General features: G+C 36.6%; 1 protein-coding gene across 2 annotated transcripts; it reads right to left on the reverse strand.

The window, feature by feature from the left end:
- Positions 1 to 21765: 21765 nt before the first annotated feature.
- On the reverse strand, positions 21766 to 59806 carry LOC131044494 (receptor-like protein 4). 2 transcript variants are annotated; one of them, XM_057977824.2, is made up of 9 exons: positions 59378 to 59805; positions 57079 to 58107; positions 54382 to 54529; positions 52148 to 52219; positions 51759 to 51830; positions 41152 to 41223; positions 40980 to 41057; positions 22347 to 22528; positions 21766 to 22245 (listed from the first exon to the last, which is right to left on the reverse strand). In XM_057977824.2, the coding sequence occupies exons 1-9, from the start codon at positions 59469 to 59471 to the stop codon at positions 22124 to 22126; spliced, it is 1869 nt and encodes a 622-aa protein (XP_057833807.2). In that variant the 5' UTR covers positions 59472 to 59805; the 3' UTR covers positions 21766 to 22123. The 2 variants fall into 2 exon arrangements, 1 of the variants encoding a protein (XP_057833807.2); XR_009105677.2 differs by having other exon boundaries at positions 22031 to 22245; positions 22347 to 22545; positions 59378 to 59806.
- Positions 59807 to 72089: the final 12283 nt, after the last annotated feature.

Genomic DNA, 72089 nt, shown 5'->3' on the forward strand with positions numbered 1-72089 from the left:
ATTGTCCTACATCTCCATCAGAGATGGAAGACATGAGCAGAGTGTCTTACCAGAGTGCAATTGAAAGTTTGATGTATGTTGTGGTTTGTACTAGACTAGACATTGCCCAAGTAGTGGGAGTTCTTTCCAAATATATGTCTAATCCTGGTAGAGTTCATTGGGATGCAGTCAAAAGAGTTTAGATATTTGAAGGGTACCTCCAAGCATTATTTGTGTTATCATGGTAATTGGGTTGGAGACATAATTTCCCTTGATATTCATGGTTATGTGGATTAAGACTACGTAGGTGAAATTGGTAGCAGAGGATCCACTGATGCTTATGTGTTTACTTTATTTGGTGGGGCAATTAGTTGGATGAGTAAGCAACATGTTGTGGTTGCTTTGTCCACTACATAGTATATGACAAATACTCATGCTTGTAAGGATACCATTTGGCTTAGAAGACTATGTTCAGATATTGGAATAAAACAAGGTACAAAGACAATTTATTGTGACAATAAGAGTGCAATCTACCTAGCTAAGAACCCGACATTCCATGCCCAGACCAAACACATCAATGTTCAATATCATTTTGTCAGAGATATGGTTGAAGATGGCAGGGTGAAGCTGGTTAAGGTAGAGACTTTGATGAATGTTGTAGATTATTCAACTAAGATTGTGAGCATAGAGAAGTTCAGATGGTGTTCAGAGTCTATGGGCCTTATGGCCCCTAACAATTAAATTATTGTGTTGATACTCCTTTTGTTCTTGCAATGTGTTCGACAAGTGGGAGAATGTTGGGAAAATGGTGTCTCAACCTTGCATTTACATGAGGTTATTAATTATAGTAAGTTTTCATTTGAGCATGAATTGGTGCGAGATTCTCCTCGAAGATTCTGACTGGCTAGATGAGCATGCCAGTAAATTTTCATTGTAAGATCATAGCTAGTTTTGAAGATATTAAAGTTTCTATTTTTGGAGGGGGTGATGAAAGGTATAAAATTAATTTTGAGGATTTTATAGGATCCAAAATTCTCTGAAAAGTGGGCATAAATGGCATAGAAATTTACGAGGTGATAGGGCACTTTGCAAACTTTCCAACGATTCAAACGGTTCGTCAATCAGACACATGGTTCACAAGTTATGGCCTCCAGAAATTTGAACTCCCGAAATAAGAAATATAAATTACATTAGACACATAAATGGGTTGTAAAAGGGAGGAAAACATGTTGATGTGTGTTTTAACATGTCATAGGGCATATAGAATGAGGTTGGCTCTACTTTATTGGGTGGTTTTAGCCCATGGTTTTGTAATACTATTTGACAGTTTCTTGTATTGTATCTCCTATATATGAGGTGTGTGAGATAGAGGTTGTGTGTAAGAGTCTTATGGCTATTGAGTTACCTTTGAGTCTTTGATTAGTGGTACTCTTGTGAAGAGATTTCTCTGCAAGTATATTGTAATTTGTTATTGATTGTTGAATAATATATTGAGTTGCTTTTGGAGTGTGGGGGTTTTCTCTCAAAAGGGTTTTCCCCATGTAAATCATTGTGTTGTTGTGTTGTGGTATGCATGATATTTTGATTATTTATGTTAAGTCTATGTAACTGTTGTAATGATCTGTAAAAGTTTTTGCATTACCCTCCTCTCAAGGTTAGTGTAGGAAGTTATTCTGCTACTTATCTTCCCTACATGGTCTATGGAAAAAACACATTTGTTGGAGTTCAATGACACACCATATTCCCTGCACTTCCTTAATACCTACTCAAGGTAAGCAAAGTGGTATGTTGCATGTTTGGAGTATACAGTGATATCATCAAGATATATACAAGTACAAATTCTACTAATACTCCCTTAAAGGCTATATCCATGGCTCTTTGAAAAGTGGCACCTACATTTGTTAGTCCAAAAGGCATTTTACAATAGGCATAAGTGCCCCATTTAGTAGTGAATGCAATTTTATATCGGTCTGATTCTTGGACTAGGATTTGATTATATCCTAAGTATCTATCCAAGAATGAAAATCTATCAGAGCCACTAGCTAAAATTTGTTCCATGGAAGGAAGGGGATAATGATCTTTGAGGGAAGCTCTATTGAGGTCTCTAAAGTCTAAACACAATCTGATTTCCCCATTCTTCTTCCTAACTAGAGCAAGATTGGTTACCCAAGAAGAATGCTTAATTGGAAAAATAATGTTAGATTCTATAAGCTTGGATAGTTCTTTCCTCATCAAGGGCTCAACCTTTGGGTTTATAGGTTTTTGTTTTTGTCTAACTGGCTTAGCATTAAGATCAAGCTCTATGGTATGTTGAGATAAGCTAGGGTCAAACCCTTTTAGTTCCTCATATGTAAAAGAAAAAACATCACCATATTCTAGACAAAGGTTGAAAAAAGTGTTTTGATCTATTCGGGAACATACCTTTCCCAAGTTAAGAGATTTTCCTTCCGCCATGGATATTGATTTGTAGTCTCCTTTCCTTGCGGCCAGGTTCATAGCTTTTCCTTTCATCTGATCATCAGTGTTGAAGATCCCTTCCAAGGTGATCAATCCCTTGGGAAACTTCTTAGAATTAAGATGCATAATTTGATCTCCACACTGGTCTTGCAGGAGGGCTTGTTTCATGTGTGAGAACTCCGCCTCATCTTGTAAAAAATTTACAATTTGCTAATCAGAAACAAAGACCTGCCAATTCACTTGGTTATTAGGCACTCCAGGTCTCACCACAAGTCTAATTTTATATTCTTTCTCTGCTGCAACATGAGATGGAATGTCATGCTGAGCACCTACTGCTGCTAATCTATCAACATGTTTATTTCAATTCCTATGGACACTATAAATATTTGAAGGCCTCAAATCCTTCAATTAGGTCCCATGTTCTATGACTATATGACTTGAGAAGGTTGTTCTTTGTGATACTCTGAGCTCTAATCTGATTCACACCCAGCTCACTTTCTTCATTCACCTTTAAGGATATCATTCCGCTTCTTTGTGTTGTTTGGAGACCCAAAATCAAAGCTTCATACTAAGCTACATTGTTAGTGCAGCTAAAATGAAGTTTGAAAGAAAAGTAATATTTATCCCCTTTAGGAGAAATAATTAATACCCCAAATATTGCACCGTTTTTATTCCTTGATCCATCGAAGAACATATCCCATAATCCTTGCATATCATTCCTTGCTTTGGAGAGATTGGGAATATGGGCATTTTCCTCATGAATACAATATGTGCCAAGGCTGGTGTCATTGACTTCATAATTTTGTTCAAACTAAAATGCATTTTCCCACTCATCAAGTAGACAATCAAGAACTTCCTCCAATTGAGTTGCAGGCTCTCTAACTGAAACCTCCTCTTTCTCCTCATGGAGGGTGCAATTCATGTTAATAAGGCTTGGGGTATAGGGTTCAACATGGTCTAAAGCAATAGGTTTTGCCTTGATGGTAGCCTTTTTACCATATCTTGTTCTAAACAACAGATGAGACCAATTACAAGATAGGTAACCCCTATCTTAACAATGAATTCCATAGATAGACAAATGGCAAAGTAGGTTGAGAGGTCAATGACTAATATATCTTGCAAATCACTACAACTCGGGCAGGCATGCAAGGTCAAGTTTAGGTCCTTAATGACCCCCATAATCTGAATTGATGTGCCATCGAGTTATACAACCCCTCTTGATATAGGCTCATATTTGATACCTAGGCAGTCAATTATTCCCTTAGGCACAATTGAACTACTAGCCCCACTATCTATAATACAATTATGAAGAAGATTAATTCCTATGATTAAGGAAAGATCGAAGAGAGGAGGCTTATTGGTTTTATTTGAATTCTCTGCCTCCACAGGTTGTACCAAACTTGTAGGAGTTGAAGAGTTGCAACCTTTGCTTGTAATCTCTACAACATTTATATCCTTTAGGGCTTCTTCTAGTAGATCTCTCTGAGATGGAGTAGAAAGAGCATCCCACATAGAGGCATTAAGGTTGGCCTTCTTCATTTGGTCCACTATGTTGAATGAAACAACAACCTTAATACGAGCCTTTATAGTGACAATATCTGATTTTGATATTGTAGGAGCCTTAGGTGGTTCTCCCTTCTTGACATTTTGTGTCAAATTTTGCTCTTTATTTGGAGCAGCCACCTTATCAGATGTTTTTGACATTGAATATTGCATGGCACCTTGTGAAGATCAAGTTGTTGTGGTTGTAGATGCATTACTATCCATGGCCCTTTTCTTGGATCTAGTATTGCTGGCCATGAAGTCACTATTTATCTGATTATTCCCACAAAAGTTAACTTCTTACCAATTCATGAAAGAAGAATCTCCTTGCACTTGGTTTGGACAATCACCAAATTGTTGTTGTCCTAAAGTTGTTGGTTCATTTTGTGCCATCAAGGCCTGAGAGAACTCTCCATTTTGTCAAGCCATCTGATTATGAGGTTGATTGCATTGATTGCACCATTCTTGCTCTTGAGCAAAGATTGTTATGTGTTGGCACTAATGCTTTTGAAGTACTTGTAGCTTTAGGATTCAAACTATTCAAGGGCCTAGCATTAATGCATTGATTTTGCTCTTGAAAGTTAGACCTTTGATGATAGTTTTGATTTGGTGGTTGGTAGGGACCTTTGTTATCCTGTAACAATTGTCTTTTTATTGAAATTAGTTTATTCTCAAATCCCTCCATTCGTTGGTCCATTTTTTGTATTGAGGTATCAAGTGAAGTCTGCAACAAGGTCTGCAACTCCTTAAATTCTAAAGATAATAGAGTAGGTGTAGGTGTGAGAAATTGACTTGTTGATGCCACCGTCATGGGTGCCAAGGTAGGATTTTGTGCACAAGACTCTAGGAATAAGGGCATTGGAGGCCTGGGAAACAACTTCCCTGCTTGTATTAAACAATATTATACCCTTTGGCAGTGTGATAAGCTCCTAGAAGATTATCTCCTCACATTGACTGAATCATTGCAACAATATCATTATTTAAGGCCCTAAGAAAATACAAGAAAACATGATTTGATGAAGGCTTCACTAGTGATGAGATTCTATTCCACGTCTTTTGGAAACTATAATTGAAATCACCCATGAACTCATGGGGTGCTCTCTTGATGGTAGTTAGCTGCTCCACAAGTGACAGATGGTCACTTTTGTCCTCGAAGTGTTTGCATAGCTTTTCTCCCAATTCAACCCAATTGTGGATGGAGTTGGAGACTAACCCTTTATACCATTGTAGGGCCTTTCCCTTGAATGAAGAAGCAAGAAGCCTTACCGCAACATTATCCTCTATGACATCAAACACTATGCATATGCTTACAACATCTTGAATGTATTCATCCGGGGTGACAAAGGTTTCTCTAGTAAAGAAAGGTATAGCTTTTAGGGCTGCTACTGGGATACCATTCTTTTGGACTAGAACTAAGGGGTTGCCACCATTAAAGGTGATAAACGTATGTGCTCTTGGCATTGCCATAGAAAATAGGGGTCTATTGATATGGATGGTAGGGCCTTTAGGTTGTAATAACCTTGTAGTACAAGGGGTAGAGTGGGATCTCAGGGGTGTAGATGCTTCTTCTTGGGTTCCACTAACATATTACAAGGAATGCCTACCCTCTCTTCTCCTATAATTTAAATAAGGAAGCTGAATGAATTGGAAATTACCTCTTGAAGATGATCTGATTTGTCTTCTCAGCATAAAAGTTGCAATTGGTCATCACCAAGAGTCTGAATTTGTTCCTTAGAGTTACCAAGTGCTTTGAGTGATTACCTCCAAAGGCTAAATTTATAAGAGAAGCACCAAATTCTTAACACGAGTGTTGAAATATGCGTGTCCCACTGGGTGTGCCAAAAACCATTGTCACAAAAGTGTGCACCCTTGATGAACTCTCAAGCTTATCAACCCTGTGACACATTGAAACAACCTCCAAGTGTGGGACCTTACATAGTTGAGGTTGGATCTCCAGAGAAGGTTGACTTTTTTTCCAATCTAAGTGTAAGTGTTGGTCTAACCCAACACTGATAAATCTATTCTACTGATTTGAGGGGGGGAAGGGGAAGAATGAATGCTTGAAAGGGAAAATGGTTTGCACTTAGATTGAAATGTGATCTCCCTGCCTACAACTGCACATAACACCAATAAAATTACCCCAAGTATGCACAAAACTCTATCCAAATTAGAGCCCTAAGAAAGAGTGAAGGTTGGAATTCTTGCAAGATGACAAGAGGAATTGATTCAGTTCATAGATGACATCTACAAAGGGATCAACACAGTCACCTATGCTAAGGAAAACAGATAGGAATGCATTCAAACAAGAAGGTAACAAGTTACACAAGTTGTGAGAACTAAATGAAGGCAAGAAGGCAAATTTTATTCATGCAAGGAAAAGAAAAATTTACAAATCACAAAAAACATGTATTCTGAGATAGAAAAGAAAAGAAGATCCTTGTAACAGGATTACAAAATTGCCTTTATAGTTCAAGGATAACTCAGATTGATTACAATTAATAAATCCTAACCCTATTAGGGTTAGGTTACAAAATATCATATGAAGATGATCAAATCAAAAGATTGATCTACTAGCATGTATTACAATCTAAAAATATCTTCCCCTACTAAGAAGAAACAACATATCCCTACAAATGAAAAGAATTCGTATGTCGGATGTGTTTTAGTGAACTTGCAGAGCACAAAAGTCTTCAATCCGCATTGAAGAGCCACAAATGGCATTCAAAATTAGGTTGCAGAGTTAAGTTTGGAGTTATAGCAAAGCTCTGAGAGTGGGTGAGTTGAAATACAATCAGATTTGGCCACCGATTGGGTAGAAATTGGATTTCAACCATCAAGTCAGCAACCAAGTCAAAGGAAATAAATATTAACCTGCCTATGAGTTTGAATTTTGGTCGTTCGATCCCCCATGGCACGCGAAGATAAACACTTTGGATTGCGCCACACAGCTCTCTGAAGGGCTCAAAAAGAGTTTAAAACATGATCATTGATTGCCCCTAAGTGAAAATCAATGACCGCTAGCATGCAATGTGGTGGGTTGGGTCCACCATCTCTTATCATTGTTTCGCAGCGCTTGAAAAGTCTTCGCTATGTGCCCTTGCAAAACAACGAAAGTCATCCCCCTGAATAAGCTTTTTTGCCAAATTGTGGGGTGAGGCCCACTTTCTTTATTTGTTTTTGTGAAATCGTGAAGTCCCTTTGTACTTTCGTTCTCCATTTCAATGTTTTGCAAGTGGGAAAGGAATATTCCTTGGGCCCTTTGTGAAATAGCGAAAACCTTTTGTCTCTTCGATAGGTGAAATCATAAGTCCCCCACTCCGCGAAATAGAAAAAACCTTGAAAACCGCCTGTCGGTAAGGGTAAAAAAGGGGAATTGGTTCTGCACGACTTGAGATCCCTCCAGCCGGTAGAGTTTAAGTGATTTTACTGATTGACCCGGTCAACATAAAAATAGAATTTGAAGCCCGAATAAGATTTAAAAGTAGAATAGCCTTAGGGTTTAGGGTTTTATTAATTTTAGGAGTTTTTCCCCAGGGTTTTAGCCAATTTGAATTGTCTCGGATCAGATTTATACATGGCTAAGGTTGACATGAATACAGTCAATAGTTTTTATACCAATATTTAGAGGCCTTTGGTTTCTCCAAAAGGCAGATTATTTTGATCTTTTATTGTATTTCAACTCCACGCTTTTCAATTTTAATTAATGGATCTCCTCGAGGTTTATTTGATTCCCCTAGAGGTATTTGACAGGGAGATTCCACATCCCCCTTCCTCTTCATTATAATGGTTAAAACTTTGGGCAGATCTTTCTACAAATTTCAATAGGATGGTCTCATCAGAGGCATCAAAATCACTAATTCAGTTGAGGTTGTCACTCATCAACAATTTGTAGATGATACTATTTTATTCAGACATGCAGAAAAAAGATAAGCAATTAAATTCGAGAAAATTCTCAGAGTATATGCTAAAGCTTTTGGTCAATAGGTAAACCAAGAGAATTTTTTTTTTTTTACTTTTTAATGTGAAGCCGAGGACATAGCAACAAATTTTAGCTATATTGAGATTTAAGGAAGTTTATATCTAGGCATGCCCTTAGATAATGCATTGAGGTCAACCAAAGCATAAAAAACCCATTGGGAGAAAGGATGGATACAAAAATAGATTCCTGGAAAAAATGGCATTCTTTGGTAGGAAGAATAATTATGCTAAAAACAGTCCTCTCAACAATTCCCATTTATCGTATGTCTTGTCTATATCTTTTAATCCGAGCAAATTCAAAATTAGTGAAGAAAATGAGACATTTCTTTTGGCAAGGCATGATAAAAAAAAAGAAAGGCTTTAATATCTTGGGAAAAGATTTGTAGACACAAGTCGTTGAGGGGAGTTAGACTGAGGAATCAATTATGGCAAAACAAAACATTAGGAGAAAAATTAGTTTGGAAAATCTATAAGGATTCCAACTGGAACTGGGATAGAATTCTCAAGGTAAATTATTTGGATGACATGAGTTTGGAATGCATTTTAAAAGTCCAAAATCCTCCAAAAGGTTCCAGGATTTGGAATTTTATTCTAAATTGCAGGAACCTAATAACAAATCAAATTATATGGAATGTCAAGGATGGTGCTCAAGCTCTTTTCTGGTTATATTCATGGGGTGGATACTCGACTTTGGACAAATTGATGGGGCAAAATAATCTTAAGGTCATATCAGAAAGCAGGTGGGGTATTTTTGTGAAAGACTACATGAAACTAGCAGATGGGAATTCCCATGGGTTGGAAATGGAGAAAATTTGAGGACCTACCTGCAAATATAACAAAAATTAAAACTCTAATGGACATATTACAACAAAGATCTTTAGTATTAAGCACAGGATCAAACTCAATCATCTGGCTTGGGGCTAATTCAGGATGTTATAATTTGAAAGATGGTTATAACTCAATAGTTAAAAAAAAATTTTTGGAGAGAATGAAAGTTATTGTTTCTCTTTATTGGGATAAAAGATGCCTCCCTAAAGCGGGTTATTTTTCTTGGCCTACTTTGCAGGGTAGAATACTAACAACAAAATGGTTTAAGAAGCTAGGCTAAGCAGGCCCATCAATTTGTGTTCTATGTGAGAAACAAGAAGAATCAATATATAATTTACTATAGTCTTGTCCCTTTGCTTCTAAATGTTGGCAATGGCTCTATGCTAAAATAGGCTGGATGTCAGCTCCGTCGAATGATATTATGAGTTTATTTAAAAGTTGGCCCAATCTTTATGTCTTTTTAATTCATTGTACATTTCTTCCCCATTAGTTCTAATCTAGGAGCTTCAGAAGGAAAGAAATAGGAGAATTTTCCAAGAGGAAAAATTGTCATGGGAGGCTTTCATCAATAAACTAGAAGCGGCCATAGTGGAAGTAGTTAACAGAAGACTCTCATCTTATAAGCCAAAAAATTCTCAATTTTCAAGTTGGCATAGCAAAATGAAGGGAAATTGGTTTGGTTTGAAAACTCATCCCTTCATTGGGAAAGAGAGTGAGAAATCATCAAAAGATGGAGAAAGGATGGTATGGACTCTTCCAAAAGAAGGATGATTCAAAATGAATTTTTATGGGGCTTCTCGGGAAAATCCTGGAGCCTCGGAAGCAGGATGCATAATTCACTCTTTTGATGGAGTGGCAGAAGCCAAACAAGCCAAAGAATTAGCAAAACATACTAATAATGTTGCGAAAATTCAAGCTCCTATTGAAGGATTAACACTTTGCAGGGATCTTGGTATTAAGAAATTGGAAGTTGAAGGAGACTCAACTATAATTATCAATTCTTTAAGGACCAGTAATACCCCAAATTGGAGACTGAACTCTTTTTAAGAAGGGCTATTAAATTGCTTAAATGTTTAGACACTTACACCATCAATCATGTCTTTAGAGAAGCTAATGGTATGGTAGACCAATTAGAAAATAGGGAAGCATATGGTTTCAATGATAAATATATCAAACCTCCAGGATCCTCAAAGATAAGATATTTAGTAGCAGAATGATCCAAATAATTCTGTTAAAAATTTGAATGATTGGATCAACAGTTAGATATTTTAAATTTTGGTGAGTTTGGCGTCCTATCCTTGGAATTCATTATAAAAAAGGGGGACAATAATTTGGCTAAGTCATTCTTCTCGATCTCCTCATTAGCCTCAGAAGATCAAGTTGATGAGAAACATATCATTAAAGTTTCAACAGCTGGATTTTTCTAGAGTAAATGACAGTTTCTTCGATAAGTGAGCGTCCTTGTGGGATGAAGCATTAATTGATCAATGTGATGGAGATCAAGTTCAGAAGATATATCAGTTGACAAAATTTATTGTCAGTTTCTTAGACAAGTGGAGGTCTGTTTTTTAAAAAGAGGTTGGCGCTTTTCCTAGAAGGGGCTTTAATCGAAAATTTGTTAGAAAATGGATCTTCATGATTTAGCATTGAATTTGACATTAATCCTTGCTTAAATTGTGGTGGAGGTGTTAATCCCAACCTTTTAACTTAGCTAGACTTTAAACAGGACGAAACAATAGATTGGGGTGGTTGAGCAAATATTTAGCAACTCGGGATGGGCGCCTCCACTAAGTTTGCCTACAAATTTGTATTTATTAGATATGATGAAGCATTCTTTAGAAAGTACTTGTTAGATCAAATTGCCTTGAATCAAGTCTTTTCTTGGGGATTTTTCCAAAATTGAATGTCCTTTAGCTTCTTCGGCAAGTTCTCTGTCGTTTTCATTCTTCTTCCTCTAGCTACCAAAATTTAAACTGGAATAGTTGTCCTTTGAGGTTTCTGTTTTTTGCAGGTTTGGGAAGAGGCACAAAGATGATGGATTCTCCCATCAGGCCTCTTTCCTCTAGAAGACAAATGATTTTTGTTGGCGAAATAAAGGGCAAAAGAATGAAGGAGGTGATGAATGTGTCTCATTTTGTCATAGTAAGAGTTGTTAAAAGCATTCTGGGAGATGAGACTAACCATAAATACAGGGTGAACATGGAGATACCAGCAGCATTTGTTGCCATTGTTCTTCATTTCGATCTGTCAAAAAATAAAATTGAAGCATTATGCAGGAAAGTTTTAAAGGCATATTTTCTTGGAGACTTGAGCAATGTTTTGCATAATATAGATGAAAATCTCACAATTCGAAAGCCTATGGACTATAATGTCACGATTAGAAATGGTAAACCTCCTCCAAGGTTTCCCATTTCATATCCAAAGGAGGAGAAGCCTTTCAAAGCAAGGAAAATTATTATCTGATGAATAATGATGAACAATAAGTACTCAACAGATACTGAGAGAGGGGGGGGTGAATCAGTATAGGCAAAAACTTTCTCTAACAACTTAAACTGCAAAGACTGCACTAACTGGTAAACAACATCACCGATCTAAATCAGGGCACTACCGGTAAAACATAGTGAGACTGTGAAAGACATAAACCGGTAACATTTAGATCTTCACAAAACCTACTATCTCATTTCCACTTCACCCATATGCTTAAACAAGTAATACATCAAAAATATAATGACCACTGGATCAACATGCATTACTGCTTGACAGAGAACACTAAAGCATCACACATAACACACTAATTTTTCAGGTGGAAACCCAACTAGGAAAAACCACAGTGGGGGTGAATACCCACAAGTTGTTCTTGAACTCTTTTGAAGTCCACTCTGTTAGGAGCCTAGTCCGGTTAAGGACTTTACAACAGGTTCTGCTAGGAACCGATCCTGCTAGGGATCACCCAGTTAAGGGATGGCTAAATACCCGGTTAAAGGTTAGAACCCTGTTAAAGGTTACCTCGCAAGAGGATTTGAAGAACTCAATGATTTTGAGTCACCTTGTTAAGGGAATTACAAAAAGCCTGTTAAAGCTACTCGGTAAAGGGATTTTCCAACTTCTGAAATGGTTAGAAGACAACAGGTAATACACTGATCTAATAACAACACTCAATGCCAAGGCAAATCCACTTTAGTTCCTTTACATCTGCAATCACACTCTGCAGATCTCTACTCACTGCACTGGTCTGGCAAGAATCAAGTAATATTTTCAGTTTGATACACACACAACATTTTCCAACAATCTCAAATGAGAATCATCATCAACCTTATAGACAACAATTAGGTCGGTAGCCAAAACCTAAAACCCTAAGCATCTAGGTTAACAATAGAGTTGGTCCAATCCTGATCGTTCAATCACATTGCATAGAGTAAAACAATCTTGAACAAATCTCGAGACATTCTCCATCGTTCGTTCTTTGCCACTTTTGGAAGCTGATAACCCATCATGCGTTCTCCATCGTTTACAAAGACTTCACACATTCCAGAGGTAGATAGAATCAATCTTCTTCATGCAAGATCCTCAAGGAAATTATTCACACGCACAAGGTTGACGCGGCAACACGATTTGATCTTCATTTCAATGCTAACCCATCACAGGATGTCGTCGATCAAATCATACAGACTTGGAATGCATCAACCAGAAACCCTGAAGCCGAGACTACCAACCAGTAGTTATGTCCAATGAAACCCCGATACAAACTTTGCATATACCGGTTCACATTCCAACATACCAGTTCACCTTTTCGCATATATTGGTTCACATCATCATATTGGTTCACTTCATACCATTATATCGATTCTCTTGCCAGTTTGCTTACTTCAATATACCGATTCATACTTCAGCATATTGACATCAATGACAACATACAATATCATCATGTCATCAAACTCTGCACATATGGCAACATTATCAAGGAAAATGCAAATTTCCTTTGGTCTCTTTTTCGGTTATCAAAAATCTCTGATCAAAAGTGGATAAAGAAGTATTTCAAAATGAATGGTCTATCTGAATTTTTTTCTAAGGAAAGATAGGTGGAATGGGAAATAGACCTAAAAGATTTCATGTGTCGTCTTGGTTTAGAACCTTTGGAACTGGTTGATTGCTTTCCTCCCCCAGAAGTAGTATGGATTGGTCCACGGATTCCAATGATTGTTCACCTAGTCGATACCTTGGCTGCTCCAGGACCTTCTTCACCTGCTCAACGATCTTCTTGACTTTGCATAAAGAAAGATGCCTCATGGTTGGGTTTGGTCAAAATGATCTCAAAATACTCAGTTTAAATAGATATAGTTTTAATACTCTTTCATTTTTTCTGGTTTTTTAGAAAGACTATAAATTTTGAAGACTTTTGGTCTTTGCTCTACATGGTTTGATTGGATATGGTTTAGTCTAGGGAAAAAAAATTCAGATTGGATAAAACTTTTTATTACGTATTTACTACTTTTATTTATAAAATCAACTTTGGCCCTTGGATGATAAAAAAGGGTAGTTGAATTGAATTGTCAAATAATTACACTCAAAGTTTTATCCCAATACATAGGTGTGCTGATACAGTTGGCAACCTCTAGGTTGTTAACAGACATGGCGAGATTTTTTGTGTACATGGTTTTATATACTATCTTTAAGACAAAAAACAATTAAAATATTTATCCATAGATGGTTAATTAATCATATTAGATATCATAATTTTAAAAAAAATCATATTATTTTTATTTTTTAATAGAATTATGTTAAAACTATAATATGATTTACAAATTGGTATATAAATATTTATAAAAGATTATTCTTGTGTAAAAATGTGTGCTAAGATAAATCAAATATTTCAAACTTAAGATTAAAAAGAGACAAGTAGTGAGATTTAAAAAAGCTTTATGTAGCTCTCATGTTGCCTATGCTTAATTTTGTTGTTCAAATCAAGTCATCACTATAGCAAACAAGGTCTCTACATCCTCACTCGGCCCTTATCTTTCTCTACCTTTCACTTTGTATCGTTGTTTCTAGCAAGCACTAATATTCACGACTAATGGCATAATTTTCTACTGAAATTTATTTATAATGAAGTCTCTAGTTCAACAATTAGTATCCTCTAATGTTTTTGTCCCTCGAGTAGACTTAATGCCCAAAATTGAATTTCTTATTGATTATTTTAGTCATTCTATAAATAAGCTAATGGGGCATGACCTAGTCAACTAATTCATTGGACTCTAATTGAACTGTACTACCCTTCGAAGATGGATCACCTTTTTTAGGGCTCAATTTTTTTTCCTGTGTATTGTTGATGGCTACATCTTAATATCAGTTTATGGTAAATGGAGGCAAGTTTTCAAGTCCTTAACAAGGTGAAGCTCAAGGCCATTCCATTTATCCCCTTTCTTGCTTAAAAATACAAATAGAGGGAACTCAATGGGGACCTAGAGCACACCCATGTTAACCATGAAATCCACTTAACTATTTGTTTAGCCAAAGGAAATATGAGCTCTTTGATTCCATTACCTTATTTTGATGACAGGTACTCCCCATACACACACAAACACTTGATTGGGTATGTACTAGATGAGGGGATACTCCAACCAATATTCATGCATAGGATAACAAAGAGAATAACTCAGAAAATTGTAAGGAATGACTTGCTTTCTATGTTCTCAATAAAATGAAAATAAAATTCATGAATTACAAAATATTAGCCACACAGGCTTTACAACTCTACAAGTTGGAGCTACAAGCTTTACAAGATTTATAAGGAGGATTCAAATTTGAATGAATAACCTCTGGCTGAAGAAACCCTTTTATAACACTCTTGTGCCTCTTTGAAATCTCACTATCCCTCTTGGAGATCAACACATGGCAACCAACAAAATCAACACAAAGCCAATAGATTACTCTTCAACTTCCCCAGGAGGGCCCCTAAAGAGGTGTCTTTTCAAATTTTCCAAAGTGGGCACCTAAAGAGATGTTGTTTCCCATTTTCTTTGTAACTACCAAATACATGTGAATGCATGACTCTTCCCCTTCCCCAAATCCACACCAAGATGGGGATTTTATTGATTTTAGCATTATAAATGATAAAAATATGTGCCCACACATGAAATTACAATTGCCTTTAGACATAAGCCACAAATATTAAATTATTTCAACACTCTATATCCCCTTGGACACTTTCCTAGGTACATGGAGACTTGTAAATGCTTGAATGCATTTTTAATCACATAACCTTAACAAAAAATTTAAATATCAATATTTTTAAGATGACGCAGGATTGCCCTACACCCCTAGATGGTCTTGCATCAAACACCCAAGGTGGGAAAATTTTGTGAGCTTGGTCTCACAAATGGAGTTGGATGGTACAATCATCCTTTTGGTTGTAACAACCTCCAATGAACTCCATCACTGTAGCAGGTACCTCCAACTAGTTCTTCTTTCTCCTCCTTCAATACCTATCTGGAACAAGCATCCTCCTCCTCCTCTAGCAACTGTACTTTGCACTCTTCTACTTTATTGTGGAGTGAGCTCCTTAGCACTTACCACCTCAACATACACCTATTTAGCATCCTTAGTTGCATTATCTACAATTATTTCTTCCACAACTTCAACCTCTTTCTTTCCTTCTTTCATGCCTTCCCAAAGACATGCTCCTTTATATTCAATTGATGCAAGCCATTCTTCTTTTGTTGTTGTAATCTCATCCACCACTACAACTCTTTCTTCACCTTCCTATTTTCTTGTCAATATTTTCAAGTCTTTGCAAAGACTTCCTCTACTACAATCTCTTCCTTCCTCTCAGGTTCAACTTCCAAGAAGCTATTGATATCCTCATCTTCATTGTTCTTCTCATCAAACAAGAAACCATCAAATTCACCTTCTTGATATCATTCTCCATTCCTTTCAATGGACATCTCTACTACAAACTCTTTTTCATCTCAATCAAGTATCAAACCTTTCAAGTCCTCTACTACAGCTTCTTCAGTGCCACATCCAAGACACTCTTCTACATCTTCCCTCTTTCCTGTAGTCAAAACATCGTTAAAAAGAAAATTACCCTCACTTCAATTCTTCTTTGCTTTTATATCATCCAATTGTCGATGCATCTCTATCAATCTATCTCTTAATTTTCTCTCTCTTCTCTCAAGGACAAGAATCCTCAAAATCCATCCAATAACAAATGTTTTTTTCTTCTTCCTCTTTTCCATCTTCAACATCTAGAATCGTCTACACAAATCCTCTTAATAGCACTCTTAGGTCCTAGTGAAAATTGCCTCATGTTTGGCAATCTGTTTACACACATAGGAAAACTTGCTCCACAACTTCTTTACATAGCTCTTCTGGCAACTTGCACATTCAATACATTTCTACCCAACAAAGATTTCTAAAGGACACACCTCTCTCTATGCACCTTCTATCTAGCCTCAACCTTTATTGGGGGACAATAACAAACTCATGCACTCCACCCACAAATTTTGGTGCTAGATTACCTCATGTTCATCACTTTGTTTCCACACTGAGGAACTCCTACTTAGATACCATGATGATGGGGACTCCCCATTCACACCCAAACACATGATCTATTATATTAGATGAGGAGCTACTCTACCCAATAATATAACACCCAAAAAAATAAGTTCCATATGTACACCCAAAAGAAAAAGTAGCTTTGTACAACTTATCATCATAATGATAAGAAATCTTTTTGACAGTTGAATATTATATGTGGAATATTGCCCAAGTTTTCAATTCATAGAAATTTAGAACAACTAGAGGCCAACATATGAGCATACTATCACAATAACTAAATCATGCATAATATTGAGAGCATAACATAATAAGGAAAAATTGAACTGAAATAAGAGTCAATCACTTCTTAATCAATTTTTTTTCTAATTTAAACATAACAATAAAATCCAAGCCTCTTCTGTCATTTCTCCATAATCTAAGCGGAAGAGAGAAAGAGAAAGATAACATCATCAGAATGATTTCTAACCTATCACAAATCCATAGGACCTACTCCATCCAATAATATAACACCCAAAAGAACAAGTACCACTATACCATTTACAAGGAATAAACATCATTAAACAACTTATCATCATAATGATAAGGAAATTTTTTATCAATTGAATATCATATCTAGAATATTGCACAAATTTTCAATTCATAGAAATTCGGAACAACCAGAGGCCGACATATGAACATACTATCACAACAGCAAAATCATGCATAATATTAAGAGCATAATATAATAAGGAAAATTTGAATTGAAATAAGAGTCAATCACTTAATCAATAAAATTTGATAATTTAAACATAAGAATTAAAGCCAAGCCTCTTCCATCCTTTCTCCATAATTTGAACGGAAGAGAGAGATAACATCATTGGAACGATTCCACCTTACAACGAATCCATAGACTTTCTTGTACTACCCACAACGGAAGCCCAACCCATCACGAAGAGTCTAGCATTTTGTGGCCAACATGTGTGAAATTTGTGCAATATGGAGTAACTAACACATGCAACCTATTAATGTATAAGCAAAAAAATCTATGCAACCTATTAATGTATAAGCAAAAAAATCTATTCATGTGCCCCTTTACCTATGAAGTGATCAATTTTAGCTCAAACAATTCTTTGTCTAATTATTTTAGATATTTTCCCTCAAGACCAACCCTACAGTCACTTAGCACCTTTACCCATGTCTAAGATTGTATCTACTTATGGTTAGCATACAATCCACGATATTTGAGATTCAAGTACCTTGTATTGAATTTTGTTGTTTACTTAGTTTCTCTAATACAATTATTTATGCCATTAGTTACCGTTCTCATTAATAACAATGTTATTCTCATTAAAGAATGGAGTGAAGTTGCACTCAAATGTGTTCTCATCCGTGTCGTTGGAAGTTTCACAACTACTGTTTTGAAATTATTCTATTGAGATGTTACAAGGTTCGTAGCTATTCAAGACTTGCACAAGATTAGTGGTCAGAAAAGTTCACAATATCATAGTTGAGGGTAGCTGCATATGTGCAAAAGAGGTGCTGAAAATAGACTATAGAATCACATCAGCAATAATTTGATTCGAGTTTCATGATGTTGGGGTTGCATTGCCTATTTTTCCTTCCAACATGCTAATAATTTATAGTTTTGAGCTATAGAAACATAGGGCTGATTTTGAACACAAGGAACACAAGTTGCGGCTGATGATAGGAGGAATATGTCTGCTATAATCTACTACATCAATTATGTGGAAACCACATATTTTTCGCTTTCCCCATGGTCTTTGTAGAAATTATCAACAGTCACATCCAAACTTACTTTAATAAGACCTTTACAAACCACAACAAAAATGTTGACCCTGATAGATTCTTCAGTAGTCAGATGTTTTGCTTGTTGAATCAGTTTTTTTAAAAGCCTTTCAATTCTACTAACAATTAGACTAGTATAATTATCAGATTATCATCAGACTAGTATAATTATCAGATTATCATCAGACTAGTATAATTATCAGATTATCATCAGCACTCTTTCCAACAGTTTTACTCCATCTTTTGCATTTTTGAGTTTTTATTGTGTAACTGGAGCTAATCTCCATTTGAGTAATGATAAATTGCATTACAAATTTGTTCATGGGCTAGAACAGTGCCATATATCATATAAAATTGATATTATGTGAATCAAAGGTAATCAGTCTTATAGGACTGAGAGCATAATTCTAAAATAAAATAATTATTTGTTATCAGTTGCAACAGTTTCTTATTTCCAAATATCAATTTTTCGCTTTTGTACAATGGATACTACAAATAGTAAAAAATACAAATCATTTTGTAACCTCTAAAGGAAATTGCAGTGATTAGCTTAGCTACTCTTGACCACACGTAGCCTTCTTTCTTCCTTGTTCTATCTCCAACAAAGAAATATGGTCCCTTAAGTTCCACCTTTCTTTTTTATTACCACCCGAAGTCTTCCTTGCTATGTGGAAATAGAAACCTCCTTCCCAAGGAGCTAGGTGTTAGAAATTTTTTATTTTCTCTCTCTTATTGACAACTGGCAAGTGTTTCCAAACAGGTATCACTTTTCCTTGTTCCTTTTATTTTAATTCCTTTGTCTTGAGGAACAAGAGGAGTTGCATACCTTTTCAAGGTACTAAATAAAATAACCCTTTTCCCTTTAATTTCCAATTCAATTATTGACAACTGGCAAGTGTTTCCAAACAGGTATCACTTTTCCTTGTTCCTTTTATTTTAATTCCTTTGTCTTGAGGAACAAGAGGAGTTGCATACCTTTTCAAGGTACTAAATAAGATAACCCTTTTCCCTTTAATTTCCAATTCAATCCTTGGGACCCACTCATTTTGAGTGTAAGGTAAGATGGTAAAGTCACTATTTAAATTTTTTTTTTTTTTGGGGTAACTATTACATGTGTGTAAATATATATATTACTTTTTAATATTTTATTATTAATGTTCACATTATTCATTATTGTGAGCATGGAATTATTAGTAATATAAATTTTAATAGCTTATTTGTTTTGATAAATAACTAAATAATCCAAACACTCTTTAATTGACCCTTTCTAATGCGAAATGCAGTTTGGATAATGATACTATCATATTCTCAATACCATTAAAATGAATTCTTTTATCAATTAGATAAAGTTCCAAGTAGACAAACATAAAGGATATTATTACAATAATTTAAAGCCAAATGTTATGTATTTTAATCAGCGATAAAGAGATTTCCACGGTCCATAATATAGAGAGATGTTGTTTCTAGATTCAACCGTGTTCAAAATTTTTGCATCCAGAAACATCTCTTGATTAAGTTTTATTCAAGTAAGCATATCATTACAAAATTTAGGGTCAAGTCTCAATTACGGTTGTGACAATATTCTTATATAGCATAACAAAGATAATAACTCAAAAAATTGCAAGAAATCACTTTTCTTCTATTTCTCAATAAAATGAAGTAAAATTCATCAATTACATGATACCAGCCACTTGGGCTTTACAATTCTACAAGTTGAAGCTACAAGCTTTACTTCTCAAGCTCTATAAAAGACTTAACTATAACCTCTAGCCCAAGCCTCCGTTTTATAGCACTCTTGTACCTCTTGGAAATCCCACTCCCCCTCTTGGAAATCAACACATGGCAATTAAGAAAAGCAACACATAGCCAATGGATGACTCTTCAACTTCCCCACGAGTGCACCTAAAGAGTTGCCTTTTCAATTTTCCAAAGTGAGCATCTAAAGAGGTGTCTTTTCCCATTTTCTTTGTAACAACCAAATACATGTGAATACATAACTCTTCCCCTTCCCCAAATCCACACCAAGATGGGGATTTTCTTAATTTTAGCATTATAAATGATAAAAATATGTGCCCACAAATGTTAATTCCGATTGCCTTAAGATGCAGGCCACAAATATTAGACCTTTAGATGCTTGCATTTATTTTTAATCATCTAACTTTAACAAAATATTAAAATAACAATATTTTTGGATGATGCAAGATTGTCCTACACCCCCAAATGTCCGTGCATCATATTTCCAAATTGAGAGCTTCATTTTTTCATTACATTAATTGCTAGCGTGTATGTTTAGAGAGATCACCATCCTTAGTCCTTCTACATGCCCTATTGTCACTCTAGTGACATTGTTGGTTGCCTAAGAAATAAAGATGGTAGAGAATCCTAGTAATGCTAGGAATTATAGAGACAACAACAGTTCCTTCTGAAAATGGATAGGCCTTTGAGGCTCCATGAAAGCTCAACTCAGATGAGGTGAAGACCATTCACTTATACTGCATATCCCAATATGCTTTTAGAACTATGGTCCAACATCAACTTCTTACTTCTTTTGCAAGAACAAAAGCATTTTATGATAAAGACATTCTTTATTTGTTATCTTTAAAAGGCGCATTGTTTGTTATTTTACAGAAAACACCTTTACAGCTGAAAAAACCAATATATACATTAATCAAGAGAGTAATTTCCGAGACTGTTAGTTTTAACATGGCATTTATTGCTCCATCTATCAAAACTTACGAGGAAATTCGCTTTACTGATATTGCTGCATCAAAAAAAAGGCAGTAGGACCAGCTCATTGTTGAGATTCTCTTCAACCAAAGCTGTCCAACCACCATCAACTAGTAGTTGAGGAAAGTGTTTGAAGGGGTACATTTGTGCCTTCAATTTTGTAACTTGCAGCATACACACAGTACTTTTCTTTGAAATTATGATGTTCTTATTCTACAACCATAGCAGCTACCACAACGTTTCTGAATAAAAGGCAATCATAGAGTACTTGAACATCGACAATTGTAATGTAATCGTTACAAGGTAACTCAATGTTAAAAGATTTTGATGTGAATGTGTTGATTTTAATATCCTCCATGCAGACCTACATTATAGACCATTAAAATCTTGTTAAAAGAATCTTAACATTTGTAGTTATATGAGTCAGAAGCATCACTTATTTTCCATTATTTTGAATTTGGCAAGATTTTATTTTACTTTTGCTAAAGCATTACTTTACCAATATAATAGAATGATGTTAGGTTTGACTACTATGTTTTAAGCATACTGCTTTTGAGGGAAGAGTATATAATTTTCTCCAACATATGTTAAAACAGCCAAAATTAATACAACCCTCACTTTTACATATCACGTGTTTGGCTTGTTTTACGAAACGAGAACATGATCCAAAACTTTTAACTACACAGAGCTTCAATCTTTCCAATGTTCTTCTAATGGATGATCATTTTCCAACCACTGAAATTCAGACATCTCACCTTAATATCAATGACACCCTTCTTAAAAAAGGAAGGCTTAAGAAGAAATCTGAAAATATACCCAATTCATCATTCAGATACTGCATCGTTTAGTTCTCTTTATGTGTTCTTAAGTATGATCTGGTTTTCACTTGATCCTAAATGCTGGTCCTGTGCATGAAAAACAGAATCAAACTTATCATAGCATGGAACATAGTCATTGTGACTTGTGAGTATCTATGCATATGGACCACGAAGTAAAAATGTCTATAAAATAATGAATGGAAAAAAAATGAACCAGAAATTGGCTCTTGATTCCTTCAACAAGGGTTGACTTCAATATCAACCCGAAATTTAGGAATTGTTCTTCAAGCCTTTAAATGCAACAAATGAAGAGTAATATGCCGAATGAGGTGGTAACTTTCATCCTATGCAAAACAATATATCTGAATCTTGTTTGGTATATGGAAATAAATACCAGTTTCTATTATAAACATCATGATTACACAACATAGTCTTGGCACCTAGGGAGATGACTAAGTAAGTAATTGTGGCCCAGGATCTGTATAAGTTCGAATGTGATCATGAATGTAAGGTCTCGACATTTGCACATCTCTTGTAAAGTTAGTCCTAGCTTTTGCATATGGAGCTTCCCGCACTGCATTAAAAAATTCATATATCAGATTTTTAATAGAAATGATCCATGTTTCCATAGCTTATTGGTAGAATATTTAGCAGGCTACAGTTTGTGCAACTTACAGGCAAGTCGTTGTGCACGAAGAATGTTTTGCCTTCTTTTCCACATGCAGACTCCACATACAAGAAAAACGATTGCTGAGAATATAACTCCTAGAGCTATCCCAAAAATAGATCCTGCTGAAAGATGGGGGCCACATGATCGGAGTCCAGGAACACCACAAAGGCCTGCATTTTCTGCAAAACTGCATGTGCAAGTATGCTGCAAAATTTACTGCTTATTCTATGTAAATAAAAATGAATTTTAAATCCTTAAGATTTCATCCTGGGTGCCTCAACTTTCAATATGAACTGTATACCAATAGGTGCATTAAAACTAACAAAGAGAATAACAAGCATGTATGTCTATAGTCGGCATGAGTTTTCCACAGTCCATGAAGTCGTGTGTATGATTGCTTTGGGATTTAAATGTGTAAATTTTTCAACCAACATTTTGGACCACTCTCAGTGATCCATCATTAGGAAGACAGAGTGAAGGATTGAATTGCAGAAGTAAACTTATAAAGAGGTAAGAGGAGGAAGTGATGTGAATAGTGGGAAACAAAGCAATATATATGAAAATTATACAAATACAAAAGAATGGTTATATATGGACATGTGCATACACCATTCTTTTATAGTCATATAATTTTCATAATGCTTTATTTAGGTTTTCTTGTCATTCTAATTCTTAGCGAATAACCTAAATTTGTTATTTACTTGGTTACTACGGTGATATGCAATATTTATCACCATTTGATTAAACTATTTTTTGGATCCATATTGCTTTATCCCTGTTTTTCCTTTTGTCCTGTGCTTCATTTCCCAGTCCTTCACTCTCCACATCCTGATGATGGATCACACTTCATTGAAAAATATTTACAATTAAATCCAAAAGAAATCATACACACATTTTTGTCTAATAGAAAAACCAAAACAAAATGATTATTGAAAACAAATGAGCTATCATTTGAATGAGTTCCACATGGAAAATATTTAACAAATTCCAGAAGAGAGCAAATTTTAGGTCTCATTTTTCATGGCTATGAACAGATTACTCACTTTGCAAACCATTTAAATGAATAAAAGAATAAAATAAGTTAATAGAAGCATGGTCATACGTTTAGTAACCAACCAAGATGTAAAAACTACACCAGTTTACAGATTAAAAAGCTATATATGTACAAAGAGACAAATGAATTGAAATAATTTACAGAATAATTATTAATAAGTTTAACTTTCAATTTTCTTATATCCTTCTTATTTGTGGTCTTATACTTTTTTTCAAGTCTTCTGGTCGAGATTGGTTCATTGAACATGTCCAGATGATGTGCCCTATAGAACCAATTTCGCAGTAGGAGATCCCTCGTATCACTAATCCAGAGACTTACAGATGAGATACATAACATATTCATCACATTGATGATACGGATGAAATCCATGGCTGGTATGGTGCCATTTTCTAAGTTTGGGTGCCAAGCCATTAATTCCATCAGGATATGAAAGACGTACAGCACTCTTCATCTATTAGAGCACAAGCGTGTGTGCCATTGGGAGGGGCTAGAACTAAGAAAAGTAAGGAAAAGGTGAATGTTTTCTGCTATGGAGCTTGAGAAGCTATAAGTTGTTTTTACAAAATTCATGTTAAAAGGACAGTTTTATGAAGATAAAACCTTGATTGAAAGAGGTTTCCAAAAAAGATTAAATTTTTGTGCAACATAAGTGCCTCAGAAAATAAAATAGATAATTGATGGTGCAAGCCCCATTTTGGCTTCACCCACTCGATAAGAATCCTAAAGAAACTTTCAAATATCACATTCAGTTGGGATAAACCTATGGTCGGGTGTTTGCCTACAGTCTGTGAACCAGATCATTCCCTAGAAAACATCGTGTCATAATTGCCAGAGTAACTGCTAACCTTAGTAAAAAGACAATATATTTGCTAAATTAGAACACCAATGCAATCAGGAATTTATTTTTACCCTAGATGCACATATTGGAGCTGGATTTTTTAAATTTCAGGAATCTTGGTTGTTATTAAACTTCCAAATTGTAGCTACAATTTCAATCATAGTTCAAAAACTTGGCAAGTGCTCACTGAACTCTCAACTTTGTGCAGAAGACAAGTAACTTGCTTGCAAATCATGAGCCTAGCCTGCTGCAGATACTCACAAATTATTCAGCGAGTCCCTGTCAACTATCAAGACTTGCTTGGATTCAACAAGTCAATACAAGAAACTCAGCTGCTGAAAATACAGAGGCAAACCTTGCTTAAAACCCTATTTTCATCTTTTAACCTTAAATCATTCATTCTCAGCAATCTGGATTGCACCGGCATGAAGTGATTGCCAACTGATTGTAGTGTAATTTGGTGGATTTATTAATGATGGGAGTATGTTGGGACTGATTTCTTTGGTTTTCTCTTCTTTTTTCCTTTCATATTTCATAATTCAAATGAACCAAAACCCTGCTAGCATGCTGCTGATTTTTTTAACAATTTCTGAAATGTATTGTACAATGCAAGAATGCAAGGTGGAAAGGACCCTACATGAAAACATGGAACATTGGATAAAATCAATGGCACAGTGACATGCAATTACTGTGTGTAACATGAGAGGAGGCATCAATCGTTAAAATACCACCTTGCTTGAATTGCTAGCCGAGATGCCAAGTTGTGCACTGAAGTGCAAGAAGTGCGATAAGAAATAAATGCCCTACTTTACGGGCACAAGAAGAAAATTGAAAGGAAGAGAACAAGGGAAGTTTTGCAATCAACGATGAATTCCACAATTGTCCATGATTCATTGGGAGATCCTCTTGTAATGTCCCTGGTTGAACCCTGACACACGTTCCTTCGTCATGCTGGCAGGCATGTACCCAATCTAGATGCCAATCTAGATGGTGGGGCCAATTGTCACATGCCCACGAGGGGCTAGCCTATGTTGGCACTCGTGTCCACAAGGGGCTAGCTAATTACCATGCCTTAAATTAATTTATTGAACTAGATAAACATGTTTATTCATAGTACAATTGATAGTGGCTATATTCAAGCCCCAATTCTTACTTCCTTTCTAATACTCAACCCTGGATGGAGATTTACTTGTCTAGGGCACAGTGACACCACCTCCATAATTGGGCCAAAGTTTCAGGAACATCCATCCAGACTGTTAGAGTAATTGGGTATTTACTTGATTAATTAAACAATATTTGTTTAATTCTTTAAGTTCCCTATTATCTTTTTACACTTAACCTAATATTAGGTGCATAATAATTAATTATTTTATTAATTATTATGTGCAAGCCTAGGGTTTCCCTTTTTAGGGTTTTTTGACCTATTAGAGGTTAATTTTGTTTTCTTTGTATGATGATTACATTACACTTTTTTGGTGAATATTGAGCTCTCATCTTTTGAGCATATTTTTCTGTTTTTTTGTTTCTCAGATTATTTTGCTTCCTTGCTTCTCCTTGTAACAGATTATTCAGCTTGCAGAAGATCTTCAGGCTCCTGTGGAGTTGTATTTCTCAACTCTCACATGGTATCAAAGCTTCAGATCTGCAGCTATTTGTTCTTGTTTTGAGAATTTTTGCATTGGAGGCAGATCTGGGGTTTCCAGAAGTTTTTTTTGTACTTAGGGATAGGCCTTTTTTTTCTGAGCACTTTGGGCCTAAACGGACTTCACCATCGTGCTCAGAAGGCCCAAAAACCCCTATAGTCATGTAAAACTTGCCTAGTTTTGACTCCTGAGTATCTGAGGGTAATTTTTTTTCCAAAACCAGGCCGTACAGCCCTGGTACGCAAATCAAGAAAAAAATTTAAAAATATATATTTTTGCCTTTTTACGGCATGCAAGCCGAATTTTTTGATTTTAAAAAAAAATTAAAAAATCAAAGGGCAAAAAGAAAAAGTGTTTTTTCAAAAGTTTTGGGGAATCTTTTTTTTGCACAGGTTTCGAGCCTGATAGTTAGTCCAGCCCCCTACCGGCCCCACCATCCGACTCTCCCCACCCCAGCCCCCACCACCGCCGCCCAGCCACCTCCTCCTCCACTCGCCACTCCGCCGCTACTCGGAGTGCCACCGGAGTGCCACTTGTGCACCACCTCCTCCTGGCTTCATCAACGGACCACCACCCTCTTGTCTTTTTGAGGGGGGGTTCGTTTTTTGGCCATATCTTGAGCATCTGAAGTCGGTTTTTTGGAAAACGAATAGGCGTCGGAAAGCTAGTTCCAAGCCGGACCTCGTGGTGTTGGATTTTTTTTCCGAATCTGCTGTTTGACTGTATTTTTTTCCAGTCAAAGTCGGGTCTCTTTTCTGCACTTTCGGAGTTGTGAATTGGGCAAACGAACTCCATTTTTCGAAAACAAATAGGCGTTGGAAAGCTCTGCAGGTGAAAGTTCATCTCTTGTAGCACATGCAGATTCAGTAAGCTTTGGCATGAGCGCTTGGGCCATGTCAATTACAAATATCTTCCGCAGATGAGTACACAGGAACTTGTTCTTGGGCTCCCACAAATTTCCTACACTGATGGTGTTTGTCATGGTTGTGTGCTTGGCAAGCATCACAGGGATCTTTTTCCGAAGAGAAGAGCCCCTCGTGCTTTGGCACCCTTGGAGTTGATTCACAGTGATCTCATGTCATTTCCCACTCCTTTTTATGGGGCCAAGTATGTACTCACTTTTATTGATGACTTCTCTAGACGCACCTGAGTGTACTTTCTTAAGTACAAGTTTGATGTCTTTGATTCATTTCGAATCTTCAAGACATTTGTAGAGAAGCAGTCAGGTTGTTCTATTCGGCGGATACGTACAGATAGTGGGGGGGAGTATGTGAATCAAGCCTTCGGAGATTTTTGCACTGAGCATGGTTTGCAGCATCAATTTATTGTTCCCTACACCCCTCAGTAGAATGGTGTCGCTGAACGCAAGAACAAAACTTTATGGGAGATGGCAAATTATATGATTCACTCCAGGTCCATGGATTCGTCTTTTTGGACTGAGGCAGTCAATTGTGCCAACTATATTTAGAATCGGATGCCTCACAAAGCTATACGACATATGACTCCTGAGGAGGCTTGGTCTCATGACAACCCTGATGTTTCTTTTTTCCGAGTATTTGTCAGTGAGGCATGGGCTTTTATCCCAGATGCGCAGAGGAAAGCCATGGAGCGGAAGAGCCGACCCCTCATTTTTGTTGGCTACTGTGAGGATGTTACGGCGTACAGGTTGTTTGATCCTGATTCCACAGAGGTCCTGTTTCGACGGGATGTTCAGTTTGATGAGCGCCTTCCCACAGTGGATACCCTGCTTCCAGTGTCTACTCCTTTGCCTCCTCCCACTGCATCTCTTCTGGATTATTTTGAGGATGATTCTAATGATGGTGTTGATGATCCACCACCTCCACCTCCACGTGCTCCACCTCAGATGCCCAAGTGGGCTAGCCTTATTATTGAGGCGGCAGGTTCTCTGGCCGATTATCCTTCAGATACTCGTCGCACCCGTTCTCATACTGTGGGTTCTAGTCTTTTGAGTCATGCCATTTCAGATGATCCTCAGAAGTTTTCAGAGGCTACAGGACACCCTGAGTGGGATTGTGCTATGGAGGAGGAGTATTCTTCTTTGATGAGGAATCATATTTGGGATCTTTGTCCTCTTCCTAAGGGCAGAAAGATGGTTCAGTGCCACTGGTTATATCGCATTAAGTATGCTGCTGCTGGTTCCATTGATAAGTACAAAGCACGTCTTGTTGCGAAGGGTTTCTCATAGGTTGAGGGTATTGATTACTCTGAGACATTTGCCCCTGTCGCCAAGATGAACTCCATTCGCTTTGTACTATCTCTTACAGCTTCTCGGGGATGGCCTGTTTTTCAGATGGATGTGAAGAGTGCCTTTTTGCATGGGGACCTACAGGAGGAAATCTACATGGAGCAGCCTCAGGGATTTGTGCAGGACAATGCTTTGGTTTGCAGACTTCTGCGTTCATTGTATGGTCTCAAACAGGCCCCTCGGGCTTGGTATGAGAAGATGGATTCTTTCTTGCTCTCCACTGGGTTCACACGTAGTCATTCTGATCACACAGTGTACATTCAGCTTCTTGAGGGTGAGATCCTGATTCTTGTGCTATATGTTGATGATCTCCTCATCACAACTAGCTCATCCTCTATGATTCAGCATATACAACGAGCCTTGATGGACCAGTTTGAGATGCAAGATCTCGGTCTTTTGCACTATTTCCTTGGTCTTCAGGTGATTCAGTCTTCTGATGGGATCTACATTTATCAGCAGAAGTATGCTCTTGACATGCTTCGGCGCTTCGGCATGCTTGATTGCAAGCCTGCTCCCACTCCGTTTCAGTCAGAGGTTGTTTTGATCACTACTTGTCCCACTCCTTCAGTAGATTCTACACTTTACAGGTAGTTGGTTGGCAGTTTGTTGTACCTGACTCACACTCGTCCTGATATTTCCTTTGCTGTTGGCCTTGTCTCTCGATTCTCCCATGATCCTCATGAGAGTCATTGACAAGCAGCCAAACGTATTTTGAAGTACATTCAGGGCTCTAGTTCTCATGGCATTCACTACACATCAAGGGAACCTCACATTGTTGGCTACACTAACTCAGATTGGGCTGGTGATGTCACTTATCGGAAGTCTACTTCTGGCTTTGTTTTATGTCTTGGCTCTGGTCCTATCACATGGTCTTGCAAGAAGCAGACTGCTCATGCATTATCATCTACAGAGGCTGAGTACCGAGTTGTTGTGCTTGCTAGTCAGGAGATCTTATGGCTTCGACAGTTGATGACTGAGTTTGGTTTTCCTCCTGATAGTCCCACTGTTCTTTGGTGTGACAATCAAAGTGCTATTCATATTTCTCGCAACCCGGTAGAGCATCAACGGACAAAGCACATTGAGCTTCACATGCATTTTATCTGTCAATTGATTCAGGATGGTTCTCTCGTTCTGGAGTACATTCCCACTGCTGAGTAGATTGCCAACATCTTCACGAAACCTTTTGCATCGCCGCGCTATCTTCAGTTGCGCTCTATGCTTAGGGTGAAGGAAGTTGTCCTTGGGGGCTCTTTATGAGGCCTTCCTTCCTTCTTTTATCTCTTTTTGGAGAGGAGTTTTTTTTCCCACTGGGTTTTCTCCTTTTTCTCCGTTTCATAGAGATTTCATTGTATTTGTGTACCTGATCAAGCCTTGTTGCCGAGACCCATCTTTCTTGCTTTCAATAGTTGTTCTAGGTTTTAGCTTCTCCCTAAGTCTAGCTTAAGGGGAGGTGTTAGAGTAATTGGGCATTTACTTGATTAATTAAACAATATTTTTTTAATTCTTTAAGTTCCCTATTATCTTTTTACACTTAAGCTAACATTAGGTGCATAATAATTAATTCTCTTATTAATTATTATGTGCAAGCCTAGGGTTTCCCTTTTTAGGGTTTCTTGAGCTATTAGAGGTTAATTTTCTTTTCTTTGGATGATGATTATATTAAACTTTTTTCGTGAATATTGAGCTCTCATCTTTTGAGCATATTTTTCTGTGTTTTTGTTTTTCAGATTATTTTGCTTCCTTGCTTCTCCTTGTAACAGATTATTCAGCTTGCAGAAGATCTTGAGGCTCATGTGGGGTTGTATTTCTCAACTCTCACACAGACCACCCTTGGGGCTCACCTAAATTGGGATGGATTTACTTTGCCTCTCCGGGTGGGGTGGCAATAGATATGATTAAGTAGTTGGACTGTGAGTACACTAACTTCTAATGTATTATGAATAAGTACGTGTTGGTGTACGTTTTATCATATACCGAACATTTAGAATAAAATATCCAATGACACTCTATCATCTCTTGAAAAATCATTGCTTATGCTAAGATTGCAAGAAGATCATATGGCCATTCCAAGGTTTCTTTTGTCAGGTCTTGATGTGTGGATAAGCTCAATGGACGTTGTGATATGCTGGTAATACACAAAGGGACTTACGCATCAACTAGTATCATTCACAAGTTGGACTTAGGCGAATTTATCAATAAATGCTCTTTGTTTTTGGATTTTCTGACTTGGGAATTAAAAAAAAAAAGATAAAAAGATAAGGGTTTAGGAATTCTAATGTAATGTCCCCTTCTCCTTAGCACGTGCAGTTGTGTCGAGGTTGGCCTATATTTGGCCCTCGTAAGCCAAGGAGTTGTTTAGGGGGTCGACATGGTGATGATTGGTGACTTCACATCTCTTTATTATTTGTTATTTTGATGCTATAAGGAGATAACACGTATCAGGAGACGTGTTAATTTTATTTAATTAATAAATTAAAGGTACATTAAAATAACATGTTTAATTAAATAATATAAAGTGTACCCAACCTTATCTAACGTATTATGTAATGGATAAATAGAAGAGAGGAAACACATGTTGGGCAGGAGTTGTTTTGTTATCTTCTTGTCTTGAGTTGAGGAGCCAAGGGTTGTCCGCAGATCTGATCTTAGGGAACGATACCTCCCTTAGATCCGCATAATTGAGGAGGTGAAAGATCCTCTGAAGGGTTGCTTGGTGAGTGAGAAGCACTCAGCTTCTTACATTGAGCTAATTTGGAGATTTCATATCAGTTATATCAGTTTGATGAGTTTGCTTCAGATTTCATTTGCCACGATTGGTGTTGGGACATGATAAATGCAAGTCTTCGTAGATTGAGATCAGCGATATTATCTAGAAAGGAGGGCGATGCTATTTTGGAGTCTTGAAGGTGAAATCGAAATTGTATTGCAGACATATCAGAATTGTGCAGACTTCTCCAAACCCTCGATTTGGCTAATTACTCATTATTAATGCATTAAATCACAAGTTGGAAGGCAGCGATGTCACTTAGGGAGCAAGGCGATTCCATTGAGACTACTTTGAATGAACTTTGGTGACAATACAACCTCAAATCAGTGGTCTGAGCAGATGGACCTGTGCATAGAAGAAACCCATCGATTTGGGTGATATCACTTTGCATAAGCCTTCAAACCTGCAAATCAGTAAGGCGCTATCATGTAACATTGTGACCGATCAGTTTGGAGACATTCTAGAGTTTTATACTGCCATCTGTAATGTCCCCTACTAAGTTTAGGCCTGTTTAACCATAATTAATCTATTTCTATACATTTTGACTTAAAACTAACTTGAGTAGGAGACAAATCTATCTTAACATGAATAAAAATCAGTGAAAACATAATATTTTTCCTGATATTGAATTGATATATATATATATATATATTCAGAAAGTATTATACTGTATGTTATTCTCCAGAATAATTTCTCAAAGATATTATATTAATTATAATTATTGTACTAATATCTATTATTATATCAATATCTACACTTTAACCTTTATATTATTCCTTATTCTGATTTGAGTATATAAATATAATTAAATAATATTACCTATGGTTTATGTATTTGCTGACAACCTATTATATCAATTATTAATACTACCACTGCTAAAACATTATTAGTTATTAATATATTTAATGGCTGATAATGGTAAACAGAACTGACACATGTCAGGTCTGGTCTGCCACTCATGAAATCATGTATTACCATAGTGCCTATTTCAGTCTATGTTAATATTATTATTCAAATTCTGCATAAAGATATTATCAGACTTCATTAATTAAACATACTTATTAAACACATCCCATGCATACCACCAATAACAAGGAAGTTGCTATCTGTAAACTTTATGACAGTTCTGAATTAATCTTCTTCTCGTTTTTCTTCCCTTGACCCAATTAGGTTGTAAAAGAATCAGAAAGTAAATTGATGATGAATAAAGAGATTGTGAATACCCTCTTATACCATGCACTTAGGATGAGAAGTCACGTGGATAAGGCATGTCTCATCTCTCTTTGTGATTACCTTCCTTCCTAACACATACTAATCGTAACCTTTCATAATTAATGCTATCCGCTGTATCAATCTTATGTTAATCACTCATGTATAATTAATCTTCCGGTGATTAATGTAACTGGTCCGCTTATCAATGAATATAATTTATGTTTCGACAATATCATGTATCCCTCAAAGATGGATGGTCTTATCTTTCCAATCGATATAGCAGTGGATATATTTATTTCTGATGTTTGGCTGGGTATTATCGTGTTTCTTATACCCAGAATCGTCTATTATTCTTGCCTTGGTCGATGATATTCTTGTATGATCATCGTATATGGATACGTTACATCTTACCTTTATTATTCAGTAGACTTTTATTTCCCAATACTTTTCAATACTCCACCGATCTGCATTTGTTTCTTTGTGCAAAATTTTACTCTGAGTGAAGGGATTATAATCTTCCCTCTGGCCTAATTTACTTTTGGATATTGCTTACGTGGCTGGCTATATGTCTTCGTTTAGGTTCCATATGTGTTTTGCCTTTATTACTCTCTTTCATTGCTATCCAATTCTTTATGCCACTGATATTTGATAATTCATAGCCACTGATATTTGATAATTAATAGCCACTGATATTTGATAATTCATATTTGATGAATACGAGATTTATATTAAATTTTAATATTTAATAAATATAAATTATATATTAAATCTTGTTTATTATTATTATTAAGATTTTATTTAGTTCATTCTATTCTTTTATTTAGTTATATATATATTTTTATATTTTAATTGTATTATTAAATTTTATTTTAGAGCGGGCATTATCATGTTTTTGATTGTTTAGATGGGGACATCACACCATCTACATCAACATCTCAATCCTCCACTTGCAGCAGCAGGGACACCATAGAAGGAGGTTCGATCTTGCAGATTGGAGGCATTTGATAGAGGATAATGCTTGTTTCTTCATTGCCTCACCAAGGCGATTTATACCAGGTTCTTTGGCATTACAATTTCATTATATTCTCAGTAGTTTGTATGTATTGCTGGCTGTCATATATCTTCAGACAAATCAGTACTCAAGTGTCAGGTGTTTGGGCATTTATTGATTGGATGTAATGGGCCTATTCTCCAAATGAAGGAGTGATAAGGTCTCTTGTCATCTAGACATTGTCTTATGATGTATACCAACTATTTGTCCTAATTACAATCTGCTGTTATCTTTATTTCTGCATACTAATCCATTGTCATTCGTATCATAGTTGACCGTTGTCCTATGATTTGCAAGCCATTTTATTTATAAAAAAAAAGGTCTTAATGTTAAGTCAAATCTGAAGTTTAATACTAGTTATCAGCAAAGTGTTTGTCATAATTCCTTCAAAGGGCTAGAAGTCTGAAATTCTTGAAGTCATATGCAGCTCCTGCTTCAACTATATTCCCATCAATTAGTTCTTGCTTTGAAACTCCCTTCAGTTCCCTAAGGCATGGAATAATTCTTTCTTGGATGTCCTAAAGGTCGGCCCATGCTTCTACCATGCTTGCAATCCTGGAGTGTAAAGAGGAGGTTTGTTCATTTGTTAGTGCTAACCTTTCCCCAAATGTGGCTGCCTCTTTACTTGTGCTTTCCATCCATGCCTTGGTCTCTCTGGCTGTTACTGCTTCTTCCTCAAATCTTTTGACTGTTTCTTGTGGATTCAAGAGTGGAGGAGCTTCTAGATTGGCTTGGTTAAGTGGCTTAGTCAAGTGCTGAATGTATTCCCTCAAGCGCTCAACTTCTTTCTTATATTCCTTCTTTTCTACTTCCTTGTCCACTCTTGCCTTCATGGAAACAACTGAATTATCCAAGTCTTCAGCTTCTTGCTTCTTGGTAGTTGGTCTTAAACTGATTGCAGTGACTTCATATTCATGGGGACCAATATCTCCCTTCGCCTTGTCCACTTTTGGCACAGCAATTTGCACTGTCTTGCAACCGGGTTCATCTCTCTGGATAGTGGAAAATCTTCTAGCTGGCTTCTTTGTGGCAACCTGTTCTAATCTAGCCAAGAAATCTGCCATACCATCCTCTTCTTGAACTTCTATTTCTTATGTTTTTACTTTCAATCTTTCCTTCAACCAATTAGGAACAGTGGGCTGCTCAATGCCTTCCACTTCCTAATTGCCTCCTTCACATGTGATACCTCGAAGGGCGGAAATCATTCCTTCTTGAAATTCACCTTCCTCAACATCCATTTCATTGTCTGATTCTAATACTTCTGTGTCGGTAGGAGATGGAGGCTATTCATCTTCTGGATGGATTGACTGCACATTTTCTCCATGAATTGGGGAAGGAATTTTCATCTCTGCCAATGACTTATCAATGGCCAATATGTCATTTATGTTTGCTGATGTAGCAAAACAAGATGGTTCTAACCTTTGTTTCTTTTTAGCACTCTCAATTGGCCTGGCACTTTGAGATGCCTCTACATTTGAAGAACATTCTTCTGCTTCACCCATCAGGTCATAAGTCAAGGTTATATTTCTTCGCTTTAATCTATGACTCTATTGATCAATCCACCACCTGCAATATTTCATACCTAGCTGCATCACGGTGGTCAAGTTTGCATGCTTTGGTTCTGACCATTTGATAGGAGAAAGAGGTGCATGCTCATCAAAGCCTAATCCAACACAAGGAAAGGTTCAGTCGTTCTGATCAAGCTTACTAACAGTCTAGATGATAACCTTTTCTTGATGTCAAATTCATCCGCAACATCTGCCCAATAATCCTCTATGTCCACTCTATGTCTGAATCTTTCTCCATTCACTGATCCAATATTGTTGTGAGGATCATAGTTAGCTCTGGATCAGTAGAATGTAAAGGGACACCACTGCATTTCTAGCCTGGCACTTTCAGCTGCCTGCGGTGTTGGACAAGACTCTTGCATATTTCCAATAAAGAATGGAAAGGATATAGCTGCCTTTTGTCTTATTCTTTTGAAGCCTTGATATGTTTCTAGTTGTTTGAAAATTTCAAGTAGGACCATCTTGTTGGTTGGATAGATCGAAAGTCGGTAAGGACGACTGTCAAAACCTTGAACTCTTATGTATGCAAATTTTGGAAATTGGATAAACCAGGATCCATACTTGTTGATTAAGCTCTTGGCTTCAAGAGATAACCTTTGGTGAGTTTCTCCTTGTAATGTCCTTGTGACATACATCAGGAATGCATCATTGACTCGCTTGAAGTGGGTTTTCTCCTTAAGTTGTAGCTGAGGATAACAGTCATAAGACTTGAATTCATTTTCTCCATTGCCAACTATGCCTCTGCAAACCAGTCCGGAATATCTAAAATTTCTGGCCAATGAGTAGATAATGTAGGAGCTCATGTAGAATGTCTTTGTCTTCTCTAAATTTATCAATTGTTCATGAAGATTATTGCTGATCATGCAGGACCAATTGAACATCTTGACTCCCAAAGTAATTTAATCTATGAAGTAGTACATCCATGTCTCGAATGGTGCAACCTGAGGGCTGCCCATTACTCTATTCAGCAGTAGGATGATATCACCATATTCTTCTTTGAAGTAAGGGCGCAATAGATTCTTTGGCACTTTTCCCTAGGGTCTTTTCTTTTCCAACCATGACTTGTTAATATTTGCAGCACAGAGTTCAGACTGGTTATCATAGATCCTCTTGGTATCTTCTTTGGTATTGTAAGAGGTTTTATTGTAGTTTGGAATTCCAAATGTCTCTTGAATGGCTAACTCTGAAAGATTAGCTAAGGAATCTTGTAGAACTTTCTTTCAATTTCCAAAATATTTCCAAGTATTGAAATTATTTTCCTTTTGAAAATAATTCTAAGTGTTGGAAAATAATTTAAAACATTCATGTGCAATTTTTGTCAAATTTGTTTTCCTTCTAGCCATTTTTCTTTCTTCGTAATGGCAAGTTGATTGTCTTCGTGTCTTACACATAGGTATGGGCGAATTTTCATCTAGCTTAGGCATCTTCACATATTCCATTTATGCCTAGGCAAATTTGGAATGTTTGAGTTTATTCATCTTGGCCAATTTATGTTTGAGTGAACTTCCAAAGTGTTTGGACAATTTATTTTGGCAAAATTTTATTCTCTTCGAAGTGTGCTTAGCCAATGTCTTGCCAGAGAGGGCGGACTTTGATGATGTTAAGACATGTATGTTTTATTGCTTTCATCCTTTGTTTAGGCGAGCCAAGCTTTATTTGTTTTATGTCTTTTGTTTTGCTTTTTATTCTTCTCCTTGTGGGCGAACTTTGTCTTCAATCTGCCAAGTCTTTCTTTTCAAACTTTGTCTTTCTTGCCAAAAATCTTTTGCTTTTCTACCTTGGTGGACTTGGAAGCATGTTAGACAACCTTGTTTTAATCTTTATTTTCCATGTCTTGGCAAACTTGAAGGATAGCTTGCTAGGGAGAACTTCATCAATGTGTTGCCATTTTTCCAACATGTTGGGCGGGGTTTGAAGATGTCTTGACAGTCTTAGTCAGACTTCTAACTTTGTTGGACATCTCCTTCATGGGCAGACTTGGAGAGTCTTTAGACATGTTTTGCTCGGTCATGCTTTTCATAGGTAGACTTCATGAAGTTCATGCCAACTTTATGCTTCCACACCACTTGTGCAGACTTTAAGTATACCTCACCATCTTGCCTTATGTCTACATGGTGAGCTTCATGGATGGCTTGCTAGGGCGGAGTTGGAAGTCTTCTTTCCATCTTCACCAACTTCACATGGGCGGACTTTGGAGTCATCATGCCAAGGCGAAGTTGAAGTTCTTCATGTCATGGGCGAACTTTGGAGTGCATCAGCCATGTCTTGCTTGGCTTGGCGAGCTTTGACATAAGTTTTGCTTTATTCATTCATGCCTTAGCCAACTTCATTTTTAACTTTCAAACCTTGCCTTGCTTTTCCAATGGGCGAAGTTGGAAGTTTGCTTGTCTACGCTTACCTTGCTCTTCCTTAGGCGGACTTGGTAGACCTTGTGCCATGCTTTATTTTGTTTCTCACCCCTTGGACGAAAATCACGTCTACCTTGCCATCTTGCATATGCCTAGGCGGAGTTTGTCTTCTTTTAGACATGGTGGACTTTGAGGAAGTCTTGCCAATGTCTTGCTTTACTTGGAGGACTTGGCAAAGGCTTTGCCAAGGCAGAGTTGAGTCTTCCTTTGCCAACTTTGTTTTAACTTTTATCTTTATCTCCTTAGGCTGGGCGGACTTGGAAGAAGCTTGGACACATTGCCTTGGGCGGAGTTTGATGAAGCTTGGACATTCTTCTCTTAGGAAGATCGGACTTCATGCATCATTGGACAAGTTCCTCTTGGCAGACTTGAAGGTTCATGTGCCACTTGGATTTCCTTAGCTGCTGCTCTAACCTTCCCATCATGCTAACTGTAGGTCGTAGTTTGGTACACTCTCGTCATGGGTTTCTTAATTGAAGGTAGGAGTTTGTGAGGGATTGGACAACTTCCAATAGCTGGGCAGAGTTCATCCTTCTTGTGCCATGTGTGCCTAGGCGAACTTGGAAGAATGTTTGCTAATGTGCTGCCATCTCTTCTTTGACATGGCGGACTTGAAGTAGACAAGACATGGCGATCTTTGAAGTAGACAAGACATGGCGGACTTGATGATTTCCTTGCCAGGCGAGCTTGGTATATGCTTAGACATTGCTTCCTTGGGCAGCCATGTGCCATCTCCTTGGTCGAATTTTGTCCTTGATTCCAACTTTCCTTCCAAACACATTCATTTGAGATGCCATGTCCATCTCTGACTTGCTATGTTCATACCTGGATCATCTAGAACAAAACCCTAGATTAGGGTTTTCACCTTGCTTTTTGTACTTGAAGACATAATTTTTCAATTCTGAGGACATGGGCACTGATCAAATGGCTTAAGGAGTGTTCTTCTAGAACAAAACCCTAATTAGGGTTTTTACCCTGCTTTTTACACTTAGAGGCAAAATTTCTTAATTCTGACAACATGGGCAGTGATGATATGCCCTGAGGAACAAAACCCTAATTCCAAAAAAAAGCAAAAAAAACATAACCTTGCTTTTTGTACTTTAGAGGTAAAAAATTTTGAATCTGAATACATGGGCACTGAGTAAATGACCTGAGGAACAAAACCCAGGCTCTACTTTCGAAAAAGCAAAAGAAAAAGCAAAAAGCAAGCCAAAAAAAGCTGCTTCCTAGATTGTGCCTAAAGTGCCAAAAACAAAACTTTCTATTTTTAGAAAAAAGCAAAAAAGCAAAATTCCTAAAAATAGAAAGTTGTTTGAAATGACTAAAATCAATTGTGATCCTCGTCCTTCAGACCTTCTAAACACTTTGACAATGTTCAAACATGATTCTGAGCATGATTCCTCTATTTGGCTCAGATTGGCTTCAAAATTCTAACTCAAAACTCTCAAAGAAAATAGATTTATGAAACTGCATAGCTAGGACAAAACCCTAAAAAGCAAAAACAAGGGGTCCCCATCTGCAATGGAGCAATGTGTGAAATAGGTCACAACAGTACGCAAACAATTGAAATTAAGTATGACTGTCATACATATTGCAGTCTATATTAATATTACTATTAAATTCTGCATACGAACGTTATCAGGCTTCATATATTAAGCATACATATTAAGCACATCCCCATGCATACCACCATGAACAAGGATGTTACTGCCTGTAACTTAATAACAGTTCTGATCTGATCTGATCGATGGTGATGTCAATGTGAGGGAGAGGTCATACCTCTTCATCATGTATGCCCTTTGGCAAGAGACACACCCTTTCACCATTAGCACCCTTTGAAAGAGTGCAACTCTTCATTATTTCTGCCCTTTGAAAGAGACACAACCTTTCACAATCAGATCTGCACTTCTCATTTCCCAAATTATCCCCCCCTTCAACTGAGTTCTCTTCTCCCTTTTATACCTCATATTTGGGGGGTCACAACTTATCAAATTTTAATTATATTCTTTTATATTTTACTTTAATTTTAAAATTTATTCTTTTGTATTTTAATATTATTATTATTTATTATTAAATTATATTTCAAAGTGGGGAGATTACACTCAACATAGGTGGACACCTTTCCCCATCAGTTTGAGCTTTTGTTGTGGAGGTCATTTAGCTTGGTATTAGACTCGAGGTCTCAACAACGAACCTTGCAAAGCATGGTGGGCTGTAATATTCTTGCTAGATGAAAACCCACTATACTACAATGTTGTGGATTCTTGTTGGGTTTGTACCTAGGGTTGGGACTCACCAACAATTAGGCAATCACGTGTCCACAAGGGGTTCACATGCCATGGCACTCTAGTGGGACGTCAACCTTAACATTGATGGCTACCATTCACCATCAATCTAAGCTTTTGGTGTAGTGGCCACTTAGCTATGCAACCACTACGCCAATAGCTTGCACTGATAGTGAATGGCATCCACCAATGTTAAGGGTGGGTTTTTTTGTCCCACCAAAGTGCCAATGTAGACCACCCCCCTCGTAGACATGTGGCAACTAGCCCCACCATTTGGATCAGGTACACGCTCACCAACACAACAAAGGAATATCTATCAGGGTTCAGCCAAGGGCATTACAAACCCACCATGCTCAGCAAGGCTTGACCTTAAGACCTCAACTCTGACACCAAGCAAGGGAACCACTATGCCAAAATATTTGATTGATGGTGAATGGTGTCCACCAGCATTAACAGTGGGGTTTTCATCCTACCAGAGAGCCAATGTAGGTCAGGCCCCCCATGAACACATGGTAACTAACCCCACCATCTAGAGCAAATGCATGCTTGCCTACACGTCAAAGGAAAAAACCAAGAGAAAAAGAAAATCAGAAAATGCTATCAAAGAGTCAAAATCTAAGAAAACATAAAAAAGGCTATTAAAGGCATATGAACTTTTTTGTTTTATCATTTATTGCTCCTTCAGTAGAGGACTGCATTGTCAAGTACAAATATTGTTTTAAATATTTCTAATTACCACAATGGTTCCTAAATTGCCAAGGCATGTCATCACTATCCCCCAAAATGTTCATGTCTCCATACAATTTCCATCTTTTTGGTAACCTTGTTATGTGTTTCCTTGTCATTTTTGTTTAGTTTTTCTTCTTAAATTTCCATAGAGCACTCCAGGAATTTTTTGTCAATCTTGTCCAATTTGTCTCCCTACTTTGCTCAGGCTGTATCTAGATAGAGTTCGACCTGAACAAATATCTAAGAAGAGACTAATCTGAATAGATACTAGATACAAGATAAGAATAGTAGGTGAGGGGAGAGAATAATATAGGAGCAGTCACATTACTCATGCTTCATACGACTCTTATTGTGTTGTGGCTATTCGTGAGTTAAGAATTTAAACCTATGGAACATTTGAAAACTTCTCTACAACAAATATATGAGAAAGTAAAATGATAGGAAGGAACATCATTCTAGCAAATAGGCAAGTTACAACTCAATCCTATAGCCACAAAGTAGAAACAAAGTGCTTAGTTTTGGTTTTAGTATATATGCAAGTAAATCGAAACACCCAATAGGTCCAAATAGAATAGCAGAAGCACACTTTAAATATTCTAAACAATAAACTTGTGAATTAAAAAAAGGCAACTAGTAGAAGAAATTTTTTAATTTAAAGACTTCAGCGGAAATCATTGACAACTTATTTTATGAGAATCAGGATTTAGAAGAAACAGGCAAGAGCAGGCATTCACAGTATTGTTATTTGAATCTCATAAGTAAAGAAAAGAAAACAGGAATAGTTTAGAATGGATATGAGAAATGCATAGAAATTTACTTGAAGCTTGCCCCATGGATAGGTCCACCATTTAGTGCAGCTGGAACTTTTCCAGACAAAAGATTTCCATTAAGATACCTGGAAACGAAAGACAAGGCAAGTCAGAATTATGAGTAATTTTGTAAAGAAAACTAAGTGATTAGCAATCAACAGGAACTCTTTTCTTGCTTACAGTTTCCGCAGATGACTCAAACTACCAAAGCTTTCAGGAATTGAGCCATTCAGCATGTTATTTGACAGATCTCTGTTACAAAGACATCAATTTGTGTAAGATGATTCAATAAGAACCATTCTTATTCGACAAGTGCACTGAATAGAATAATCATCTTCCATGGCACAGACCCACCTTTAAAACAAGGAATTCTCAGTTTTCATTGATTCAATCAGGGAAAAACTTAGTACAAAAAATGCTAAAATCTCACATGTTTATCGACTTGTTTTGTTAAAAGGGGATTTCAAGTATTCTTAACATATGACTGGGTGGAGAAGTTTTATTGAATTTGATAGTGTTTCAACTTCCAACTTTCAAAATGCTAGAACTCTGAGAGGAATAAAACATAATCACGTATGATAGAGACAAAGGACAGGTTTAGAAAGTGTCACATCAATTAATAGTTCATTGATACTTGCTGTAACCTTATATTTTACATGTATTATAGCCAGTTTATCTTATTTTGATATTTGGATAGAAGCTCTATATTTTTTGTGTGGGTGTACCCAACAATTGTCAAACCTGGGGTGAAAAAATTGGCAAACTGTCATACTCACCCCCTGTACCTGCACCAGGACCAGGAACTTAGATAACATACCAAGCCCACTGAATTTTTCCCTTAGGCCAGAGGGTGCTACGGAATTCATTTGAAACTAATCATATGGAATTCTGTTCATTCCAGGCCACAGAAAATCTACCAAATTTCCAGCACCCCCTTGGATATGATATGATACATATACATTAAAACAATGCACAAACAATAGGAAACATATATAAATGTATTAAAAAAGAAAATATTTTCACAGTACACATTCTTTGCTAAAAAGATTGAAAAATATGATAGAACTGCAAAATTAAAAGTTGGCAAAATTTCCTAGATTATTTTTGAATTTAAAAACTTCAAACAGTTTATAAATTCAAACTGCACTGTTTTAATAAATTGAATGAATCTGTAACAATTTACAATCCAGAATACATAATCAAATATACACCTGATATGAAACTCTGTACCATATTTCCTGATTCTAAAATTAAAAAGTTTGATTTTAAATATAGGAAATATGAACAAAACCTTTAGAAGCACTAGAATTTTTTATTTTAGAATCAGAAAATGTTTATTTGCAACCTTTCTTGTATGCATTTATTATTTCCAGCATAAGGGCGATCCCATCATAACCATTTCCCAGAGTGGGATCACTTGCCACTGCGAATTGGATCATTAACCAAATGGGCTTTGAGAAATTAAAAGTTATGTAACCTTCACCAGCCATTAATCATTAAGTACTCATGTACTAACCTTTTGGCCTTCATCCGTGTGTGACTACCACCACCAACATTCCTATATGTTTTGTGATGAAGGCAACATCTCTTTGTCATGTAGTACTCTTAAGCTTAAACCTTTATATCCCTTGAGTTATTGAAGGCATAAACAATTTAACATATCCGAAATTTCTTTTATTTGACTAGCAGTACTATTTGCCAAATGTCACTATCTACCATGCTGCTTAAGGTAGTTTTTACTTCCACCTGTCAATTTAAGACAATTGTGTAAGAGACAAAATTCGTCTCAACACTCCTCAAGATGTGAAATAAATAAAATTATAATGAAACTAAAACCTAAGTTATCGGGTTCTTTACCCAGGGCTCCTAGTCCCATACTCAATTGGTCTTGCAACAAGAGCAAACTAGGAGCAGCAAGGATGCACCTTGGCCACTCCCAAGTGCTCCCAAGCACTCCTATGACCAATAGGTATATTTCCTTTTAAAAGTAAGCAAAAAAGTAAAGTAAATTTTTAAAAACATTAAAAACCCCATAAAAGGTGCTGAAAACCCTAAATGTGCCTATTATGTTAATTGTTTGACAAAAACAAGTCTATTTCACACAAACTTGTTTTGCCATTTTAGCATTTTGAAAGAATGATTGTATTTTTCATAGGAGAACAATTATAAAGGGTTAAGGGGATGAAGCTAGCTTGCACAAGGGACATCTATTGATCTAGGGTAAGTAGTTTAACAAATTCTTTCAAATTTTCAACAAATTTTTTAAAGTTTTAAAAAATAAATTGAAGTTTCATATTTTTGTAAAATGTTTTTTTCTAATTGTTTTGAACTTATATTAGTTTTACATATTGTAGGGTTTCATTTCTTTAATTTAAAATTTTGTAATTTATTATAACAGCAATCTATTTGGAATGGCTATTATTCAAGTGCAATGGGCCTTCAGGCAAATAAATAATTTATATATGATCAAGTATCTCCTCTATGATATGTAGAGGGCTAGATGCATATGAACTAGTGGGTCTATAATATCTAAACTCAATCTAATCTCTATAATTTCAAGCAATATAGGGAGCTATCCCCATAAATGATAGCACTTAATGATTAAAAAACACAAAAAGTATCTCCTCTATGAAAATATGTTATGATGCTCAAACAAACTTCCACGAGGTGAGGCTTGCATTCGAAATTGTAATTAGTGTGACATCCAATTTAAGAGCTCATACAGTCAAGTGAAAGCTCACTTGCATGCTATGGGTGAGCCTGGAATTAGAATATGTGTAGGGTGAAACAAGAGGTTGCCAAAACAACAAATTATGGCATTCAATAGAGAATAAGAAGCTGATGAAATGAGTGAAAGAGAAAAATTAAAATTTCATCCTTTAGTAAAGAAAACATTATTAAAGACACCTAACAATTCTCCTTCAACAAGGGCCTCCCAACATCCTCTCTTGGAGATGCCCTCTATCCAAGAAAAAGATCCCTCTCCTCATTCCCACAAAAGAGGCCCATTAGTTAAAGCATTTCAAAATGAAGCAAGAGACATTGCATATGAAAAAATTGCACATTGCATTTATGCCAACTGTCTTTCTTTCAAGTTGGTGAGATCACCGCATTGGCAAGAAATGGTGGCAACAATCACTAACACACCCTCTGGTTACACAAGTCCTAGGTATCCTAAGGTGTGCACCACCTTATTGGCACAAAAAAAAAATGTAGAAACATCACTCAAACCAATTAGGGATTCACAGATTGAAACATGATTGTCCATTGTTTCTGATGGATATTAAGAACACAAAAACCAACATTTAATAAATGTTATTTCAATGCCCCCCAATGTTGTTTATAACTAGGTAAGAGGGTTCGGATTGCCTCAAGGCAACATCCGAACCCTCATAGGACTGGGTCCTATCCATAAGGCAACGTGCCCCCCACATAGGACTGGGTCCTATCCATAAGGCAACGTGCCCCCCGACATAGGACTAGGTCCTATCCTAAAAGGTAACGTGCCCCAAGGATAAGCCCAGCCCTATCCTAAATACCCCACGCTACAACAAATATTGGCGCCCAAATTAAAGGAGGCCGACTTGCAATAAAACAAAGTTAAAGATGCATATAAAGATAAGACACCTTGCAATTCAATATCAATCAATTCATGCAATCAGCGAAATAGCTCTGCAATTGCAGGTGCGAAATAAAGGAGAAGATTGGGCGAACCTGTTCAAGAAGATCGAAGGCATTTAGTATCCCTTGATGAAGACTTGATGTATTTAGAAGGGCAAATCTGATATGATAAAAGGGATCAGTTCTGAAGAGTCCAGCTAAGTATTGTATTTGTGCAATTAAGAGAGAATATATAATCTGACCTGTGGGTCTTTAATGCTGGGTTTTTCCTCCTTGGAGGTTTTCCCAGGGTATTTGCGTTTGTCTCTTGTTTACTTGTTTCATTTCTGAGTTTACTGAATTATGGTGTAATAAAATATCACAAATCTGATTAACAAACCAAGGGCATAATGAAAAGACATCAACCTGATTACTGATCTAGGGCACAAAATTCACACCCAAAAGGCCAATGCTTTTGAAGGTAGTTGATTGTGAGGAGCAAGTGAAGTATACAAAATTCATTTCCAAAATACTCATTGATCCCATCAAGATGGTGGGTCTTGATAACATTGTCCAAGTTGTTACAAACAATGCATAAAATTGCAAGCGACTAGGTGCTTTGGTTGAGGAAAGGTACAAGCACATTTTTTGGACTTGTACCATACACTCCCTTAACTTGGTGATGCAAGCGAATGACACTTAAATAGAATGGGTCAAAAATATATACATTGAAAGTGAGGAGATTTGAATGTTTGTGACAAACTATCATGTCACAAGGCATCTTCAAAACTTTCTCGAATTTGGAGTTGTTGAAGGTAAATTTAATTTGTTTTAAATTTAATTTATACAATATTTACTTACATTTTAATGTATTATTAAATTATTTTTTGCACAATTACGTTGCTAAGACCCAATCTGCATCAAACACAATTGTTTTGCAATGACTAGTGAAAGTGCAAGAGGTCTTGGTTGCTATGGTCATTAGCCACCAATATAGTATCTGTAAGCAATCAAATTCAAAGGCCCAAAGAGTCAAGTCATTGATCTTGGATGATGACTACTAGGCTCATGTGGACTATGGTTTCAGTTTCACTAACCCTATCATGAGTATGATTAGGTTTGTTGATACATATTGGCCATGTTTGAAAGAAATCTAGGATGGCATCAACGCCAAGAACGAAAAAATAAAGGTCGTAATAGCAGGAAAAGGTCAATATCATCATTTCCAGGCTCAAAATTCATTTCCAGATATGAAAGCAAGGATTTGACTCTTGATTGATGGAGAGATTTGTGTTATTTTCATTTGTAAGATTGAGTTCATTTATTGTTATTACAATCTTCTTAATTCCAAAGTGTTGTCCTCTCAGGTTTAATGCATAGAACAAAGGGAAATCTAATCATCATCAAGCTATTTAAGATCTACATTCCAAGGCAAACACGAGAGCCACATTTCAACAAGGAGGCATCAAGGAATGGACATCACAACATGAAGACTCATCAACACAAGGAGGCTACTTCATGATTAAGGAAGTAGATGGAGGGATGACTCATCATGCGGAGAGAGTCAAGACATTCAAAAGTACTTCACAATACAATGGAGGATATTAACACCCCAAATTCAAGGCATTCAAAAGGAAGGCTTCACAATGACGGTAACAAGGGAGTGCTATCGCATGAGGATCAAGTAAAAGAGGGGTGCTAATCCACTAGGTTCTTGCAATTCCGCCCCTTCCAAGGAATTGTGGCTAAGTTGAACATTCAAGGATTGCTTTACAGCTTGAAGAACTCAAATTTCAAGGATAAGCTCAAGAAATTCGCTAGGGAAGGCGAGGAGAATGAGGACTTAACAAAAGGATCAAGAAGGGCATCACCACATCAAGAACTACAAAGAACTCAAGACATTAAGAGGAATGAAGAGGCAACTTGCAAGACAACAATGCAAAGGAGAGGTGAATTTCCCTTTTGCATTACACAACTACATCATATCTCTGCCATGTATTACATAAGCAAGTTAAACATTTGCCAAGCAATACATGGGAAATCTTGGCTAAGAAGAGTTTGAGCAAAGGATTGCTCTATGCGGATGAAATACATTGCAAAATGAAGGACTCTACAACTACAACAAGATGATCAAACATATTAAGGATTGATGTCATGAAGATAGCGAACAAATGAAGGAATGTATCTCTCAAGCAGATAGTCTCAAAACCTTTGGAAGGTACATATCTTTAAAATTCACTCTGGGAGTTTTGCAAAGTACATAACTTGATGAATTCACTCTAGACGGGCTGCAAGGTACATGCATAAAGGAATTCGCTCTAGGACCTCTCTAAGGTACATGCATAATGAAATTTGCTCAAAAGGGCAAGTAAGGTACATCACATAGAAAATTTGCTCTAAACCATCAGCAAGGTACATACATAACCTTAGCAAAAAAAAATCGCTCTAGATTCCCTGTGAAGTACACCATTTGGTGAAATTCGCTTTGAGAGGCTTGCAAGGTACATGCCTTAATGAAAAAGTTCTTAACAAAGTTCATCACTTGGCCTTATCAAAATTTCGCTCTAGGCTCTTTACAAAGTACATGATCTTGTGTTAGGTACCTTGAGTGAGGTACATGCCCTTGTGGAAACTCTTCACTCAACCGTTTCCCCTGACTTGACAAACCTTCTGGCTACTTAAGAAACTCTAGCCCTTCAATGCAAAGACTAAGATACTAAAACGACCAACAACAAAACTAAAAGAGCCAACCCTAGAAAGCAAAAAGTGGCGGTCCCCATTTGCAATGGGGCGATGTGTGAATACCTCGCAACACATACCATGCCTAAAAATATCACCCTTGAGTCCCTTCCATGAAAAACACTCTTATTTTCTTGATCTCTCGATGTACCCTAGGTGACTAGGAAGTGGTGTGTCATACATGCTCTCAAGAATTTTTGCTTCATCTTTGATTTTGGAACAAGATACAACCTAGGATCTTTTTAAAGTGTGCCTCCTAATGACTCTTCTCCTTCCTTGTTCTCATGTCCCGCCTTGTCAACTACAACCTCGGTTTCATGTTCTTCCACCTCTGTGTAGTGTACCTATCCCTTCCCCAAACATCTAAGTCCTAACTCCCATAGCTCTCTACAAGAAAAGTATATTTTTTTAAGTTCATTCTTAGATTCCTCAACCCTGCTTTGGTTTTGGAACATTGAGGGAGACTCTTATAAGAAGGCTTCTTATGATGACCCAATAAAACATCTGGGTATAAAAATAGTTCTTAGTCATTGAACCCCCCAAATACAAGGCTGTCTTGATGGTCTCTTGCAAGGGACCTAGATCAAATGCCCTTACCAAACCCTTGAGTGGTTTAGTTAGACCCTATATGAATAGCAATAGCACTATGAGCCTCCTCTTTGTCATATCTAGAACCATCACCAATATCCTCTAAAACTCTACCACACAATGCTCAACTATATCCTCTAGTCTCCACTATGCTAACTCTCTAAAGTGAATCCCTAGATCCTTCCTATCAAACCTCTCCATCAATTTTTGACTAAACTCTTCTAAAGTAGTAATCAAACCATGTCCCTGAGTCACCACGCTATGGCACCACCATTCATGAACTACACCCTCTAGGTGGAGAAAGGAAAATTTGTTTGCTTCCTCCTCGTACATGAGGTTCAAAGAGAAGTAGCTATCCAACTTTTCTAACCATGCCCTAGTTGTACAACTATTTGATCCATCATGAGTAGGTATAGTAATATTCTCTAGCCATTGTATATCTCGCTAGGGCTGAACCTAATGAAATCTCCTTCCCCTTTTATGCCCATTTCTTGTTTTCATCTCATTGTACTCTATGAAGTACATGTCACAGCGGATTGTCAGACTTAGAGAGCTATACTCTGCATGATACCTTTCCATGTCATATCTTGCTGGAAATTGCTGCTCATGTTCAGATTGATCCTCTTTCTCTTTTTGCAAAAAATCAACTTGAAATGCCTTCGTTGGAGGATTATTGGGACACCATCATTAGCTGAGTGGCTTCCCTCTGCAAAATTCTAATTAGGTATATCAGCACTCCATTGTTAATTCATTCCTCTCAAAGTCCAGACAATTTCTGCCATGGACTCTCATGGTAGACTGAATTCCTTAGCCAACTCCCAGTTCTCATTTCTAATGGTCTCCTAAATGTTTACTTCTTCACTCCAGTCACCCATGGCTCCTTTCTTTTTCTCCCTTCACTGGTATCTAATTTCCCTATCACTCTCTTTCATGAATCTGCATCACAACTGTCCCACAGTCTAGCAAGATTCCTTGCTCTGATATCAGTGTATTCTCAGTTAATTTTCTCTCTTTCTTTTTGGTTACTAGCATATGTCCTGTATATTGTTAATGAACTCAAATAAAAATATTGAAGGCTAGGGCTTACTTCTAATTAAACTAATTAATAGCCAGAAATGAAATTTATAGCACTACACTAGGGTTTACAACTAGAAATGAAATAATAATAGCACTGCTGATTATCAAATTTTAGAATCAATGGAAAGTTGTTAAACTCGCATGTTCGACATCATTTATTACTCAACCCCTTACACAGCATGCCTTACATCCTTATTCTGGCTTACAATCAAATGAAATTCACCAGAAATTAAAAGAGATCCATGAGATGTAGAAAGGAATTTATCATCTGATATAAACCTATTTGTTGGCTTGTGCTTAGATCTGGTTATAATGACCTGATCCAGGTGATCTACATAGTGTCTATAGTATTAGTAGCAATGGTAGGGGTGCCTAGTAGTTACAACCCGTGACAGACTGGTGACCAACAACAACCTCCTTGAATGCTGGATGGTTTGCAGAGGGGTCTGCTGTCCAATGACTGATGAAACAATTTGATCCGAGTATCCTTAAGTTTTTATCAAACCAACCCAAGACTCCTGCATCAATAGCTGCAGTTAGCCTCCAAATCTGGGCAAAATCCTTGGAAGACCGCCAAGTGTTGGTTGACAATAACTGGATGAATGTTGATGTAAACAAATTCAAACCCTAAAAATATTCAATTATTACCTCTGGTTAGCATTCGGTAACAATTACCAGAATGACTGAGTGTGAGAATAGGGCTTCCATCCTAACCACAAAATGGCCTTGAAGGGTTTTCATCCATGCTGACCTCAAACAACGTGACTCAAAATTGCAAACTGGAAAGTATCATATATCAGGTCGTCAAAAAGAGCAGCCATAACTTATAAATATACCTTTCTCTTTAGGACCCATGGGTCTCAAATTTGGGCACAACAAATTTGAATTAGTATTATTTATTTTATTAATTATTATAGTAAACTAGTTTAAAAAACACTTATTTTTATTCATTTTATTAAATATTATATTTGGAAAGGTGTAAGCATGACATATACAAACATTGTCACTTTGAAGCAGACTAACAATACAATTATCAAGGCCATATTTTTGCAATCTTTTCATCCATGATAAATAATGGAACCCTTTGTTCCCTTCCAAACAAACTTTATCAGTACTAGGCCCTCTCCATATTTTCCTCCTCGGCACAATGGCAAGGAAGAGGAATTCCCACAGGACATGGGACCCTTATAGGAAAGGCCAAGTGATAAACAGTTGCTTTTCATTTTCAATTGTAGCGATATGGCACTATAGGGTTTGTGAAGTCTACTATTGGCAAAGATGGAATGGGGCTTAAGGACCTACCATGCTCCAAAGCTTCCATAAGGGAAAACTTTGTTTCTAAATTGATAGTAGTTATTCCCAATCAATCCCAGAGAATTTGGATTCTTTTTATGCTGCTGCTGGAGCATTTTGATGTCAGTTTCGCACCCAAGGGCAAAGAAGGAAGTTAAGAGTGAAGTCAAAATTGCCTCTGGGCTAGGCTCTGGCTTCAAATCGTCTCTGCCCCTTAGAATAGTAGGGGTGCTGCTGAAGCAACTGCTTCAATGGCTGCTGGGTAAACTGACTCAATATCAGAATTGACAGCTTAGGCTTAATCTTCTGAATATACTGACTCACCAGAAGGTGGTGGATAAGCTGGTAGTGACGGTGGTGATTAGGCGAGGGTAGTGACTAAGGCAAGAAGGCTGGCGATGGTGGCTGGCCTAGAGCTGCTGGTCCTGGATAAACTGGTTCCACTCAGGCAACTGGATCATACGCTGGTGGTACTGAAGCTGCCCTTGGGTCATAAATCTGCCCTTGCCTCTGTAGATGAGTTCTTTTGCAGGTGAAAGTTCTCAAAACCAGCCCAAACAGTCTCCGCTGAATGTTGCTGTGGAAAGTCTAAACAAGGAGGATGAGGAGAGAATAACTAGTTCTTTACACATACTCTATTGATAATGGCAAGGTGCCAGTGGGTCTCATGGTGACCCACAACAGATCCACCTTGAGTTCTCTAGCAATACCATTCCTATTTTCTGTAGTGACAGTGTGCATAGGTCTCAGCAGTGGAAGGAGGTCTTCTGTGGTGTTCAATTCCCATCACTTGACCCGTCTGCATGTATTGAGGCTGCACAATTCTCCAATGTTGTTAAGGGGGAGGACATGGTTGGATAGGGTGCTGTAAAGAACTATGGTGTAGGAACATGAGTGTGCTGAGTTGGGTGGTTTTTTGGCTTGTTTGGATGGAGCAAAGAAACAGTGATCTGTTCTGCTTCTTGCTCTTAACTCCATATTTCGGCCAGTGGCTGGATGCATATGCCACGTGTCCTTGTAGCTATTTCTATTGGTAAAAGTTATGATTGTTTTCATTGTAAATTTTGCATTATGCTTTTCATGGAGGGGACCCAGCAGATACCCAAATTATCTCTTAAAAACATCTTAGAATTCAAAGCTAAGAATGTTAGGTATATATTCTTATTTTATAGCCCAAGAATAATCTACTGAATCAATGGAACGCTAACCACATTTGTCATTGTAAGGATGTAAAGTGTACTTCCCACAAAATAGAAATCCGGTAGATGCAAAAAAAAATATTTGCATGATCGACTGCAAAACAGTAGATTGCAAGAAGAAATGTTGAAATGTTTAAAATATTAACAAAGCCCAGCTCAGATTAAAAAAAGTTAATAAATAATATGTACATCCCCCATGAAAATTATATGCTAAATAAAACTACTGTGCAAAAATTCAAAAAATGCAAACCATAAATACTGTAAAATGAATGGGCATACAAAAAGACTCACAAAATCTCCAGTTTAAAAATAGTCCCAATTGCAGAAGGAATCGGTCCATGTATACTGTTTCCACTCAAATTTCTGCAAAAAACGACATGCAAGATGTAATTGCACATATTTTCCTGTCAGTACATGCCTGTAAACATTTGCCACCAAATGAAAAAAGTCTGAATACACAGGCACATCTGAGATACACATCCTACTTCACTATTGTGACACAAAACAAAAGTACAATCGCCTGTTGAACATGAGAGAGAAGTAAATTGGTTGTACACTAAGTTCGTTTTGGCAGCATAATGCAAAATAATCAAGTGCCAAGAAGTTTTATTGCGGCATGAAAGGCTGACCATTGAGAATGAAGAAATAGAGATTAACAAAATGAAAAAGAAAGAACATACACGCTTTGTAGACCTTGTAGATTTGCTATCTCATCACTTATAAATCCCTTCAATCCCTGGTTGTCAAGGCCTCTGCAGAAATTCAAATGCAATATTTGAAATCAAGTATAAAACTCTTTTATGAGCATGTGGTTTTTGTAATCCATGTCATTGAGTGCAAAAAACATTTGTATATTAAATGTTTGTTTTGTTTCAAGCATCATATCAAAAACTACTTGCTATCGTGCCAGTAAAGCTAGTCTATTGATCTTCATAACTCAGACGTACACCTGTTTATGTAATATTGTGGAGAATTACAAATTTGATTTGGAAGAAAATAAATTCAATAGACATAAGAAGTATAGATCCAATTAAGAGTATTCTAAGTCAAAGAATTCCATGCCAAATTGTTGTTCCTTTCTTGTTCTCTATTCAAAATAAATTCCTTTAGTAAATATTGATTAGATGGAAGAAAAAGGAGCTTATTGTCATGGTTTTCAACATTGCTTCTTTTTCTTTGATAAACATTTACAAATTCCAGGAAAACTTATATTCAAAATGGAACAGTTTTTTTATAGAATGAAATTTACCCACACTTCACATTTGAGATTATAGACGCTAGCAACTGAACAATGGCTTCTGTTGTCTGATAGTCTCACTAAGTTTGATCCGATGTATATGATATAGCTTCCTAAAGCTGCACTTGTCTGTGGTTTAAGTTTTGTTTAACTGAATATCACAAACCCTATGAAATGCTAAAGTACATAGTCAATCAGCTTTCCAGTAATTGATAATTTTAAGAAAATTGTGATTCTTTGATTAGCTTGGTAATCAGTTTTTTTGTTGGATATGTCCTGCATTCTTCACATGTTTTCTACACCTAGTAGATTGTACATAATTGAATATCACAAACCCTATCAAATGCCAAAAGAAATCCTCAGATGCAGTCAACCAGTTTTCCAGTAATTTACCATTAAAAAAGAATGTGATTATTTGATTAAGTTGGTGATTGCTCTTTTTTGCTTGTTGGATATGTCCTGTATTCATCACATGTTTTACACCCCTTGTAGATTGTACACACTTCTTTGTGCTGTGCCAGTTTTTAGCTTTTGATGCAGGCGTTTTTCTCACTAAAAAGGTTGAAATGCTCATGTATTTTAGCAAAGCAGTTTTAACAGGACTCATAGATATTGTTGCACATTACTTGCTAGGGATAATTTATTATCTTGTATGTATCTATTTTGTTCAAGAAAATGATTGAAATTGTTGTACAACTTAAAAAAATTATCCATACAATCCAATGTATTTGATTGGATTGATTGATCTGTGCATTCAATGGCATGGATTTAACACAGAGAATTAATACAATGCCAAACACTGTGATGTCAGACATTTCAAATATCTGCATGAATTGCCGGGCAACAATGAAAGGAAAAAGAGGAATTAAACACAGAAAATAATTACAATGTTGACAAGGTTTTAATTTTGACACATATTTGTAGTGTAAATACAAATTGATAATGTTCATAAAGTGGAAGACTTGTCAATTCCACTTCAAACTTCAGGAGACTCGAACTGAAGATAGAAAATGAAAGTTGCCAACAAACACTTTTTAAATTGTAAAGGAATATAAAGATTTAAACTTTCCAGAAAAAGAATATAAGATAGCAGCATAGAGGGATTGCTGACATCGCCTAATTTCAGATGGCAGAAAGTGCACTTGGGATCTTTTCAGAGCCAATTTACATAAAAGATTATTTAAAACTCTCTCAAAAACATTTGATCCGAGAAGATATAGACTAATGGAATGCTGAGTGATACTCTATTGTGTCATGTTTGCACTTGCTTTTATCAACATTTTAGAGCAAGAAGATGATAGTTTCTTTCATTAAAAATACCAATTTTCAAATTTCTACTTGATATGAAAATGAGATGTCTTGATAAAACATTACAACACATATATAGCTACAACTAAATCAACAATGTCAACTCCTGAAGAGAAAATCCAAGACTCCTCACTACCAAAACAAAATAGCTCATCTTGAACATACGGAAAAGTTAAAAAATTTCCAGTCATATTACTTTGAAAGTGGATATCAAAACTTACTAAAATTACATATATGTGAATCAGTATATTAAATGTCATTTTAGAAAACCATTCCCAATTGCAATAAATCTTGGCTAATAAACAACCAAAAACAGATGGCTCAATAAACTTATTAATGCACAAACAAGGATAAGGAATCAGTAATTACAATCCATCAATGAACCATGCATTTTCTTTCTGATCAAATCGGCAGTTGATTCCACTCCAAGGGTGTTGCTGGGGAACACAAGGATCACCATTCCATCCAAACCGAAGAGGAAGTCCTAAGGTCTTCTTCAGCTCCCGCAAAGCCCAAACTACATGAATTCAAAACATAAATACAAAAAAAGTTAATTATATTGGATGATGCAACTGCACTTATTCATTGTTGAAAGTTGAATAGGTTTGCCAACAAAATAAGTTTTGTAATCATATAGTTCCTTAAACAGATTAGCTTGATTGTGCTATATAGCCAAAAAAGGCTCTGTGACTTATCCAGCTTGTAACTCACTATAGCAGATGCATTTCACTTAAATCTTGGTGTGCTGATGTTTTGGAGTCAAGATGGGGATTCTAATTGTATCATCTATGATACCAAAATAATGCTCAAGGGTTGGGACTTTCCAGAAACCCATTTCATGAGAAAAAAATTCTCTGAGACGGTAAAATTACAAATTATAGCATACAACGCAGTGGTCCAATTTCTTGCTAAGACTTCTGCATGTAACTTGCAGGCACTACAATCATTATTATATGTTTTCTTTATCCTCACAAATAATTAGTTACAAAAGAAAGAGACCTACACAAAAATCATGCCCAAAACATCTCCAACCCTACTGCATTCAATACTATAGAAGAAGGTACAATGCATAATTATGCATGCAGAGTTGTCTTTGTAATAAATTGCACTCAAATTTGAATACATGTCCCTCATTTTCTGAGCTGTTACAGTGTAGAACATGATAACAACTCCTACTTCATCCACGCAAACTTGGATGCAAAATATACAGTCATTTTATTTCAACATAAAAACACCACCCGTGCACCCATCCACACATACACGCACACACACACGTAGTTCTACTTAAGAAAATCAAAATTGTCACTAGCAGTCATAGCCTCATAGGGTACCAACTACCAACAAGCAAATTGGCCAGATTCACCTCGCATTTACTAGTAACTGTATCACTATGCTTCACAAATAGTGTGCATTTGTTCATAACTTCATAGTACATACCAGTATTTTATTTGGGTATTCGCAACTATTACGATTGAAGACAATTTTACTAAAGTCACACCTTACCAATTATGTTGCCCATATGATGTGTGACTGGCATGCCTAGTAAATGCAGTTTCATTCTTGCCTCTCTACTACAATATTGTAGATCAATAGATGTAGAATGGCATACACCACATGCACAAAGAAACAAACTCCCAGTTTCAGAATTATATACCCCATGAATTGTAGGCTGACTCAGTTGCAAATTTTTGCCCTGAACAGTGAATTTTGAAAAACTGCTAACAACATTTCCATTTCTCATGGCTTTTTTCTCCGTAAATATGCTACGCTGATATGTTACCAAATTATCAAAAATCATACATGTTTACCTCTACTTTCTAAACATTCATTCAAAATCAGTAACTAAAGATAACAAAAATGTGAAATCAAGCAAGTAGAAAGCCAAAGAATATTTATGAGGAAAGACACAAAACTCGATTAAGATATGCAATAACCTAAGGAAAGTCAAAGGATTAACAATGAAAGCATAATATTCAAAGGCCAACAAGACCTATCCTCACAGGTTGAAAATTGAACCTGTTAGATAGAGCACAATCCCCAGGAAAAGCCTGATTCTCTGATTTTTCTACCCCAATGTTCTCATGAAAGGTGATTAATTCCAGAGTTGTAAAATAACTAATCTCCTGCAAAGAACCATGAATGAATTCTATGACCATCGGATGGTGAGGAGGGCAGGAAACAGAGAGGTAGAGGTGCCACGGGGACTGCAGTACAGTAGCAAGGTGCAAAATGTACCATAAATGAAGATTTAATCCGAGTATACAGAAATCAAGTTATTTGCTCCAAACATACCGGAATGGATCTGCACTGCTTTGTACACCATATGTTTGGGCTTAAGTAATCATTTTATTTAAGGTACACTATAGCAGCAGATATGAAGGATTTACCGCCACAACAGCATATATACAGTCCACTATATCTGGAATTTTCTATAATTACCTTTACTGAGAAAATGATGATGATGACAAGACCGTAATTCAGCTGCTGATCTAAAAAACTCATGGCAGAGCTGAAAATATGGTACCCAAGAAATGTTTCTAGAAGTTTCCTCACAAAGAAACTAAAATGAGTAAATAAAAGCATACATTCATTTTGGGAAGTCTACTGCTACATTTCAATGACCTCAAAGTTTTGAAGTTCGTAATCACATCCCCATGGAACTGCTCTATTATTCTTGACAATCAAGCTTAAATTGGTGTGCTTCTACAAGCATCCAATGGAAAAATGTAAAGAAATGGCAGACCTACCTTCCTACTTGGAACATTCTTCACCTACTGCTACTAAAATTGCATAGTACAGTCCCAAAACAATTTACCATAGGACCCTTTGATTGTGAAAGGTCCCATCCATGGTACTGTGCCATTAGACCTCAAATTGCCTAAATAGGTCCAAATATACACTAGATAGAACCATGTAGATTCCAACCTATGTATTTTGAGTGGACCTCCACAGTTCCATATGATGAACTTTTGGACCTGCTTAGCGTGTGCATTTTGAGTCAATGGGGTGTGTTTCCAGAAGCTATGCAAAGTATAAAAGAAAACAATAAAGAAAGGAAAAACTTGCCTTCTTTCTTCAAAGTCTTCTGCTCCATTTCTATCAATTCAAATATTTCGATTGCATTCACAAGTGCGCTGCTCTGTCGCCGTGGCCTGAAACTAATCACCAGACTTCTGCTATTCACAGTCACTGTCACATTCAACACCAGAGCAGTAAAAGCACCCTTTGTCATCCTCACAACATCCACATTCCCAAAAACTACCTGCCCATTTACTACCACATCAAACACCCTCTGCCCTTCCCTATGCACACCATTCTCAATCTCTGCAAAATGCATCCACACAGAATAACTCTTCCCAGGCTCCACACTGAACCTGTAACTCAAAGGCTCCCCTACACTACCCCTTGTAGCCGATTGATAAATCTGCACTGGATAATAATTTGGGGCTGTTGGTGTGTCTTTGATTTGTCTCTCTGTCACCAAAGGTTGTCCGCCACTCTTGTCAACACCACTGTCTGACAACCAGAACAAATCTCCAAACTCATATAATCGACCCAATTGATGTCCACAGTTGATGCGTTTGAGTGTCCTCAAACTCAAATCTGCCCAACTGTCCCCAAAATAATAAGCCCGGGGATGCACCTCAAGAACCTCTATTGACATTACAGATGGGTCCCCGTGCCCAGTGCTGTGAAAGCAGACCGTGGCAGCTGTGTCAGAAACAAACACCATCATTTCAACATATGACTGCTCATCATTTACAGACCACCCTGGCTTGACAGAATAGACCTGAGTGCCTTCAACAGAGATGTCAAAAAGGGGTTCCCGATCAGCCAAAACATCTTCATTCAATCCAAAGAAGAGCCGCAGCATATAATGACCTTGAGGAAGGCCACTGATATTGTAGCAATTTTCAGGGCCATCTGACAAGGAAAAGTAGCGGAGTTTATCGAGCTGCGGTGCAATGTTGCTTGTGCCAGTGGCATTGGCAGACCGGCCACCTGTGTAGCCAAAATCTTTGTGCCAGAGAAAGTTAGTGCGAGGTGATCGGGTGTCCTTGGTGGAGCCACAGCTGATCCGAATCACTACCGGGTCTGAAAACAAATTTGTTAAAGGCGTGATTAGTACAGTATACATAAGCTCTTGGTAACATTTCCATCTGGTACTATATGCAAATGAAATGGTAAGGGTCTGAAAACAAATTTGTAAAAGAAGGCGTGATTAGTACAGTATACATTAGCTCTTGGTAACATTTCCATCTAGTACCAAATGCAGATGAAATGGTAGTATTGTAACTACTAAAGAAAATGAATAGAAACTTTAAGAACTTGAAAATAAGATTTGAATGTTGTGGAATTACCATATACAAATCGAATGATGTGACTGTAACTACCAATCAAACTTAAACTGAAAAATTTAGAGAAAGTGCGGGTAGCATATGTAAATCAAATAATATAATTGTTACCACCACATACAATCTATGAAAGAACAGATGCTTAAATCCAAACATACGAATGCAGGAATCAAATCAGACCAAATCAAAGCAATTACCAAGCATACAACAGAGTTACTAAAATTAAATGATCTGAATCCTTTACATCTACCATATGCAAATCAAAGAATATAATTGTTTAAAATGCATGAAAAATCATATAAGTTCTAATCAAAAAATTTGAATGCTGTGCAACTACCTTATACAATTCAAATAATATATTATACCCATCAAGTTAAAATATATACAAAAACAGAGGAAATAATTGCAAGATTTGAACGTTGCGCAACTACAAATGCAAACCTAAAGATTTAATTGTAAGTACCGGGCCAAATGTATGAAAACTTCAAGAACGGAAAGTGAAAGAATCGTATATGTGTGGATATGACTGGAAAGTTTCTATTGATCTATGGTCGAGCTCCCTAACCTCCAACATGGGTTAAGGACCCTTGATTTTTAGACTTTTTATTTCTCCAAGCGCATCAATTGAAACCTAGTGTGATATTGAGTGAGGAGAGAGAAATTGTGAGCAAATAATTTCACGATCTCTATTAGCAATCCATTTTTTTCAAGCAATTACATTATACTTATAATAAGATGTTGCAGAATTCAGTTGGCTGGTCTCTGTTTTCGCCTTCCTCTATATTTCGGCATCAGTTAGCGAAATAGGTGAAATAAAAATGAAAATTTCTTTTAAAAACTCTAAAATGTAGACCATAGAATGATCTGAAAAGCATTTTCCTACTGACAAGTAAACGAACACTCCTTATCTGTGGGTTTTCCTCACACTTTGAAAGAAAATCCATTTTTTGTACAATGAAAGATTTTGAAAGGGGTACGTGATTGTATTCTACTGTGTTCAAAAGTGCTACCTGTATTCTTCGCAGCTACAGCCGTGAAAACGCTGAGGAGCACCGAAACCCACAATGCCTGTAAAAGCATGGGGGCCTGTGTTTTTCTCTCCATTTTGTTCAGAAAAACAAGTCAATGGAGAGAAGGCATTGGTTCTGTTAAAACGCATGAAGGAGCTTTGATTGTTTCCCGTGATCTTGAGTTGCTGAGTGGCTGACAAAGTTTGAATGCCCGGGCAGCATTGTCAATTAATAAACGGGTTTGGTTTGAACAAGCTCCAAAGTTTTTAAGTGGGTTTTTTCAGTGGTGTCCAGTATACCGAATGCAGTATGGACAGAGACAGCGGTGTCGCAATTTGAGCCGATTATGCCGCTGTCCACGGAAATTAATGACTTTACCGGATTGACAAACTTTCATCCAAGTCCGAGCTTCATCAATGGTGATGGTTTGCCCTTTCATTTTTTTATAAAAATTTATATTGAGATAAGTAAATCCGTGACAGTTATTTAAAATTGTGATGGAGATTTTTAATATAATGTTTTTTTTTTTATGTTTGGTTCTACGTTGAGAGTCGTACACGACAGCCGGGAGTTTCACGTTATGACAATATAGATAAAAGTTCTTTAATTTGAATTTGGCAATTATTTCTCAAAATTTTATAATTAATAAAATATAGTTTTATTTAAATCAACAATAAATGATGGTTCTCCAAAATTAAAATTAAAATCTTAAAAAGACTCTTTGAATAATTATGTGGATAAGTCTGTTAAAAATAAAAATAAATATTTAAGAAATAACAATAAAATTAAATAAGGTAATAACACAATTCTTCAATAAATTTAGGTAATTTTTTATTTATTATTTATAAATATTATGCTTATTCTTATATATCTTATAGAAATAAAATCTAATATTAAACAACTAATTTTAATGGTGCAATTAAGGTTCAAATCTCCACTTGGCTCATGCGCGGCCCGCACCTTTGGTTGTCCATAATAAATGACATTATTTTAAATAACATTTTGAAATTAAAATAAATCTTTTTGTAAGATATTTTGAATGACCAACAAAAGAGAAGTGAGAGCATGGTGCTTTCTGTTAGTTAACATATCAATCCAATAAAAATACATAAATTAAAAAAAAAATGTAACAAATAATCTATATGATAAAATTGTATCTACACACATGTTTGTATATATATGTATGTGTGTTTATGTGTATATGTAGATGCACACATGCACACAAACACATATATACATACATGCATGTGTGTGTATATGTGTATATACACACATGTATATGTACATGCACGCACACACACACACACACACACACACACACACACACACACACACACACACACACACACACACACACACACACACATGCATGCATACAAACATGTGTGTGTACATACAATTTTATCATAAAGATTATTTGTTATGATTTTTTTTTTAATTTATGTATTTTATTGGATTGATATGCTAACTACAAGAAAGCATCATGTCCTCCCTTTTGTTTTGTTGGTCATTCAAAATATTTGTATAAAAAGATGTATTTTAATTTCAAATTGTATTATTTAAAATAATGTCATTTATAATGCACAGCCAAAGCTGCAGGCCCACCCAGGCATGAACCAAGTGGATATGTGTGTGTGTGTGTGTGTGTGTGCATATATACATACATATATACATATATGTATACATGTACATATACAATCGATGTTGGAGGAGTTGCACTCACCACAGTGGGAGATGGGTAATCCAACGTGGAAGTCGGTGTCGTAGTGGCCCCAAACATGGGCTGGAGACATGTAAATGTGTAAATAGTGAAGACATATATATATATATATATATATATATATATATATATATATATATATATATATATATAACTGCAAACTGTACATGTATGTACTGGATCTCCCCATATATATATATATATATATATATATATATATATATATATATATATATATATATATATATATATATATATATATATATATATATATATATATATATATATATATATATATATATATATAACTGCAAACTGTACATGTATGTACTGGATCTCCCCATATATATATATATATATATATATATATATATATATATATATATATATATATATATAATTGCAAACTGTACATGTATGTACTGGATCTCCCCATACCTGTTTACCACGTACATCATGATCTATGGGATGATCATCGGCACAAAGAAAATCGACATATGAACCAATATTATCATGATCAGTGGATGCTCCCCGTGCAACTGAAGAGGATGGACCATGATGTGAACTCGAAGCAAGGTCTGGACCATCACAAGGCCCATAGCATAGTCGATGGCAACTGTACGTGGAATGGTTGTACTCATGTCAACATCATCCTCATCAGTGTCAATGTCGCCATGGTCCAACAAATCGGTTGTCTGCTGACTAAGGCTACCAGTGAGTGTGGTCAATGAGTCCAATGTGGAGATAACATAACGTTGATGAACAGTCATAGGTATAACAGGCATAGGAGCCACAATGGCCTGGTGACGGGTAGGTCTATTGGGGTCAATACATGCCCCCAACCTATCCTGTGGCATGCCACCACCAACACCCTAGAATGCTCTTATATCAAAATAATTGGGCTTTAAACCCAAAACAAACTCTACATATAATTTTCTCAAGAAGTATAAAGGGCACTATAAGTTGGCATGTGGTGGAGTATCAAATACCATCTGCCATCAATCCCAAAAATTATCGGCCATGCCTCGATGTGTACACCACCCCATGGATATGCAAGATTTGTTTGGTGGAATGGGTTCACCTGTGATGGGGTTTGAAAAATATGGAACAAGGTGAGATTTGTCTATTCTTAGGTTCAAAATATCCTTATAGGAGAGGCCATCAGAATAAAACCGGCGTCTCTCCTCTCTCCATGCTCGATGTGAATCGAGCTCTGCATCTATAGACCTAACTGCATCAATAACGTTTTGCATCTTCGATGCAAAACGATGCATGTGTGGGGATATATGTGGCGCTCTAAGGATCTCATTAACTTTCCCCTGTATGAAAATAACATTCTCGTCAATAATGGCTCGAAATTGACCCTCAGCAGAATCAAGAGGTGGAGGATGATGATCGGGTGGGGGTGGGGGTGGAGGTGGAGGAGGAGGTGGGGGTGGAGGTGGTGCACCATGGGCAGGGTCATCTGGGGGGGGGGTTGCTCAGGCCTTGTTTCATTAAGCAAATCTTCTATATCAAACAAATCCATGTGATGATGTGTATGTAATCTGAGCTCTGCATATATATATACACATGTACACATTCAATACATTTAATTAAAAATCAAATAAGAATTTAAAATCTAACTTTTGAAAGTAAAACATGAATTTAAATTACAAATAATTTCAAAACATGTACAATCTACATATATATACATTGTAAACACATATATACATATACAAACTTTGCAAACAAATAAATGATAAAAAATTACATGTGTACATATGAAATCAAGAACGTGCATGATTTTACATATAATATATCTGATCATGTACATAAGAATTTAAAATTTAACATCTACATGAAAATGTTTATAATTAATCATCAAGTGACACACATGACTTAAGGGGATTGGCCTATAGTTAGGACACGTGACTTAAGGGGATCAAACTAGAAATAGGATAATTTTGGCTTAAGGGGATAGGCCTAAATAGGTCGTAATTAAATTTTGTAATTAATCATTTAAGACACATGACTTAAAGGGATTGTCCTAACTAGGACACTTGGCTTAAGGGGGTAGGCCTAATTAGGATGTATGTTAATAGATTGGCTTAAGGGGATTGGCTTAAGGGGATAGATTGAATGTATGTTAATAGGGGAATTGTTGTAATAGTATGTTAAGAGGCCAATATGGTTGTAAATATAGTTGATTTAATGTACTTAGAATAGTAATTTCAAATTCAGCATCTACAAACTATAGGATGTATGTGGCTTAAGGGGACAAGCCTAAATTATAGGATGTACGTGCATTTCCTAATTACATGTGTCTTAAGGGGACATGGTCGAAATTAAATTACATTTGATCATAATTAAGTTTAATAAATTGAATATATAGTTAATAGGACCTATTTCATGCTATTTAATATATATGGCATTTAATAATATATATAGTTAATAGGTCCTAGTATGTCAAAAGGGGAATTGTCGTAATAGTATGTTAAGAGGCCTGTATGGTTGTAAATATAGTTAATTTAACGACTTAGAATAGGAATTTCAAATTTAGCATCTACAAATTATAGGATGTATGTGGCTTAAGGGGACGAGCCTAAATTATAGGATGTATGTGCATTTGCTAATTACATGTGTCTTAAGGGGACATGGTCGAAATTAAATTACATTTGATCATAATTAAGTTTAATAAATTGAATATATAGTTAATAGGACCTATTTCATGCTATTTAATATCTATGGCATTTAATAAAATATATAGTTAATAGGTCCTACTATGTTAAAAGGGGAATTGTCGTAATAGTATGTTAAGAGGCCCCTATGGTTGTAAATAGTTGATTTAATGTACTTAGAATAGGAATTTCAAATTTAGCATCTACAAATTATAGGATGTATGTGGCTTAAGGGGAGAGGCATAAATTATAGGATGTATCTGGCTTAAGGGGACGGGCCTAGAAATTATAGGATGTACGTGCAACATTTCCTAATTACATGTGTCTTAGGGGACATGGTTGAAATTAAATTACATTTGATCATAATTAAGTTTAATAAATTGAATATATAGTTAATAGGACCTATTTCATGCTATTTAATATATATGGCATTTAATAATATATATAGTTAATAGGTCCTAGTATGTTAAAAGGGGAATTGTCGTAATAGTATGTTAAGAGGCCCGTATGGTTGTAAATAGTTGATTTAATGTACTTAAAATAGGAATTTCAAATTTAGCATCTACAAATTATAGGATGTACGTGGCTCTAAGGGGAGAGGCATAAATTATAGGATGTATCTGGCTTAAGGGGATAGGCCTAGAAATTATAGGATGTACGTGGAATATTTCCTAATTACACATGTCTTAGGGGACATGGTCGAAATTAAATTACATTTGATCATAATTAAGTTTAATAAATTGAATATATAGTTAATAGGACCTATTACATGCTATTCAAGAGGCCCGTATGGTTGTAATTAGTTAATTTCATGTAAGTTTAGAATAGGAATTTCAAATTTAGCATCTACAAATTTTGTAATTAATCATTTAAGACACATGACTTAAATGGATTGGGCTAATTAGGATGTATGTGGCTTAAGATGATAGGCCTAATTAGGATGTATGTGGCTTAATACCATCTGCCTAGATTATAGGATGTATGTGGCAAGTAAAGGAAAGAAGATTTACTTTAAATATAGGACACACATACATGGCTTAAGGGGATCATTTTATAAGGTCCTAGTATATACATATAGTTAATAGGTCCTAGTATACATTTTAAAATATCCTAGTATACATATAGTTTATAGGTCCTAGTATACATATAGTTAAGGGGATCATTTTATAAGAAGATTTACTTTAAATATAGTTAATAGGTCCTAGTATACATTAAAACGGGTATGATTGTAATAGTATGTTTTAAGAGGGGTGTAGTCTTAATTAGTTAATTAGTTAATTTCATGTACTTAAGACACCTGACTTAAGGGGATGGACATATGTACACAATATGGGAGATCTTATGTGGTCAAATTGGGTCATAAGGGGTACACGTTGTGTACATACATGTTAAAAAAGTGGCATGTGTGTGACAGGCCTTTAGGACCACATTGTGTAGTAAGGGGTCACACATGTGTTCTAACGCATGTGTGACCCCTTAGGACCACATATGAGCCCTTTTAACATCCTATACTTAGTGTATGCAATATACCCCAACTACTAGGATGGTAAAAGGGGTCATATGTGGTCCTAAGGGGTCACATGTGTTCTAACACATGTGTGACCCCTTAGGACTATATTATGACCCATTAGAACAGAATGTGGTCCTAGTAAAGGCTCGTCACACACATACATGCATTCTAACTTAAGGTATAATATAAACATGGCTCAAACTAAATTATAGGACAAGTGTGGCTTAAAAGGGGAATGAATTTAAAAATAGGAGATGGCTTAAGGGGATACACGCATGTGTTCTACAATGTACATGTGCGACTCCATGGGATCGTGCATAGTGTCCTAAGGGGTCATGTATGTGGTCCTAAGGGGTCACACATGTACATTAGAATGTGCATGCATGACCCCTTAAGACCACATACATGACCCCTTTGGACACTATGGCTGATCATATGGGGTCATATGTGGTTGTAAGGGGTTGGACGTGATGTGATCCTATGTGGTCGTAGGGGGTATGTTGTATACAATTTAAAGATGTTTTAAATAGTTTCATTTTTGTTGTAATTTTTTGGTTTTGGTTTTCATTTTCATTTTTGTTTTGATCTTGTAAACTAAATGTTTTGGTTTTGAACTTTTTGGGGGTTTTCATTTTGTTTAAAAAAAATCCTAATCTAATAAATTCATTAAAAAAAATCAAAGTAAATTTAACTAATTTTTAAAATAAAAACATACTTTTCTAATTAAAATAAAATTATTGAACTAAAACACATTTTTTTCTAACCAAAAAAAAAAAATTTGAAACTAAAGATTATTAACAAAAATAAATAAATTTAAACTAAAAATTTATTTTGTCAACTAAAAAATTAATCTAAACATGAATTATTGAATAAAAATGGGTGTTGGGCATACCTGGAAGACTAGAAGGCGAGTTGTTGGCAATTCCTGTGAGGGCTCCACACCTTGAATCGAGATCCCGTATGATAAAAATGAATCGCATTACGTTTAAAAAAAATATTATATATTCGAAACGGGATCCCGTGTTCAAATGAAACGGGATCCCGTGTTCAAATGAAACGGGATCCCGTTTCATTTCAACATGGGATCCCGTTTCGTTTTCAACACGGGATCTCGTTTGGAGCTCTAGGCTCAGGATCTCGGGGCCCACGGGATCCCATTTGATTTTAGGCTCCAGATGCCAAGAGCCAACAAGATCCCGATTCGTCTCCTATTCTTTCCACCCGATTTTGACTTTTTAACTAAGTCCAAAACTTCCACATTAAGTGGACACAACTTCTTGCACTTACCCATACACACACACACACACACACACACACACACACATATATATAGACATAATGGGTCAAAGAGACAAGACTAGAATTGGCTAATTTGATGGACTAGATAGGACTAAAGGATAGTTTCCTCATGGGTAATTGAGGTACTATGTCATATCACATTGAGCGTATTGACAAGTTGAGGATTATTGAGTGAATATTGGGGTTACTAGTACTATGATATTCTCAACGAGGATGCAAACCTGCCCAATATCTTCTCACTCAGGATTCGTTGTGGATTTTCCTCTAACGTGGCATTTGGTGATCCATATACCTGCTTCCAAGACTGGAAGGAATCGACCCTTGATTTCCCAAATCAGATTTTTGAATGATTATATGAGAAACCATGTTCTATAAGTTTGGGCATAAACACAGAGGATGACACAACAGAATGGGGTTTCACTTTGGCTTGGAATGTATCTGTAGGGTGGAATCATTGGTTGCCCAATGTCGCAGACTCTTCCCCATAAATGATCAAAGGATCGAGGATCATATCTGGGATATGGTGGAATGTTGTAGGGGTGTGGATTGACACTGGTGTGATGGCTACATATACGAATCGATGCTATATCCAATCATGGACATTATGAACTGTAAAGAGCTTTGTATCAAGAAAATCTCAAGTTTCATCATAGTTGAAGATGGGGATGTTGTGGCTAATGTTATCGTGAACCTGAATGATGAAGGCTTTGTGAGTTTTCTAGGCATTTATTTTAATAGTGTCTATTATATCGATGAGGATGGTGATTCTTTCAATACTCTGTCTCTCACTACCAGAGAAGCAAGTAGAATGAGGAAGAAAAATTTCATTGATAACGACTAGGAGGTGTTTTGCACTACAGTGATTAACGACAACTTTGAACCATTTACTAAATGCTAAACTCGAAAGACAATTGACTGACTGTTGCTAATGCTAAGAAGGTCATGGAATTGGGAATATGTTTAGCTGTGATTTACAACTATTTATGTAATTGATAGGCTAAATTTTGTAGCATAACCCAAATACTAGTAAACTACAAACTTTAGCCTATCAATTAAAAAGATAGTTGTAAATCATAGCTAAACATCTTCCCAATTTCATGACCTTCTTAGCACTAGCAGCAGTCAGCCAATTGTCTTTCGAGTTTAGCATTTTAGTAAATGGTTCAAAGTTATTGTTAATCACTGTAGTGCAAAACACCTCCTAGCCGCTATCAATGAAATTTGTCTTCCTCATTCTACTTGCTTCTCTGGTAGTGGGAGACAGAGTATCGAAAGAATCACCATCCTCATCAATATAATAGGCACTATTAAAATAAATGCCTAGAACACTCACAAAGCCTTCATCATTCAGGTTCATGATAGCATTAGCCACAACATCCCCATCTTCAACTATGATGAAACTAGAGATTTTCTTGATACAAAGCTCTTTACAGTTCATAATGTCCATGGTTGGACATAGCACTGATTCGTATGTGTAGCCATCACACCAGTGTCGATCCACGCCCCTGCAACATTCCACCAGATCCCAAATATGATCCCCGATCCTTTGATCATTTATGGGAAAGAGTCTACGACATTGGGCAACCAATGATTCCACCCTACGGATACATCCCAAGCCAAAGTGAAACCCCATTCTATTATGTCATCCTTTGTGTTTATGCCCAAACTTATAACACAAGGTTCCTCATATAATCATTCAAAATATGATTTGGGAAATCAAGGGTCGATTCCTTCCAGTCTTGGAAGCAAGTATATGGATCACCAAATTCCATGTTAGAGGCAAATCCACAAAGAATCCCGAGTGAGAAGATATTGGGCAGGTTTGCGTCCTCATTGAGAATATCATAGTACCAGTAACCCTAATATTCGCTCAATAATCCTCAACTTGTCAATACGCTCAATGTGATTTGATATAGCACCTCAATTACCCATGAGGAAACTGCTCTTAGTCTTATCTGGTCCATCAAATTAGCCATTTCCAGTCTTGTCTCTTTGACCCATTCTATCCATATCGTCCTTCAAAATCTATGCAAGATCATCCTGTAAGTCTTCGTTTAGTCTTTCTTCACTATTTCTTGATGATACACCCATATTTGCTAAAAAATCAGCCAATCTATTGGCTTCATGGTACACATGTTTAATCTTGAAATCCGGTAGGAGTTTTGTTGAATCCATGATTCCTTCCAGTCACCTTCAATGTCTATAGGTGAAATTCCAAGTTTTATGCAATTTTTTAGTCTCTTTCTAAGGTCGTGATCTCTGCATCATTGTTGGATGTAATTCCAAGATAGCCATGAATTCTAAAAACCATCTTCCTGCAACAGTCTCTGACTATACATTTGTAACCAACTTCACTCGGATTACCTTTAGCCACGTCATCGAAATTTAGTTTATATCTACCTTCCTCTGGTGACAACCATATTGTATTCTTCCTCTTGTTTTGTTTCGAGGTAATGCAAATATGGGGGGTGTAGCGTCCTAAAATTGCGACACTTGCAATTTCGACTGCATTTGGGTCTTCACGATGGCGGCGCAACGTTGAACCTGAATGGAGACCCCGAAACCTGTTTACGACATCAAAAAACTGCATATTTTTGCACCTTGGCCTGATCCTTCCTTGCACCCTGCTGTCCCGGGAGGGGGGACCATGGCGCCCAGTGCCCTGGTCCTTCAGGACCATGGCGCCTAGCGCTCTGGTCCCCCAGGACCATGGCGCCTAGCGCCCTGGTCCCTGGCCCTATTTTGGGCCCGGTCTCTTGTTGGGCATCGGGTCTTTAAGTTTGCAATTCGGAAAATGATGCTTCTAGGTCGGCCTAAGGTCGGAAAAATCAGTCTCCTAACCCTAATTGACAAGTATATAAACTACTTTTCCTCTCCTAGAAAGGGAGGAAGAAAATAGGAAAGAGCAAGACGCAGAAGCGACATTCAAACATTCAAGCATTCCTTCAAGCAATTGAGCATTCTAAGTCTCCCTTCAAGGCTAGGTGTTGCATTCAAAGACAAGGATTCAACCATTGAAGAGGAGATCACTTACAACATATAACATACAACATTCATTACACCTTTGCATGTAAGAATACAAACATTCTTACAACAAGGTATCAGTACTTGTTTACATTACAAACATTTACATTTACAGCATTCTCATTTCTTGGTTAATTCCAAAACCGGGGTTTGACCTAAAGGCAAACCCCTAATCCCTAACCCCCCAATCGTCCTCTCTTTTCTGTGTGTAGGTTGTAGGTACGCGGCTGTAATTGAAGATCTGGAATCCTTGTGCAGAGACGAATAGATCCCCCTTCGTTTCGCGGATTTTTCGGAGGACCGTGTGCACTCCGGGCGCCATCGTCCCGTCAACTTTCGCTCAAATTTGCAGAATAGCATCGTCTCGACATTTTACTGCTAATTTCAAGTCCGCAGCTTCATCCCGTATCCCTATCTCTATTTATAAGCAAATCTTTCTTACTTTACATGCATTCCTATATCAATCATTCTATCTACATTCTTTACAAAAGAGGGTATCCTTGATGTCTTAACCCTTGAAACTCATTTAGAATCCAGTCTTGCATTGTGTGAGATTGGATCTTGTGGGTTTCAACTCCTCTTTTGAATGTAAAGTCTCTCCTAAGTGAAAACCGTCAACCCTAGTGACCTCCCTTCTCTCTCCATGGAGTGGGGGAACAACTAGGGTTCAATTTTTCCGCTTTACAGGGGGGAATAAGGGTTCTCCATATTGTCTATATTTTCTTATCCCATCCTGATATGTATTCAATCCATCTATTATATGCCTTTGAATTTGCTAATTCACTGATCCCCGACTTAATTCTTCCAATTACTTCAATTGAACTTGGTTCTTTTTCCTCAAATATTGTTTTATTGTGCTCTTTCCATATCTGCCAAACCACTATTGAAGGTGATATAATCCATAAAGATCCCCCTAGTTACTTTGAATTAATTAGTGGCCATCTTTTGATACAATTCAAAAAGTTGTCGTTTGTTACCAAACTCCATTGCAAGTTTTCATAAAGCGAACACCAACATTCCCTTGCAAAGGGGCATTCATATAGTAGGTGGTTCATACTTTCCCCATTCCTTTTGCATAATACGCATATGCCTGGTCCATTGATCCCAAAAAGCTTGAGTCATTCTCTAGTCAATATACGCCCATGGAGAGTTGTCCAAAGAAATGCACTTGCTCTTGGAAACACCAGATTGTCCCAGCATAATCTAGTGGACCATTCACATTTTTCATGTTCCATTGTCTAAATCACGTATCCTAACTTAGCATTGTACTGACCTGAGCAAGCCGCACACCAAATCACTACATCCTCCTTTTGTACTAAAGTGATTTTTCTCATCAAGGATCTTCATCAACACATCCTGGATTTCAGCAATCATGCTTGGAGTATGAATATTTATCCAATTAAAGATCCCACTTATAGGATAGGACTCCATTAGGTAATCTACAACATGCTCTCTGTAAATCCTTTATGCTTCATTAATCCAATCGAGCTATTCAAAACTTGTATAAATGACATCAAATCCATCCCAAGAATCCCTCCAAAATTTGGCCTTCTTTCCATCTCCTAATTTCCACGATAAATGATTAGTAATTACATGTCTGTGTTCCTTCATTAATTTCCATATTGCCAAGCCATTTCTACAACTATTGATTGTTATAATTCTTGTTGGATCGTCACAGTCCAAATATTTCTTTTGCATAATGTTGCACCAATTTTTCTCTAGGTGTCGATACATTTTTCTAATTAATTTTTCCCCCAAAAGCAATATTTTGCAGCTCCATCTTCCTTAACCCCGCTCCACCTTTGTCTTTAGATTTGCAAGTTGTATCCCAATTTATAAGCGAATTTTTTTTTATTTCTTTAGCCCCCTCCCAAAGGATTTTTTTTAGAAAATTATCCAAAGTCATATTAGCTTTAGAGGATAACTTGAAACATGACATAGCATAAATAGGTATGGCAAATAAAACTGATTTAATCAACTGAATTCTACCTAGAAGTGTCAACCACTTGTGTTTCCAAGCCTCAACCTTCTATCTGCATTTTGCAATTAGGTTCTCCCATAATTCTGTTTTAGATGCACTTGAGAACATGGGCACCCCCAAGTACTTGGTAGGTAATGACCCAATCTGCCAACCCAACATCTTTGATATCTTATTCTGGATCGCTTTCTTTGTATGTATACACACACACACACGTGCGCACGTGCGCATGTTGTAGTGCACCTCCCTAGTTCATCTTATCCTTTTGTACATCAATAGACCATATTAATATAAATCAGTCTACTTTATGGTGATTTGATGGTATCATATTATTTACTTACACTATTTCATGATTATATTGGATATGATTATGATAGTGTTTGGTTGTTGTGATTGTCTTCTACTATGTTTGTGATAGGGATGATGTCATACCACTCATTCATGAGAACGATATGACATTGTGATTCCCCTTCACTTGTCTGCCTATTTCATGACATATGTTATGGTATATGTTTTTGTAC

This window comes from Cryptomeria japonica, chromosome 9 (assembly GCF_030272615.1).
Source record: "Cryptomeria japonica chromosome 9, Sugi_1.0, whole genome shotgun sequence".
Lineage (NCBI taxonomy): Eukaryota > Viridiplantae > Streptophyta > Pinopsida > Cupressales > Cupressaceae > Cryptomeria > Cryptomeria japonica.

What these genes read in the sequence shown, in the direction of transcription:
- LOC131044494 (XM_057977824.2), bottom strand. Translation starts at nt 59,471, where the DNA reads ATGGAGAGAAAAACACAGGCCCCCATGCTTTTACAGGCATTGTGGGTT. An exon ending in TTGAGTCATCTGCGGAAACT is followed by an intron (nt 41,058 to 41,151) that starts GTAAGCAAGAAA and finishes TTTCGTTTCCAG; the next exon opens with GTATCTTAATGGAAATCTTT. An exon ending in ATCCATGGGGCAAGCTTCAA is followed by an intron (nt 22,529 to 40,979) that starts GTAAATTTCTAT and finishes TTGCACATGCAG; the next exon opens with TTTTGCAGAAAATGCAGGCC.